This window comes from Theropithecus gelada, chromosome 14, assembly GCF_003255815.1.
Source record: "Theropithecus gelada isolate Dixy chromosome 14, Tgel_1.0, whole genome shotgun sequence".
NCBI classification, from domain to species: Eukaryota; Metazoa; Chordata; class Mammalia; order Primates; family Cercopithecidae; genus Theropithecus; species Theropithecus gelada.
Window position 1 is genome coordinate 47,243,368 of NC_037682.1, and position 72,089 is coordinate 47,315,456.

Sequence of the window (72,089 nt, forward strand, 5' to 3'; positions counted from 1 at the left end):
GGTCTTGAACTCCTAACCTCAAGTGATCTACCCGCCTCGGCCTCCCAAAATTCTGGGATTACAGACACGAGCCACCATGCCCAGTCTGCCTTTTCAAAATTATTACCACATTAGTTCACACTGAAGGTAAAAACAATAGTTATAGTTAGAATCCTTTATTAACAACACATTTTGACTTCAAGTTCAGAAAAAGCTGTTGGTTACAAGTTCTGTTGAATTTTCTGTCAAATTTAAGAAGTCTATAGGATGATACGAAACCATCCCTGGTAATATATTTGCAGTTTGGTCTTCAAAAGCTGTAAAAAGTGACAAAAAAAAAAAATACTGAGTTAAAACCTTTAAAAATATTTATTAGGAATTGTTTTTAAATGCCACTTATTTGAGACAGCAGAAACCAAAGCATTTTCCTTAGAATTCTCACTTAGCTTATATTTCACAAAAGTGCTTCAGATTTCTACCACCTGTATGGGGTGTAAAGACAGAGGAAGCCCAACAAAACCAAAGGCCCAATGGCATCTATTCCCAGGGCTAAGGTATAACCCCAGGCTAACCCACCGGCCCTGTGCTGAGTAGCTGGACATGCCTGTGAGTGCTCAGAGTCGCACACATGAATGAGAGGGTCAGGCACCAAGGTGCTTTTATTCATTCATTTCTCAAACTCAACTCCTTTCAAATCCTGACTCTATTTAACAGGCCAAAGGATGCTACTCATATTTATTTCATATTTATTTGGTGTCAAATTATTATTATCTTTTAAATCCTTACATCTATACCTCGAAAGTAAACTGTAATATCCAACACAATATTGTCAGACAGAGCTGCTGTATGGCTATTCAGGTTCATTACTGCCTGGCTAATACTTAATATGCTTCATCCTTTACAGCTGGAGGAAGGATGTTCATTGTATTTAACCAGCCATACAGCATTTAGAGGTAAACAGCTTTTATGGACTATTTGCCCAGAAACTTTAAGTAAACTACCAAGTTGAGGCCCTGATTTTATTTTGGTCAGCATGTGTACATATTCACATGCAATTATCCGAAAGAAGAAAAACTGGTTAACAAGAAACCTACCATCATGTCATGCTGGAAATCAATCTTTAACTACATAATATTTACAGAAAGGGTTTTAAGATTCATAATCCACTTTTTCCGTTTGTCTCTTATATTTCATTAGTCAATTGGAAGTGGCATATGAATCATTTTGCTTTATCTGGAAAAAATATTTTCACATGTTCCAATTCCTTTGACAAAGAAGTTTTCATCTGCTGAGGGATGAGAATGCTATTTGACTGTTACCTACTTTTAGAATTCAAACTAACCCTTCAAATGTCTTTATTTAGATCATATGCTCTCAAATTATCTTATTGTTTTACTGACCCAATGGTAAAACTGAGTTCCCAAAATGTCAAAATTCTAATAGAGTCTCTATTTCCAAGAGTAAAATAAAAGACAGCCAACACTGTGGGGTGAAAACTATCCTCAGCCCTTTTCCCCACTCTGTAATATTCGGAAAACAGGGGTGGGGGGACGTGGGATTGCATTGATAGACTTCTAAAGCAAAATGTTATGAAAGTGCTTATTTTTTAAAATGAGAGTTTTAAGAGAACAGGATGCTTGAATATGACCAACTCGTACTCAAGGGGAAAAATAACCACAGTCCTTTGCTGAGATGGCACCAATAATTCAAAGAAACCAAGCTAAACAGCATTGTATCTGTACACAATTAATAGGAAAACTTGATGGAACACCTATAACAAAATTTAAGTCCCTTTGTCTTTTGACAATGAAATAAGTGAAGTTAAATTAAGGATGTTTTGGAAGGGTTGAAGGTCACAGTCAGAATCAAACAGAAAACTTTCAAACCTACAGAGCAAAATGAGAACTTTTGTAGCTCCTTGATCTACCATATTTAAATAGAAATAGTATAATGACTATCCAATAGGTGCTTAGTTTCAAAACTAATACAAGCAATTTATCATGAAAAGCCTATACCTAATAAGCTGTTTTTCTTCTCTGTTCCGCCCCTTTGTCATATGCTTGAGCTTAACGAAGACTATCCTCTGCAGCTGCCCCTGAGGGCAGAGAAGTAAGCAATAGAGTAACAAAGGAAGCCTGAGGAGTCCCTGGCCCCTGGGAACCTTCTCTCTGGCCGATCACAGCCATTTATGTTTCAATGCAGAAGATTTCAAGACTGGTTTGAGAAAAAGAATCCTATTTTGGGGATTAGGTTCCCTGTCAAAGGCCATCAGATGGACAGCTATTTACCAGGTAATTAGCCTAAATATCTTAGTTAGTGATAAAAAACAAAAAACAAAAAAACCAAAAACCAAAAAACCCTTATATTTTCCTATGAGAACCTTTTATTTTATTTTGTTGAAGTTTGAGGAAAACAGCTTTGCCCATAACTCACTGTGGCCTGGAGTTATGACACCAACTTGTATTTGGCCAATTAAGAAAGAGGCCAAACTGCATTCTTCTTAGAAGGTCTATTCAGTTGATAAGTGGCACTTAACTGATGGTTTTTTTCATATAACCGTTGCATTGATTATGCCCCAAGAGATAAGGGACAGATGGTAATTTAGATGAGTTAGACTGAAATTCCCCACCAATCTGAGACTGTATGTGAGTTTTTACAACATTAATTGGAAAAAGCAAGAATCCCAACATGGCACCCAAAAGACCTCCACCAATAAAATCATTAACCAAATGAGCATTGTGAGTCGTTGCGGTAGGCAGATGCTACTTAATGGGACCTTGAAGGCAGGAAAAAAAAAAAAAAAAAAGACATTGCTGAGTCCATTCCGGAAAAGAATGGGCACCAACCCTCCATAATACTCTCCAATTCCATGACATTTCAGTGCCTTGAAAGCCTGATACGTGTTGGTAAATTTATCATGATGCTTGTGGTCTTGAAGCAATGTCTGAAGTGAAAATTGCTTCTGTTGTCCCTGCAAGCACTGCTGTCACGCCACGGATTGCAAACTCTGGAGCACTGACATGCTTGTGGAGAAGGCAGAATAAATCCTCATACAGACCAAACGTAAGTGCAAGTGTAGTTGTCTGCTGCATCAATCGGGGAAAGATTCCACGATACAAGTTTCGAAATGCATCCCTTCTCAACTGAAGTGTTGCATCTCGGGTTTTGATGCCATACAGCTGTTGTCGAAAGATGACCTTCTGAATGGGAAATGTGATGGCGACGTTGTTGAAGGTTGCACAGCAGCCACACAAGTAATGCTTCATTTCACCAAATTTATAATATGAGGTGACATATCTTGTTTTGAAGATGTTAGTACTGGTGGTCTCTTTCCATGAGCTTCTGAATCCATCATGTTGCTTAAGATCTTTCTTTTTCATGAGGGACTCTTTTCTTTCTTTTCCCTCCCTCCCTCCCTCCCTCCCTCCTTCCCTCCTTCCCTCCCTCCCTCCTTCCTTCCTTCCTTCCTTCCTTCCTTCCTTCCTTCCTTCCTTCCTTCCTTCCTTCCTTCCTTCCTTCCTTCCTGTAACACCATCCGAACCTGGAGTTTAGCAGGATGATAGCTTTCTGATAATATTCCCAATTTATTCCATTGTTATTGTTCTGTTAGGTTTCTCTCTTCTGGAGTCAATTTTGATAACTGCATTTCCGTTCTCCAGGCGCCCATTTTCCTAACCTGTGAAAAGCGGGGACTGGGGTGGACAAGGTCAGTAAGTCCTCTTCCGTCTTTGACACTCCACAGTCAGGGGTCCCGAAGTGAGGAGAAATCCCAGTCTCCCCGGAGGCAGGGGCCCTTGCGCGGTGCCAGCCCCGCTCTCTCCAGGGCTCAGGCAGAGCCCGGCTCCTACCCGCCCCTGCGGTTCCTGCGCACCAGGGAGGTGCCTCCACAGCCCCGGGCGCGACCGAATGAAGGCATAGCCTCCTTCGCAGGAAAGGTCGCCCAGCAGCCGGACAAACACCCACCTCAGGAGAAAAAGGTGGGAGCAGAAGAGACTCAGAACTGATTCCGCGCGCGCCGTCTGGGCGGGGCCCGCAGCGGCCAGGCTAGGGCAGCAGCAGGCTAGAGCAGAGGACTGGGGTGAGCCTCCAGGGAGGCCCGCTGCCCGGACGGACGGGCCCTTCGGCGCGTTTCTCCTCCCTCCAACCACATGCGAGGGGAGGTGGGTGCTTCCCCACGCCCGCCTCGCACTCACCCATCCTAGTTAGGGATTTCTAGAAGGACAGAACTAATAAGATAGATGTATATATACAAGGGGAGTTTATTAAGATTATTGACTCACACTATCACAAAGTGAGGTCCCACAATAGGCCCATCGCAAGATGAGGGGTAAAGAAGCCAGTCTGAGTCCCAAAACGTCAAAAGTAGGGAAGCCAACAGTGCAACTTTCAGTCTGTGGTGGAAGGTCCAAGAGTCTCAAAGCTGAAGAACATGGAGTCTGATGTTCGAGGGCAGGAAGCATCCAGCATGGGAGAAAGATGTAAGCCAGAAGACTAAGTCAGTCTAGTCCTCCGTGTTCCTCTGCCTGCTTTTATTCTGGCCATGCTGGCAGCTGATTAGGTGGTGCCCACCCATATTGAGGGTGGGTGTGCTTACCCCAGTCCACTGACTCAAATGTTAATCTCCTTTGCAACACCCTCACAGACACACCCAGAATCAATACTTTGCATCCTTCAATCCAATCAAGTTGACACTCAGTGTTAACCATCACGCAGTCCTTATGGCCTTGACTGCCTTTCATATTTACTTAAAGAAACAGAGCAGTGTAGGTGGCGACATTTGCAGGAACTCAAGTTCCAACCACTGGGCCTGTGATTCCCCTCTGGCTGGTCCTGGTTTAAAAGCTCACTCTGCGGGCAGGCATCATCTGAGTTTGGTCTGGTTTTCCTTTCTCCTCTAACAGGACTATACTGAATTCAGTGGCTCATAATTGCTGTGTTCTCCCTCCCCCAGCACCCAGAGATGCTCTCCAGACCATGCAGCTGCTGCTGGGGTGTCGGGGAGAGGGGGTGTCAGCAATTCAAGACTGTTTTTTCTACCTCTTCAGAGCCTTTCAGCAATACCAGGTTAATACCAGGCACTATGAGGGCTCACCTGATTTACGGTTCTTAAGAAGGTTTTTTTTGTGTGTGTGTGTGTGTGTGTGTGTAGATAGTTGTTAAATTGGTGTCCTTGTGGGGGGATGATGGGTGGAGCTTTCTATTCTGCCATTTTGCCCTGCCTCCCCTTTTTCATTTTTTGAAATAATTTTAGGAGAATTGGTTTTAGTTCTTCTTTGTACGTTTGGTAGAATTCCTCGGTGAAACCATTCAGCCTTGGGCTTTTCTTTGTTGAGAGACTTTTTATCACTCATTTAATCTTGTTACTCATTATTGGCCTGTTCAGGTTTTTTGTTTCTTCCTGATTCAACCTTGGTAGGTTGTATGTGTTTAGGAAATTATCCATTTGCTCCAGGCTTTCCAGTTTTTCAGTGTGCAGTTGTTCATAATAGTCCGATGATCTTTTTTATTTAGATGTTGTCAGTTGTAATATCTCCTTTTCATTTCTGATTTTGTTTATCTGGGTCCTCTCTCGTTGTTTGGTTGATATAACTAGTAGTTTGTTGATTTTATCTTCTTTTTTTTTTTTCTTTTTGAGATAAAGTTTTATTTCTGTCACCCAGGCTGGGGTCAGTGGTGTGATCTTGGCTCACTACAACGTCCACCTCCTGGGCTCAAGAGATCCTCCCACCTCAGCCTCCGAAGTAGCTGGGACTACAGGCATGCACCACAGTGCCCAGCTAACTTGTGTATTTTTTGCAGGACAGGGTTTCACTATGTTGCCCAGGCTGGTCTTGAACTCCTGAGGTTGTGATCCACCCACATCAGCCTCCCAAAGTGCTGAGATTACGGTGTGAACCACCTTGCCTGGCCTGAGTTTATCTTTCCAAAAAATCACTTTTTGTTTCATTGATCCTTTGCATACATTTTTTGTTTCTGTTTTGTTTACTTCTGCTCTTATCTTTCTTTTTTCTTTCTACTAATTTTAGGCTTTGTTTGTTCTCACTTTTTTAGTTACTTGAGGTGTATCATTAGAGTGTTTGTTTGAAATCTCTCAATTTTTTTTGATGTAGATGTTTATTGCTTTGAACTTTCCTCTTAGCATTACTTTCCCTATATCCCATAGGTTTTGGTATGTTGTGTCTTTATTTTCATTTGTTTCAAGATTATTAAAAATTTCCTTCTTAATTACTTCATTGACTCAAAGGTTGTTGAGGATCATGTTGTTAATTTCCATGTTTGTCTAATTTTCAAATAACAAGAATTATTGATTTCTAGTTTTATTCCATTGTTATCTGAGAAGATCTTGATATAATTTAGACTTAAAAAAAAAATTTGTTGAGGCTTGTTTTGTGGCCTGCCATATGGTCTATCCCAGGGAATGTTCCATGTACTGATGAGAAGAATGTATATTCTGTAGCTGTCATATGAAATGTCCTATACATTTCTATTAGGTACATTTGGTCTAAAGTGCAGTTTAAATCCACTGTTTCTTAATTTATTTTCCATCTAGATGATCTGTCTAATATTGAGAGTGGGGTGTTGAACTTTTCTTGTATTGTAGTCTATCTTTCCCATTGGAGGTAATAATATTTGCTTTATATATCCATATACTCCAGTGTTGGGTGCATGCATGCATATTTAGAATTATTTTATTTTCTTGCTGAGTTGATCCTTTTATCCTTATGTAATGACCTTCTTTGTCTCATTTTACTGTTTTTGACTTAAAGTCTGTTTTATCTAATAGTACAGCTATTGCTGCTTGCTTTGGTTTCCATTTATGTGGAATATTTTTTCCCACCCCTTTATTTTCAGTCTGTGTCTTTACAGGTAAAGTGAGTTCCTTGTAGGTGGCATATGGTTTGGTCATTTTTTTTTTTTTTTGGAGACAGAGTCTCACTCTGTTCCCCAGGCTGGAGTGCAGTGGTGCGATCTCGGCTCACTGCAAGTTCCGCTTCCCGGGTTCACGCCATTCTCCTGCCTCAGCCTCCTGAGTAACTGGGACTACAGGCGCCTACCACCACGCCCGGCTAATTTTTTGTATTTTAAGTAGAGACAGGGTTTCACTGTGTTAGCCAGGATGGTCTCGATCTCCTGACCTCGTGATCCGCCCATCTCGGCCTCCCAAAGTGCTGGGATTACAGGCATGAGCCACCACGCCCAGTCGGTTTGGTCATTAAAAAAAATCCATTTAGCCAGTCTATATCTTCTAAGTGGAAAATTTAATGTTTACATTCAGGGTTATTATTGACGTGAGGACTTATTCCTGTCATTTTGTTAATTGTTTTCTGGTTGTTTTGTACATCATTTGTTCCTTTCTCTCTTATTGTTCATTACTGTGGTTTGGTGTTTTTCTGTAGTAGTACTGTTTGATCCATTCTCTTCCTCATTTGTATGTTTCCTTCACCAGTAAGTTTTTTTTTTTTTTTTAATACTTAAAGTTCTAGGGTACACGTGCACAATGTGCAGGTTTGTTACATATGTATACATGTGCCATGTTGGTGTGCTGCACCCATTAACTCATCATTTACATTAGGTATGTCTCCTGATGCTATCCCTCCCCCCTCCTCCCGCCCCACGACAGGCCCCAGTGTATGATGTTCTCCTTCCTGTGTCCAAGTGATCTCATTGTTCAATTCCCACCTATGAGTGAGAACATGCAGTGTTTGGTTTTTTGTTCTTGCGATAGTTTGCTGAGAATGATGGTTTCCAACTTCTTCCATGTCCCTAAAAAGGACACGAAGTCATCCTTTTTTATGGCTGCATAGTATTCCATGGTGTATATGTGCCACATTTTCTTAATCCAGTCTGTCACTGATGGACATTTGGGTTGGTTCCAAGTCTCTGCTATTGTGAATAGTGCTGCAATAAACATACATGTGCATGTGTCTTTATAGCAGCATGATTTGTAATCCTTTGGGTATATATCCAGTAATGGGATGGCTGGGTCATATGGTATTTCGAGTTCTAGATCCTTGAAGAATCACCACACTTTCTTCCACAATGGTTGAACTAGTTTACAATCCCACCAACAGTGTAAAAGTGTTCCTGTTTCTCCACACCCTCTCTAGCAGCTGTTGTTTCCTGACTTTTTAATGATCACCATTCTAACTGGTGTGAGATGGTATCTCATTGTGGTTTTGATTTGCATTTCTCTGATGACCAGTGATGATGAGCATGTTTTCATGTGTCTGTTGGCTGCATAAATGTCTTCTTTTAAGAAGTGTCTGTTCATATCCTTTGCCCACTTTTTGATGGGGTTGTTTGTTTTTTTCTTGTAAATTTGTTTAAGTTCTTTGTAGATTCTGGATATTAGCCCTTTGTCAGATAGATAGATTGCAAAAATTTTCTCCCATTCTGTAGGTTGCCTGTTCACTCTGATGGTAGTTTCTTTTGCTGTGTGGAAGCTCTTTAGTTTAGTTAGATCCCATTTGTCAATTTTGGCTTTTGTTGCCATTGCTTTTGGTGTTTTAGACATGAAGTCCTTGCCCATGCTTATGTCCTGAATGTTATTGCATAGGTTTTCTTCTAGGGTTTTTATGGTTTTGGGTCTAACATTTAAGTTTTTAATCCATCTTGAATTAATTTTTGTATAAGGTGTAAGGAAAGGATCCAGTTTCAGCTTTCTACTTATGGCTAGCCAGTTTTCCCAGCACCATTTATTAAATAGGGAATCCTTTCCCCATTTCTTGTTTTTGTCAGGTTTGTCAAAGATCAGATGGTTGTAGATGTGTTGTGTTATTTCTGAGGGCTCTGTTCTGTTCCATTGGTCTATATCTCTGTTTTGGTACCAGTACCATGCTGTTTTGGTTATTGTAGCCTTGTAGTATAGTTTGAAGTCAGGTAGGGTGATGCCTCCAGCTTTGTTCTGTTGGCTTAGGGTTATCTTGGCAATGCAGGCTCTTTTTTGGCTCCATGTGAACTTTAAAGTAGTTTTTTCCAATTCTGTGAAGAAAGTCATTGGTAGCTTGATGGGGATGGCATTGAATCTATAAATTACCTTGGGCAGTATGGCCATTTTCACGATATTGGTTCTTCCTATCCACGAGCATGGAATGTTCTTCCATTTGTTTGTGTCTTCTTTTATTTCATTGAGCAGTGGTTTGTAGTTCTCCTGAAGAAGTCCTTCACATCCCTTGTGAGTTGGATTCCTAGGTATTTTATTCTCTTTGAAGCAATTGTGAATGGAAGTTCACTCATGATTTGGCTCTCTGTTTGTCTGTTATTGGTGTATAGGAATGCTTGTGATTTTTGCACATTTATTTTGTATCCTGAGACTTTGCTGAAGTTGCTTATCAGCTTAAGGAGATTTTGGGCTGAGATGATGGGATTTTCTAAATATACAACCATGCCGTCTGCGAACAGGGACGATTTGACTTCCTCTTTTCCTAATTGAATATCCTTTATTTCTTTCTCCTGCCTCATTGCCCTGGCCAGAACTTCTAACACTATGTTGAATGGGAGTGGTGAGAGAGGGCATCCCTGTCTTGTGCCAGTTTTCAAAGGGAAGGCTTCCAGTTTTTGCCCATTTGGTATGATATTGGCTGTGGGTTTGTCACAAATAGCTCTTATTATTTTGAGATACATACCATCAATACCGAATTTATTGAGAGTTTTTAGTACGAAGGGCTGTTGAATTTTGTTAAAGGCCTTTTCTGCATCTGTTGAGATAATCATGTAGTTTTTGTCTTTGGTTCTGTTTAGATGCTTTACCAGTAAGTTTTGTACTTTTGTGTGTTTTCATTATGTCAGGCCATCATGAAATCTGGTCTTCATCTAATTAAGAATGAAATCATAAAATTTCTTGAAACAAACAAAAAAATCAAGACACAGCATACCAAAACCTATGGGATAAAGCAATGCTAAGAGGGAAATTTATTGCAATAAATTCTATGCTTTGCTTGCTAATATTGGACTCCCTCAAACATTTCCTGCAGAGTTGGACTAGTTGTGAATTCCCTCAACTTTTGCTTGTTTGGAAAAGACTTTTTTTCTCTTTCATTTATGAAGGATGGCTTTTCTGGGAATAGTATTCTTGGCTGACAGACTTTTGTTTTGTGTTTCATTTCAGCACTTTGAATATATCAACTCATTCTCTCCTGGCTTGTAGGGTTTCGGTTGAGAATTCCATTGTTAGCCTTATGGGTGTCCTTATATGTGACTACACATTTTTCTTTTGTGGTTTTTAGAGTTATCTCCTTGTCTTTGACTTTTGATAGTTGATTATAATGTACCCAGGAAACTTTTTTGGGTTGTATCTATTTGGTGATCTCCTAGCTTCCTGTATCTGGATATCTAAATCTCTTGCTAGACTTGGAAATTTTTCAGCAATTATTTTGCTAAATAGGTATTATATGTCTTTGACTTTCTCTTCACTTTTTGGGTCACACTAAATTCAAATGTTTGGTTGCTTATGGTGTCCAAAAAGCCTATGTTACATAGGCTTTCTCTCTCTCTCTTTCTTCCTTCTCTTCCCTTCTCTTCCCTTCCCTTCCCTTCCCTTTCCTTTCTTTTCCTTTTTTTTTTTTTCACTTTGTTCTTTTCAAAAAAGTCTGACTGGGTTATTTTGAAACACTTGTCTTCACGTTCTAAAATTCTTTCTTCTGCTTGATATAGTCTATTGTTGAAGCTCTTGATTATTTTAAAATTTCATTCATTGAATTAATCATTTTCAGGATTTCTGTTTGTTTCCTTTTTAATGATATCTATCTCTTTTGTAAATTTCTCATTCATATCCTGAATTATTTTTCTAATTCCTTTGTATTATTTATCTGGGTTCTTGTGTATCTCACTGAGCTCCTTTTAAACAATTGTTTTGAATTATTTTCCAGGCATTTCATAAGTTTCTTTTTCATTGGAATCTACTGCTGGATAATTATTGTATTCCTTTGGAGGTGTCATATATCCTTGCTTGTTCATGTTTCTTTTGTCGTTTCATTAATATCTGTGCATCTGGTGTAAGAGTAGTTTTTAAAATTTTTTAGATTGGCATTTGTAGGGCAAGACTTTTTCCTGTAGATTTATCTATTGTATTGGTTGAGTAAAGTACTTTAGGTTTGATTATGGGTACATGCAGTAGTGTAGTCCCCATATGATTTCTTTGCCTATAAATACTGTCAATATTGTCTGTGGTTCCTTCAGTGACTTAGGCTGCATTTGTTAATAGAGGATGTGATGAGGCTTTTCTGGGATAGGATGCCAGGTGGGCCAGTCTACAGGCCCCAGTGGTGGCAGCAGGCCGAGCATGCCTGTTCTTGGGCCCCTGGGTGGCATCTATACAGACACTAGTATTAGAGGGTCTTGGCAGGCTGATTCTTGGGCTTCCAGTCAGCTTTCCTGGGTGCCAGTGATGACAGCACTTGCTTAGGTAGGCCCAAGCAGGGGGCTTGCGCCTTGGGTCGCAGTGCCAGGCTGAGCAGGTCTGTCCATAGGCCCTCCAGTAGCACACACAGGTGCAGGCCGCAGTGGGAGAGGTAAAGCTATCCTCAGGCTCTAGGTGGTGTGCTTGGTTGGCAGTGGTGGCAGCGGGTGGGAAGAGCCTGTCTTCTCAGGGCATGGGCAAGTGCATGGCGGCCCTGCTGCTCGGGAGAGGTAGAGTTGTTGACAGTGGCAGTCACCCCAGACAGGTGGCTCTCAGGATATGGGGAGTGCACACTTCATCCTCCTCGTGTCAGTGGCTGGCAGGGGGAGCTTATTCTCAGAGTGCATGCAAGTGCATGGTAGTCCAGCTGCTGGTGGGAGCAGAGATGCTGTCAGTGGCAGTGGCATGAGGCAGGTGGGATTCAGGCTCTAGGGAAAATGTGATTTGACTCCCTTTATCCTGGGGGCAGTTTCCTTTGAGTGCTGCACTACCCTTTCCCCAGGGTGCAGAAGGGCATGTGGACTAGAGTGCTGGAAACCCTGCAAGTCTGTTGCGTTCAATTGTGGCACTCCAGGTGAACATGGGGTGATGTCGGTGGGGCTCTTTGGAATGTGGTGATGCAGGAGCTGTTGGACCCCAGCGCAGGATGCAGTCTTATGGGGTCTGGGCTCTCAGAATGGTGTCATGCTGCAGCTGTCCGGGTCTCCAGGAAATGTGTGTGACATCGCATGAGCTCCCTTTCTGGAGCAATGTTGTAGTACAGACTCCAGGGGGCTCTCTATACCAGTTTCAGGGCCCACGGCAGTTGACGGGCTCTCCAGTGGCTAAGATTGCAGGAGTTCATGACGGGAATGTGAAACTGCTAGAGATCTCTTTCTTACCCTTTCCCCACACTGGGGAGCTGCTCGGAGCTTCCAGCTGATCCCAATTGGGCTTTCCTACTCGTCTACCCATCTTTTCATGCCTCAAGTGTTTTCTGTCACTTTTTTGCTGTATTCCAGCATTCTCTGTTTGGAGTGTGATAATCCTGTAGCTATTTTGATTCTTCTTTGTGGAGTAGGCTACTGTCCAGTGCCTCTAGTCAGCCATCTCAAAGCACCTCCTCTATAGGTTCATTTTTAATTTATCAATATTAACAAGTAGATCAATTGACTTCCCTTCTAAAAGGTGAAGAGTTCATCACATGTAAGGATCCTTCTTCTTCCTCTTTCTACTTCATGAAAATTGTTATTTATTTATTTTCATTTGGTATAGACTCACAATGGTATCTCTTATGAGTTAACTTCTTGGGCCACATGCGACACTTAAATCAACCTACTTGTCATTTAAAAAAATGCCATTTGAATTAAAAATTATTTAAAATATTTAGAAAAGTTTTTTAATAGGTTCATTCAGAAAATATTTATTAAGGATCATGTAAAGGGCTGAATCGTGTCTCTGCAATATTCATGTATTGAAGTTCTCATCCCAGTATATCAGAAGACGACCATATTTAGAGAAAAGGTCTTTACAGAGCGAATGAAGTTAAAATGAGCCTGTTAGGGTGAGCCTTGGTTGAATATGACTAATGTCCTTATAAGAAGAGGAGGTTAGGACAAAGACACATAGAGAGAAGATCATGTGAAGAGGGGAGAAGAAGGTCCCATAAATAAGCCAAGGAAAGAGTCCTCAGAAGAAGCCACTATGAGATATCACTATACACCTCTTACAATGGCTAAAAAAAGTTCATAGTTTCGAATGTTGGTAGAGGTTTGGAGAAACTCGATTTTTCATACGTTGCCAGTAAGAAAGTAAAATAGTATAACTACTTTGGAAATTCTTTCATATTTACCTAAAAAGGTAACTATATACACCATACTACCTAGCAATCCATACTGGGTGTTTATCCTAGAGAATAAAATTATGTTCACTGAAAAAATTTGCACACAAATGTTTATAGCAAGGATATGGTTTGGCTGTGCCCTCACCCAAACCTCATCCTGAATTGTAACTCCCATAATTCCCGCATACCATGGGAGGAACCTAGTGGAAGGTGATTAAATTATGGGGGTGGGTCTTTCCCATGCTGTTCTTGTGATAGTGAATAAACCTCATGAGATCTGATGGTTTTAAAAAATGGGAGTTTGCCTGCTGCCATCCATGTAAGATGTGACTTGCTCCTCCTTGCCTTCTGTCATGATCATGAGGCCTCCCCAGCCATGGGGAACTGCCAGTCCAATTACACCTCTTCCTTTTGTAAATTGCCCAGCTTTGGGCATGTCTTTATCAGCAGCATGAAAATGGACTAATACAGTAAATTGGTACCAGTAAAGTGAGGCGTTGCTGAAAAGATACCTGAAAATGTGGAAGTGACTTTGGAACTGGGTTACAGGCAGAGGTTGGAACGGTTTGGAGGGCTTAGAAGAAGACTGGAAAATGTGGGGAAGTTTGGAATTTCCTACAGACTTATTGAATGGCTTTGACCAAAAGCCTGGTAGCAATATGGACAATAAGATCCAGGCTGAGGTGGTCACAGACCGAGATGAGGAACTTGTTGGGAACTGGAGCAAAGGTGACTGTTGTTATGTTTTAGCAAAGAGACTGGTGGCATTGTGCCCCTGCGCTAGAGATGTCTAGAACTTAGAACTTGACAGAGATGATTTACGGGTATCTGGCAGAACAAATTTCTAAGCAGCAAAGCATTCAAGAGGTGACTTGGGTACTGTTAAAAGCATTCAGTTTTATAAGGGAAGCATAGCATAAAAATTTGTAAAATTTGCAGCCTGACAATGTGATGGAAAAGAAAAACCCATTTTCTGAGGAGAAATTCAAGCTAGCTGCTGAAATTTGCATAAGTAACCAGGAGCCGAATGTTAATCCCCAAGACAATGGAGAAAGTGTCTCAAGGGCATGTCAGAGGTCTCCACAGCAGCCCTTCCCATCACAGGCCCAGAGACCTAGGGGAAAATAGTTTCATGGGCTGGGCCCAGGGTCCATGTGCTGTGTGCAGCTTAGGGACATGGTGCCTTGTGTACCAGCTACTCCAGCTGTGGCTGAAAGGGGCCAATGTAGAGCTTGAGCCATGGCTTCAGAGGGTGCAAGCCTCAAGCCTTGGCAGCTTCCACATGGTGTTGAACCTGCTAGTGCACAGAAATCAAGAATTGGGGTTTTGGAACCTCTGCCTAGATTTCAGGGGATGTATGGTAACGCCTGGATGTCCAGACAGAATTTTGCTGTAGAGGCGGGGCTCTCATGGAGAACCTCTGCTGGAGCAGTGTGGAAGGGATACGTAGGTTCAGAGCCTCAACACAGAGTCCCTATTGGGACACTGCCTAGTGGAGCTGTGAGAAGAGGGACACCGTCCTCCAGGCCCCAGAATAGTAGATTCACTGACAGTTTGCACCATGTGTCTGGAAAAGCTGCAGACACTCAACACCAGCCCATGAAAGCAGCTTGGAGGGAGACTGTACCCTGCAAGGCCACAGGAGCAGAGCTGCCCAAGACCACATGGGAACCCACCTCTTACATCAGCATGACCCAGATATGAGACATGGAGTCAAAGGAGATCATTTTGGAGCTTTAAGATTTGACTACTCTGCTGGATTTCAGACTTGCATGGGGCCTGTAGCCCCTTTGTTTTGGCCAAGTCCTCCCATTTGAAATGGCTGTATTTATCCAGTGCCTGTACCCCCATTGTGTCTAGTAAGTAACTAACTTGCTTTTGATTTTATACGCTCATAGGTGAAAGGGACTTACCTTGTCTCAGATGAGACGTTGGACTGTGGACTTCTGAATTAATGCTGAAATGAGTTAAGTCTTTGGGGGCACTATTGGGAAGGCATGATTGGTTTTGAAATGTGAGGACATGAGATTCGGGAGGGGCCAGGGGTGGAATGATACGGGTTGGCTGTGTCCCCACTCAAATCTTATCTTGAACTGTAACTCCTACAATTCCTGCATATCATGGGAGGAAACTGGTGGGAGGTGATTGAATTATGGGGGCAGGCCTTTCCCATGCTGTTCTTGTGATAGTGAATAAGTCTTATGAGATCTGATGGCTTTTGAAAAATGGGAGTTTGCCTGCACAAGTTCTCTGTTTGCCTGCGGCCATTCACATAAGATGTGACTTGCTCCTCCTTGCCTTCCGCCATGATCATGAGGCCTCCCCAGCCATGTGGAACTGTGAGTCCAATTACATCTCTTCCTTTTGTAAATTGCCCAGTCTCAGGTATGTCTTTATCAGCAGTGTGAAAACAGACTAATATAAACAGCTTTATTTATAATAGCCAAACTGGAAACAATTCAAATGCCTTTCCAATTGTGAATAGTGAAAGAAACTATAATACATGTAGAGAATAGAATTTTACGTAACAATTTAAGAAAATCAACAACAAATTACTTACTGTAACAACTTGGATGGATCTTGAGGACATTATACTGAGTGAAGAGAGTCAAACTCAAAAAGGTTATATACTATCTGATTCCGTTTAATAACATATTTGAAATGACAAAATTATAGAGATGAAGAGCAAGTAAGTGGTTGCCAGGGATTTGGGAAGGGGGATGGGTGTGGGTGTGACTATAATGTGTAACCTCAGAGAGTTCTTCTGTGGTGAAGTAACAGTCCCATATCTTGAATGTGGTGGTAGTTATGTCAATCTATACATGTGATAAAATGAAAATGTCATAGAATGGTTCGCAAAGTGAAATCCGCAACCAAAAAAAAATTGAGTATATAAAAAACTAGTGATATCTGAATGGTTAGCTATGGTATAGATAATTTTATTGCACCAATGTCAATTGCCTGATAATATACTATATTTATGCAATCTATTATCATTGGTGTAGGCTGGGTGTAGGGTACACAGGAACTCTCTGTACTAGTTTTGAAACTTCTGGTTAATGTGTAATTAATTTAGAATGAAAAGTTAAAAAACAATGGAAAGATCAGTTGGTTGGGTTGACTACCTATGTGAATAACTAAAGTCATCAAGAAGGAGGATATGGGGTATGTTAATGAGAAGTTAGTAAACCGAGACATACAGGCCATAAGATCATAGAATAAGCATCATACACACATCTCTAAAATGAAGCATATATTAAAATTTTGTCACATTTTCTTACAATTGGTCTTTAAAATACATAAATACAATTTTACAGATATACCTAGAGGCTCAAACCTGCATCTCTCCTCTCACTGATCTCTTCAGAGCTTCTGAAATTGATATGCATTATTCTCTCATATGTGTAACAGGATGTTGAAACAGGAGTTTTAAATGAAATACCAAGACACTAGGCTGGGCGGGGTGACTCACACCTGTAATCCTAGCACTTTGGGAGGCTGAGGCGGGCAGATCACTTGAGGTCAGGAGTTCAAGACCAGCAGCCTGGCCAACATGGTAAAACCACATCTCTACTTAAGAAAGAAAGAAAGAAAGAAAGAAAGAAAGAAAGAAAGAAAGAAAGAAAGAAAGAAAGAAAGAAAGAGAAAGAAAGAAGACACTATAGATACCACATTTCAAAACAGGTGCAAGGTGAAATGCAGAATTTAAATGTGAAGTTTTTGGATAACCAATTACCAACTCTCAATCCATCATCCATATCAAGCCTATTAAAAAGTTTAGAGTTGGATTTTTATGTGAGGAACAAAATGTTGAAGTTAATTTAAAGATGAGCTATCTTCCCTAATTCCAATTTGGGTCTTTTGCAGGTAAAAATGCTGCACCAGAGAAGGGGGTGCTTTCCACTGCTTCTCTCTTTCCTCCCACTCCCACACTTCTCTTTGTTCTATCTCCCTGTTGTTTTTACCAATGTTTTCTGACCCTGAAGGATTTGACATATTCTGGGGAGGAATGTTGGGAGGTTAAGACATTTCCTTTTTGGCATCTCCTGCTGGGCTGACCTGGCTGGCCTGCACAAGACTTGGCCATGTTGAACAGTTCATTCCAACTAATTTCACAAAAGGATTGTCAACCCCTGTCACTTCAAGGCCACTACAGACACTAGTCATTGTTTAAAGCACTCCAGCCTTATGAGCCTTCTTTTTTAAAAGTTAAATTAAAGTTTTTTAGAGACAAGGTCTTGCTCTGTTGCCTAGGCTGGAGTGTAGTTATGCAATCCTGGCTCACTGCAGCCTTGACCTTCTGCATTGAAGCCATCCTCCTACCCCAGCCTCCCAAGTAGCTGTGACTACAGGCATGTGCCACCGTGCCTGACTAATTTTTAATTTTTTGTGGAGATGTGGTCTTGCTATGTTGCCCAACTAGTCTTGAACTCCCAGCCTCAAACTCCTGGACTCAAGAGATCCTCTTGCCTCGGTCTCCCAAAGTGCTGAGACTACAGGCATGAGTCACTGTGCGGCCTTTAGAGCCCTCTTAAGAGGGATTTTGCAACTATGACCAGTCCATTTTCATGCTGCTCATAAAGACATACCTAAGATGGGGCAATTTACAAAAGAAAGAGGCTTAATTGGACTTACAGTTCCACGTGACTGGAGAAGCCTCACAATCTTGGCAGAAGGCAGGGAGGAGCAAGTCACGTCTTACACGGATGGCAGCAGGCAAAGAGAGAGAACTTGTACGGGGGAACTCCTCTTTTTAAAGTTGTCAGATCTCGTGAGACTTACTATCATAAGAACAGCATGGGAAAAACTTGCCCCCATGATTCAGTTACCTCCCATTGGGTTCCTCCCATAACACATGAGAATTCAAGATGAGATTTGGGTGGGAACATAGCCAAACCATATCAATAACAAAATACTTGGGGTGGCACAAGGAAAGAAGCTCATTTACATACTGATATCCACTCCCTAAATTATTTCTATGCTGTTATTTATTAACAATGCTACTATGAATTCCCTCCTTTCCCATTTCCAGAAAAAAAAAGAATTTATTGGTACAGTTGAGAAAGATGGAGATGTTCTTAGTTTAGACTGCTTTTTCTAAGAATAAAACAGGAAAAACAAGGCTGAAATTAATCTACCCAAAGTCATTGAGGAATCACTAAGACACTTCCGAGGCATGAGGCTGAGAGAAGAGCAGGTAACTGTCAATGTTGGCAGAGCAGTGTTGCTTTCAAAGTCCCATCTGACTGACAGGGCAGAGGTTCTTCCTCACTGCTCCAATCTGCTTCCCGACAGCTCCAGGGTTTCCTGAGGAAGCCACCCTCCACCTTCATCCACCTCAGGCATGTCCTGCAGAGCCCTCTGGAGAACCAGCTTCAGGTTCTGCCAATTTTGACGCAGCCTAAAGGAGCCCATGAAGAAGTAAATGATGGGGTTGGCACTGTTGTTAAGAGAGGACAGGACATCTGAAACTAGATGAAAATGACAAAGGAAGACATCAAAATCCATGAGGATCCAGAATAATAGAAACCACTTAATGCCAAAGGGCAGCCTGCAGAGAAGGAAGATCAGCACTGTGAGCAGGATGGTCACACAGCCTGGTCAGCAGGATGCACAGGGAGTCACAGGCTGGACTCACAGAGAACCAAAAAAAAAAAAAAAAAAAAAAAAAAAATCAGCCATGCTGCAGTGATGAAATCAAATGTCCAACACCAACCATAGTCACCATCACAAACTAAGAAACCACAGAACTTCCCTTTCAGGGTGCTCAGCAACAGAGACAAGGCCCAGAGCAGGGCACACATGACTGTTAACAGGTTTCTTGGGCAGTGGCAGCAGTACCAGAAAGGCCACAGGACGGACAGGCAGCACACTGTGTTCTCCACAAATATTTATTCAGTGAATGAATGCATGAATGAGGAGCCTTATGGTAGCAGCAGATTTGCAGGTTAAATGGAAAATAAAAATGAAAGCACAATTAAAAGCATTAGAACACACATGTATAATGAGAGGAAGAAAATTTCATTTATTCAGAATTCTTTTTCTGGACAGTTGTGTGTGTTAACAGTAATTACTGATGTGTGTCCAAATAACTGAAGTTGATCACTAATGTGCCTTTGATATGAGAGCTCAATGTGGCTTTGCTGAACACCTGGAAGCATTTTGGTACACAATGTTGGGGTAGGGAGTGGATTGGAGCTGAATTGCTCAGCAATATAGTGGATGAAGAAGTAAGTGAGTGTGAGGGCTGAGTGCCACTGAAGGAGGAAATGGAAGTATGCAAATAGAGATGGAGGACTACTAAGTGGGGTGCTGGGTGCGCACAACATAAATCTACTTCACTCTCTCCCAGGAGAACTTTAAAAGAGTTTCTTTTGCTGGCTAAATCTTCTGTGTGAGAAGAGTCTATGTTGGAATGTAGAAAAAGTGCTGGGCTTGGAATGTAGAGAGATGCTCATGCAGATTTCAACTGGAGAAAGAGGACTAGCTCTCATCTGGGTAAACAACAGCAGCTGACTGAGAGTTTAACAGCTACTATCTCCTTTAACCCTTAGGAGGGAAGAATTATTAATATTTACAGAGGATGGCATGGGGCAGAAAATGGATGCATAATTATTCCTTGGTCTCACACAATGTGGATTTGAACCCAACAGAGCTGCCTCGGGATTCAACCTTTTGTCCAACCCTTTGTCCCCAACACCACCAAGCGTTCAATACACATGTCTGAGGGGGAAAGCAGGGGAGTAACTCCCAAGTTACATCCAAGTTAATTGTTAAGATTGGGGGTTGAAAAAAAAAGCTAACCATAACAAACTTCAGTTAGAGAGAGAATGAGAAGCAAATCAAATAGGAAACAAAAGAGAGATGAGTGAAAGCCAATTAGGAACAGATAGAAGAATCCAGGATCCCTTTTCTACCTTACAAATGTAGCCATCACTAGGTTATCCAGAGGACTCAATGAATCAGGAGGCCTCTAAGTGGAAAGAGGATGCATCTTCTTCCAAGGGTGGAGAGAAGCATCAGGCATGAATGCATCCACTATGAGCTCTCTTAGAGAGACAAACTCCCACAGCCTTGGTTGGCCAGGAAAATAAAAGGAAGGAAAACCAAGACTTCTGTTGCTCCCACTCAAGGTACTGAACAGTTTGTAAATGTATTATTAGGGTGTGATACATTTGTCTTCCTTATCAAAGCTGAACCTTCATAACTAAGTCGTACGTGTATTTGTTCACTATTGTGTCCTCAACATTTAGCATGTACTCCTTAAGGACCACTTTTTGTAATACTCTCAGTTGATACAGGAAGAGGCTTAAAGAGTACATTGGATTTTCCTGTTTACATCATGAAGAGCATGGCCAATACCAGCCTCTGTCTCCTGGAGCCCTATCTGAGGCTTTTCCACTGTTTTCTGCCCTATCAATCATTATTTTTTGGGGAACACCCAAAAAATTGTCAAGTGAACACAGAATCTGAGAGATTATTAGGGTCTGTAGAGACTGCTAGTGTCCCCTGCTAACCATTCCTCTCCTCTGCCACATAGTATTTCGTTTTTTGTTTTTTTTTTTGAGACGGAGTCTCACTCGGCCGCCCAGGCTGGGGCGCAGTGGTGTGATGTCGGGTCACTGCAACTTCCGCCTCCCGGGTTCAAGTGACTCTCCTGCCTCAGCCTCCCTAGTAGCTAGGATTACAGGCGCCTGCCACCATGTCCGGCTAATTTTTGTGTTTTTAGTAGAGACGGGGGTTTCACCACGTTGGCCAGGCCAGTTTGGAACTCCTGACCTCAGGTGATCCACCCACCTTCACTTCCCAAAGTGCTGGGATTACAGGTGTGAGCCACTGCAACTGCCCTGTCACATAGTATTTCTGAGAGTTATAAATCACGTAAAGGATCCTATTTACCCCAACCCCTGCCTTGATGCTCATGACATCTTGTAATTAGACACTAGACAATGGTAGGTGAGCAGATATGATGTAACTGACTCTTGGATTGATGAAATAAGTGTGGTCTCCCTCTGTCCTCCTCTTCTTCACCTCAGGCTGGAATGTTGATGTCACTGGAAGCCTGCAGAATCACGAGGATGAGGGCACCTCTCTAGGGATTAGGGAGCAGCAACATGGAAGGGGTCCTGGTGTCTGATGCCTGGAACCTCCAGCCCAGGTCTAGTAAACTTTGTCACAGAAGTCATTGCTACTATGGGACATTTTTAGAGCAGCCAAACTTACACTCTGACTAATAAGGAAAAAGTTTTTTCTTTTTCAATTACATTCCATTTTCAGGAAATTTTTAATGAATGTGGAAGATTATTCATAAAGTAACACTAGAGAAAGAAAGTGAAAACAGGAAAAAAAGTAACCGATGGAGATGTGATGAAAAAAATGGTTTAATAGCATTTAGATAGAGAAAACCCCAGGAATAAAGGGAGATTTGAGGGAGAGTCTCATTGGCCCTGGAGACTTTTTTCCCACCCTTTTCCATTCTGTTTGACATCCCAAGAGGGATGTTTACCTCATTACTGGGATTCTTTTCCTTCTGGTTTCTGGTTGAATTGAGCCAGTTGGGGATCCCAGCAGGAGGAAAGTGATTTCGGATTTTCACTTCCTGGCTCTCTGCCTATGTGGCTGTGTGTTGGTGATGCAGGGCTCCTCCACCTGCCTGGTCATCCTCTCCCGCCCCTACAGCTAGCTACAGGTAAAGTTATGATTTCAGTGATAATTCCTCCTTCCCTGTCCCTTTAAACCTAGGAGAGGAAGCAGTGCTCCACTATTGCTGCTCAGGGTGCTGCCCCAGGCATTATCTCTTTCCCTTAACTCTGACCATCTTAGTAAATAGTTTCCTCATGAAACACTCCGCAATTATTTCAATTAGGACTATTTGTTTCTTCCTGGACCTTTCCAAATATACAAAGGAGAATAACTTTGGAAAGCAAGTAATGCAATAAAACCTGGGTGTACAGCAGTTCAGCTCTGGGAAGCAATGCATGTATATTATCCTACTCCTTAAATGAATGTAAGAGGCAGCTTCTTTCCATGAAAGCAGATTTGAATGGTTGGAATAAAGGGAGTGATACAAGGAGATGGATTTGAAGAGAGAAAGGTCCTCTTGACTCTGTTTGGAAGTGCCACAATTTGGGCTGCCAGTACTCAGTCTCCAGAATGAGACCTCATGTCTCCTTCCTTTTCCTGAGGGAGGCACCATTACCCACTGCATGTGGCACTCCAAGGTATAAGCACAGGGATATAAAACTAGAACAAAAGTTATAACTGGAAACCAGACAGTTTTTGGTATATATCCTTACCTTTCCTCCATTCTTTTGTCCAGAGGTGGAGAGTTGTCTGGTGCTGAATGGGGACAGCCTTTCTTGGATTGGGTGATGGCTGAGGACTTTTCTTATTTTTCCTTTTTCTTTAATGAAATTATTATTATTTGAATAGTTTTGGGGGAACAGGTGGTATTTGGTTACATGAATAAGTTCTTTGGTGGTGATTTCTGAGATTCTGGTGCACCCATCACCCAAGCAGTGTACACTGTATCCAACGTGTAGTTTTTTATCCCTCACTTCCCTCCCACCATTCCCCCGAGTCCCCAAAGTCCATTATATCATTCTCATGCCTTTGTGCCCTCATAGCTTAGCTCCCACTTATAAGTGAGAACATACAATGTTTGGTTTTTCATTCCTGAGTTACTTCACTTAGGATAATGGTCTCCAACTCCAACCAGGTTGCTGTGAATGCCGTTATGTTGTTTCTTTTTCTTTATCCACTCATTGGTTGATGAGCATTTAGGCTGGTTCCATATTTTTGCAATTGCAAATTGTGCTGCTATAAACGTGTTTACAGCTGCGCATGGTGGCTCATGCCTATAATCCCAGCACTTTGGGAACCCGAGGCAGGTGGATCACCTGAGGTCAGGAGTTCAAGACCAGCCTGACCAATATGGTGAAACCTTGTCTCTACTAAGAATACAAAAATTAGCCGGTAATGGTGGTGTGCGCCTATAGTTCCAGTTACTCAAGAGGCTTGAGACAGGAGAATTGCTGGAACCTGGGAGGCGGAGGTTGCAGTGAGCCGAGATCACGCTCCTGCACTCCAGCCGGGGCGATAGAGCGAGACTCCATCACAAAACAAAACAAAACACTATGTGTTTACAAGTGTCTTTTTAATATGACTTCTTTTCTACCTGAGGATTTTTCTATGTTCTCTAATTGGGGAGATGTGTACAGGAGCAGAAGTGAAAGTTGATGACTAAGCCAGGTTTATCAAGTTGCTGGACATCTTGTGATTTCCTGCACAAGAACTACAGAAATATTAGAGACCAGAGGCATTTGAGGCAGAATTTCTCACTGAGATGTTTCTTAGCCTGTACCCCATTTCCACTAACACATTAGCCTCTCTCATCCCATCCTTTCTGGTTCACCTCCCTGTAAGTAATTGCTGTTCTGGACCCTTAATTGCCATTTGCAAGCCTAGGTAGTACCATCAAGCAATGAGAGCTTGCATTGTGGAGCTTTATAACTAAAGAATAAAGTGGATCATGGGGTCATTCCATACTTACAATGGCCTGATTCTACTTTTTTGGGTATGTTTTCATGATCACAGTGATAATGCATCTATGTGTGTGTTTTAATTCCAAATGACAGTGTAGTATATACGAAGTGAAAGACTCCCTAAATCTATTCTCCAGAGGTTTCCCCTTGCTACGCTTTTTATTCTTACTTTTTAAACTTATGAGTTCTGAATAGTAAACGTATTTCTATTTTTAATTTATCAGTGTTAAGGAGTGGCTCAATGGACATCCCTTATAAAATGTAAAGAGTTCAGCACATACAACATATCCTTATTCTTCCTCCCTCTACTTCATGAAATTTGTTATTTATTTTCATTTGGTATGAATATTAAAAAATTAAAGCATTATCTTCTATCATTGCCCTTCTTGTGCCTCATGCTGTAACCAAATTAAGCTACTTGGCATTAAAAAAATAATGTCATTTGAATTAGAACCTATTTAAAATATCCAGAAATAGTCTTCAATGCTGAGCAAATATTTTAAAAAGAGCTTGTTATGGGCTGAATTGTGTTCCTCTAATATTCATATGTTGAAATACTTAGCCCCAGTAACTCAAAATACGAGTATATTGGGGAAGGAGGTCTTCAGAGAGCTAGTTAAGTTAAAATGAGTTCATTAGAGTGAGCCTTAATCCAACATGACTGATGTCCCTATGAGAAGAAGAGATTAGGACACAGACATACAGAGGTAAGACCCCGTGAAGACACAGGGAGAAAAAGACCCCATCTACAAGACAAGGAGAGAGGTCTCAGAAGAAACCATGATGATACAGCAATATACGGCTCTTAGAAGGCTAAAGTAAAAAAATACTCATTTCAAATACTGGCAAGGATTTGGAGAAAGTGGATCTTCTATACATTGCCAGTGGAGAAGTAAAATGGTACAGTACTCTAGAAAACTGTTTTAATTTTCTTAAAAAGTTAAATATGCACTTACCATATCACCCAGAAATTTATCTTCGGAATGTATCCAAGAGAGTGGATAAGGATGTTCACTTAAAATTTTGTACACTAATGTTAATAGCAGCTTTATTTAATAGCTAAAATGGAAACAAAGCAAATGTATTTTCACCATGAATAATGACAGAAAGCTTACTGTATCCATACAAGGAAATACTCCCCAGCAATTAAATTTAAAAAGTTTTTGGACAGTTCAAATTGTATGGATCTATCCTGTACAATATGATGCTGAAGTACCTAGACGTTGTGGTATAAATTTAGCTAAATAACAAATATATTAACTCTTATAGTATTTTTGTGGTGAGAACACTTACCCACTCTTTGCATTTTTCAGAACACAATATATTATCATCAGCTACAGTCACCATGCTGTATAATAGATCTCTTAAAATTGTTCCTCCAGGCCGGGCGTGGTGGCTCATGCTTGTAATTCTAGAACTTTGGGAGGCCGAGGCAGGTGGATCATCTGAGGTCAGAAGTTTGAGACTAGCCTAGCCAACGTGATGAAATCCCATCTCTACTAAAAATACAAAAATTAGCTGGTTGTGGTGGTGGGTGCCTGTAATCCCAGCTACTTGGGAGGCTGAAGCAGAAGAAGTACTTGAACCCAGGAGGCAGAGTTTGCAATGAGCCGAGATCGCACCACTGCACTCCAGCCTGAGTAACAGAACAAGACTCCATCTCAAAAAAAAAAAAAGAAAAATTGTTCCTTCTATCTAGATGTAATTACATATCCTTTGACCAATGTCTACTCATCTCCCCTTTCACCTAACCAACCAAACCTATGGCAACCACCATTTTATTCTCGACTTCTGTGAGATCACCTCGTTTAGATTCTACATATGAGTGAGATCATGTACTATTTTTCTTCCTGTGCCTTGCATATTTCACTTAACAGAATGTCCTCTGGCTTATCCAAGTTGCTGGAAATGACAGAATTTCATTCTTTTTAAAGGCTAAATAGTATTCCATTGTGCATATGTACCACATTTTCTTCATCAGTTTATCTATTGATGGACACTTAGGTTAATTCTGTATCTTGGCCATTGTGAATAGTGCTGCAAGAAACATGGGGATACAGATATCTTTTCAATATGCTGGTTTCATTTCCCTTGGACATCAACCCAGGAGTGAGATTTCTGGATATAGATAGTTCTATTTTTAATATTTTTAGGAACTTCCATACTGTTTTCCCTAATAGCTATACTAAAATACATTCCCACCAACAGTGTATGAGGGTTCTCTTTTCTCCACATCCTCTATGATACTTGTAATCTTTTGTATTTTTGATAGTAGCCATTCTAACTGGATAAATGATATGTAATTGTGGTTGTGATTTGCATTTTCCTGATGATTAGTTAACATTGCACATTTTTTCTTACATCTATTGGTCATTTTTATGTCTTCTTTTCAGAAATATGTATTCAGTTCTTTTGCCCATATTTTCACTGGTTCATTTGTTTTATTGCTATTGAGTTGTTAGAGTCTCTTAAATATTTTGGATGCTAATCCTTTATCAGATGTGTATTTTGCAAAATTAGTAGAAGGAAGGAAGGAAATAATAAAGATCAGAGCAGAAATAAGTGAAAAGAAGACTAGAAAAACAAAAGAAAAGATCAATGAAATGAAGAGTTGTTTTTAAAAGGTAGGCAAATTTTCTTCATTGAGTAATTCCAGAAATAAATAATTCATATGCTTTAAATTATGTGCCATTTTGAATAGTGTGATGAAATCTCTTGTGGTCCTGCTCTCTCCTTACTGGGACGTGATTCACCCCTTTGCCTAGCATATCCATGCCGTGTACCCTACCCACCCATTTGTTGCTTAGTAGCCCTCTCAGTTATTAGATCAGTTGTTGTGGTATCACAGTGCTTGTGTTCAAGTAAACCTTATTTTACTTATTAATGGCTCCAAAGCATTACGAGTAGGGATGCTGGCAATTCAGATATGCCAAAGAGAAGTGGTAGAGTGCTCCCTCTAGGTAAAGGTGAAGTTTGCAACTTAGTAAGGAAGGAAAAAAATATAGAATGTGGAGGCTGCTAAGGTCTGGAGTAAAAACTAATCATAAAAGAGGCAAAAGAAATTCATGCTAGTTTTGCTGTTGCACCTTAAACTGCAAAAGCTGTGGCCACAATACATGACAATTGCTTAATTAAGATAGAAAAAGCATTAAATTTGTGGGTTGAAGACATGAACAGAAATGTGTTTTGGTTGCTGTCAATTGAAACACATTTCATGCAACCAGTGGGGGGTCTTGGAATTTATCCCTTAAAGATAAGACAGAACTACTGTAAAAGGAAGGAAATAATAAAGGTTGGGAAAAAACTAAATAAAAAGCAAAGGTACAATAGAAACATAACAATAAAGATGAAATTTATATTTTTGAAAAGATAATAAAATTGATAAATTCCTATCAATACCAATGAAGAAAAATATAAATAGAGAAAACATGAAACTCGAACTGGGAATCAAAGAGAGACTATCATAATATTAAAAATACAGAAATAAAAAGCTCTTTTGAATGATGTTTTGTCAAAATTTGACAATTTAGAAGAAATAGAAGTACTCTTTTAAAAACACACCTTCCCAAAATTGATCAAGAAGATACAGTAATTGCAAATAATCCTGTACCTACTAAGGAAATTGAATTTATAATTAAAAACTCTTCTACAAAGAAAGCTCCAGGCACACATGGCGAATTCTATCAAACTGGTGAATTCTATCAAACATTTAAGAATTAAAAAAATCAAGATCTAACCTTCAAGCTTCAGAACTATAAAAAACATGAACAAATTAAGCCCAAAATAAATAGAAACAATAAAAAGCAGAAATCAGTGCAACAGAAAACAAACAATAGAGAAAATATCAAAGTTATGATAGTACCATGAAAAGATTAACGATACTCACAAATTTTTAGCAATACTGAACAATAAACAGAGAGAGAATAACATCATTATCAAGAATGAGAGTGGGAATATTGCTATAGTCTCTAAAGATGTTAAAGGGATAATAAAGAACTATCATGAACAAATTTATGTCAATAAATTCAAAACTTAGATGAAAGGGACACTTCCCTTGAAAGACATAATTCACCAAAACTGACATGAGAAGAAATAGAAAATGTGAATAGCTGTATGTCTGTGAAAGACATTTTATATATCTTTCTATATCTGTGTATCTATATAAATTTGTTGTTGCTGTTGTTGTTGTTTTTTAATGAAATCTCACTCTGTCGCCCAGGCTGGAGTGCTGCAACCTCCGCCTCCCAGGTTCAAGTGATTATCTTGCCTCAGCCTCCTGAGCAGCAGGGATTACAGGCGCACACCTCCAAACCTGGCTAATTTTTGTATTTTTAGTGGAGACGGGATTTCATCATGTTGGCCAGGCTGGTCTTGAACTCCTGACCTCAGGTGATCCACCCTCCTTGGCCTCCCAAAGTTCTGGGATTACAGGCATGAGCTGCTGCACCTAGTCAAGATATTACATTTTTAATTAAAACTTTCCACACATACACATGCAAAAATTTAGATCCAGAAGGCTTGGATAAATTCTATTGATATTTAAAGGGAAAAATCATATCAAATTTATACAAATATTTTATCATAAATTTCAGGAGGAAAGAATATTCTCCAACTTATTTTATGAGACTATGTATGTCTTTGTTAGCGAAATCTGGAAAAGATATTACAAAAGAAAACTACAGACCAAAATTTCTTATGAATCAGATGCAAAAATTCTTAACACAGTAGTAGCAGGTAGAATCCTGAAATATATCAAAAGGATAATACAGAATGGCTAGTGGGGTTTATCTCAGTAGTGCAATGTTTGTTTAACACTTGTAAATCAATCAGTGAAATTTACCACATTAACAGAATAAAGAGGAAAAATTATGTGAATATCTCAATAAACACAGCAAAAGGATTTGACAAATTTCAACACCCATGGAGAAGTGATTGACGGTCAAAGAGTGTAAAGCCTTAATTAAATGGGATGAATAATTTTTTCTTTGAGATATATTACATAGTGTGGTAAATACAGTAAATAATAATGTAGTATACATTTGAAAATAGCTGAGATTATACATTTTATTTTTTTACTTCAATAACTTTTTGGAGAGCAGGTGGTGTTTGGTTACATGGATAAGTAGTTTAGTGGTGATTTCTGAGATTTTGATGTACCCATCACCAGAACAGTGTACATTGTACCCAGTGTGTAGTCTTTTATCCCTCACCCACCTCCCACTCTTTTTCCTTGAGTCCCCAAAGTCCATTGTATCATTCTTATGCCTTTGTATCCTGATAGCTTAGCTCCTGCTTGTAAGTAAGAACATTCAAGATTTGGTTTTCCATTCCTGAGTTACTTCACTTTGAGTAATGGTCTCCAACTCCATCCAGATTGCTGTGAATGCCATTATTTTGTTCCTTTTTATGGCTGAGTAGTATTCCATGGTACGTATGTGTGTATACATATATATATGACATTTTCTTTATCCACCCATTGATTCATGGGCATTTGGGCTAATTCCACATTTTTACAATCGCAAATTGTGCTGCTATAAACGTGCATGTGTGAGTGTCTTTTTCATAAATGATTTCCTTTCTTCTAGGTAGATATCCGGTAGTGGAATTGCTGGAACAAAAGGTAGATCTACTTTTAGTTCTTTAAGGAATCTCCACACTGTTTTCCATAGTGGTTTTACTCATTTACATCCCCACCAGCAGTGTAAAAGTGTTCCCTTTTCACCACATCCATGCCAACATCTATTATTTTTTGATTTTTTAATTATGGCCATTCTTGCAGGAGTAAGGTGGTATTGTTTTGTGGTTTTGATTTGCGTTTCCCTGATAATTAGTAATGTTGAGCATTTTTTCATATGTTTGTTGGCTATTGGTATATCTTCTTTTAAGAATTGTCTATTCATGTCCTTAGCCTGCTTTTCAATGGGATAATTTGTTTCGTGCTTGATGATTTGTTAGACTTCCTTGTAAATTCTGGATGTTAATCCTTTGTCAGATGCACAGTTTGTGAAGACTTTCTTCCACTCCATGAGTTATCTGTTTACTCTGCTGATTATTATTTTTTTTTCCTGTGCAGAAATTTTTAGTTTAATTAAGTCCCATTGATTTATCTTTGTTTTCTTTTTACACTTACTTTTGGGTTCTTGGTCATGAAGTCTTTGCCTAAGCCAATGTCTAGAAGGGTTTCTCCTATGTTATCTTCTAGAATTTTTATGGTTTCAGGTCTTAGATTTAAGTCTTTGATCCATCTTGAGTTGTTTTTGTATGAGGTGAGAAATGAGGATCCAGTTTCAGTCTGCTACATGTGGCTTGCTAATTATTCCAGCACCATTTGTTGAAAAGGATGTCCTTTCCCCACTTTATGTTTTTGTTTGCTTTGTTGAAGATCAGTTGGCTGTAAGTATTTAGGTTTATTTCTGGGTTCTCTATTCTGTTCCATTGGTCTATATGCCTATTTTTATACCAGTACCATGGGTTTTGGTGACTATAGCCTTATAGTTTGAAGTTGGGTAATGTGACGCCTCTAGATTTGTTCTTTTTGCTGAGTCTTGCTTTGGTTATGCAGGTTCTTTTTCGGTTCCATATGAATTTCAGGATCATTTTTTCTAGTTCTGTGAAGAATGATGATGGTATCTTGATGGGCATTACGTTGAATTTGTAGATTGCTCTTGGAAGTGTGGTCATTTTCACAATATTGATTCTACCCATCCATGAGCATGGGATGTGTTTCCATTTGTTTGTGTCATCTATAATTTTTTTCAGCAGTGTTTTGTAGTTCTCTTTGCAGAGGTTTTTCACCTCCTTGGTTAGATATGTTCCTAAGTATTTTATTATTTTTTGCAGCTATTGTAAAAGGGGTTGAGTTCTTGATTTGATTCTTAGCTTGGTCACTTTTGGTGTATAGCAGTGCTACTGATTTGTGTACATTGACTTTGTATCCTGAAACTTTACTGAATTCATTTATCAGCTCTAGAAGCTTTTTGGTTGAGTCTTCAGGGTTTTCTAGGTATACAATCATGTCATTGGTGAACCATGGCAGTTTGTCTTCCTCTTTACTGATTTAAATGCCCTTTATTTCTTTCTCTGTCTAATTGCTCTTGCTAAGACTTCAAGTACTATGTTGAATAGAAGTAGTGTAAATGGGCATCCTTATCTTGTTTCAGTTCTCAGGTGGAATGCTTTCAACTTTTCCCCATTGAGTATGATGTTGGCTGTGTGGTTTGTCATAGATAGTTTTTATGCCGAGTTTGCTGAGGTTTTTTCACATAAAGGGATGCTAGATTTTGTCAAATACTTTTCTGTGTCTATTGAGATGATCATGTGATTTTTGTTTTTAATTCTGTTTATATGGTTTATCACATTTATTTACTTGTGTATGTTAACCTATTTCTGTATCCCTGGTATGAACCCATTTGATCATGCTGGATTATCTTTTCGATATGCTGTTGGATTTGGTTAGCTAGTATTTTGTTGAGGATTTTTGCATCTGTATTCATCAAGAATACTGGTCTTTAGTTTTCTTTTTTTGTTATATTCTTTCCTGGTTTTGGTATTTGGGTGATACTGGCTTCATAGAATAATTTAGGGAGGATTCCCTCTTTCTTTATCTTTTGGAATAGTGTCAAAAGGATTGGCAGCGGCCGGGCGCGGTGGCTCAAGCCTGTAATCCCAGCACTTTGGGAGGCCGAGGCGGGTGGATCACGAGGTCAGGAGATCGAGACCATCCTGGCTAACATGGTGAAACCCCGTCTCTACTAAAAAAAAAAAAATACAAAAAACTAGCCGGGCGTGGTGGCGGGCGCCTGTAGTCCCAGCTACTCGGAGGCTGAGGCAGGAGAATGGCGTGAACCTGGGAGGCGGAGCTTGCAGTGAGCCGAGATCGCGCCACTGCACTCCAGCCTGGGTGACACAGCGCGAGACTCCGTCTCAAAAAAAAAAAAAAAAAAAAAAAAAAAAAAAAAAGGATTGGCAGCAATTCTTTGAATGTCTGATAGAATTCAGCTGTAAATCTCTCTGGTCCTAGACTTTTTTTGTTGGTAATTTTCAAATTACCATTTCAATCTTGCTGCCTGTTACTAGTCTGTTCAGAGATTCTATTTCTTCCTATTTTAATCTCCAGGAATTTGTCCATCTCCTCTCGGTTTTCTAATTTGTGTGTGTAAAGGTGTTCATAGTAGCCTTGAATGATCTTTTGAATTTCTGTGGTATCAGTTGTAATATCTCTTGTTTCCTTTCTAATTGAGCTTATTTGGATCTTCTCTCTTCTTTTCTTGGTTAATCTCACTAGTGGTCTATCAATTTTGTTTATGTTTTCAAAGAACCAGCTTTTTGTTACATTTATCTTTTTGTTTGTTTGTTTGTTTCAATTTCATTTAGTTCTGCTCCAATGTTTCTTTTTTGTTCTTCTGCAGGGTTTGGCTTTGGTTTGTTCTTGTTTCTCTAGTTCCTTGAGGTGTGACCTTAGGTTGTCTATTTGTGCTCTTTCAGACTTTTTGATGTAGGCATTTAATGCTATGGACTTTGCTCTTAGCACCACTTGGCTTTATCCCAGAGATTTTGATAGGTTATGTCACCATTATCACTCAGTTCAAAGAATTTTTAAATTTCTTTCTTGATTTCATTGTTGACCCAAATATCATTCAGGAGTAGATTATTTAATTTCCATATATTTTAATGGTTTTGAGGATTCCTTTTGGAGTTAATTTCCAGTTTTATTCCACTGTGGTCTGAAAGGATACTTGATATAATTTCCATTTTCTTAAATTTATTGAGACTTGTTTCATGGCCTATAATATGGTCTATCTTGGAGAAAGTTCTATGTGCTGTTGAATAGAATGTATAATCTGTGGTTGTTGGATGGAATGTTCTATAAATATCTGTTAAGTCCATTTGTTGTAGGGTATAGTTTAAATCCATAGTGTCTTTGTTGACTTTCTGTCTTGATGACTTTTCTAGTGCTGACAGTGGAGTATTGAAGTCCACTATTATTATTATGTTGCCGTCTATCTCATTTCTTAGGTCTATTAGTAATTGTTTTATAAATTTAGGGGTGACAGTGTTAGGTATATACATATTTAGGATTGTGATATTTTCCTGTTGGACTCATCCTTCTATCATTATATGATTTTCCCCTTTGTCTTTTTTAGTTGCTGTTGCTTTAAAGTAGTTTTTTTTTGTCTGATACAAGAATAGGTACCTCTACTCGCTTTTGGTATATATTTGCATGGTATATCTTTTACCAACACTTTACCTTAAGTTTATGTGAGTCCTTATGTGTTAGGTGAATCTCTTGAAGACAGCAGATACTTTGTTGGTGAATTCTTATCCATTCTGACATTCTGTATCTTTTATGTGGAACATTTAGACTATTTGCATTCAATATTAATATTGAGATGTGTGATGCTATTCTATTCATCATGCTAGTTATTGTGTTAATAGATGGATTTTTTTTTTCATTGAGTTATTGTTTTATAGGCCCTGGAAGACTTAGGCTTTAAGAAGGTTGTATTTTGAGGTTTTATTTCCTGATTTAGAGCTCCTTTTAGCAGTTATTGTAGTGCTGGCTTGGTAGTGGCAAATTCTCTCAGTATTTGTTTGTCTGAAAAAGACTGTATCTTTCCTTCTATTTAAGAGGGATCTTGCCACCATGACCAAACACATGGGATGACACAAGGAATAAAACTCATGAATGAATTATTCACCATTCCCTTAAAAACTCTATGCTTTTATTAACAGTGCCACTGTAAATTATCTCTTCTCCCATTTCTATCTGTCCAGATCCTATTTATTTCTCCTTCCCCAGTACAAAGATTGAGGTGATTGGCAAAATTTACAGAGGGTATAATTATAATGATAATGCTGGGTAAATTGTAGTCATCAGTTAAAATTCTACCTATTACACAAAGCCTTCCATGATCCACTCACTTCTACATACACACTTAGAAATGAGATCTGCTCTGTCTCTGCTGTCCTTCCTTGTGTTTTCATCCTGCAAGGTTTCAGAACAATTGGACAAATATGATGGGCATGAGCATTGAGACTTCTTCTTCTATACTCTGCTGTTGTTAGGTAACAGCAAGCAAGTGCCATCTATATCTATAGTCAGCATTGGTACATTGACAATAATCGTGCCCAATGGATACCACACCATCGTACAGAATAAACATCACAGCAGTCTCTTCAGATTCTAGGTCGCTGCCACATAGGTGAGAAGAACATACGATTACTGTGATTATAGTCACTGTATAGAGACATGAATTTCTCAGGCTGCCAGGATCACAACAGCAGTTATCTTCAGTCCAGAGTTATGGTAAAGCCACAATTTACCCACATATTCTGAAAAGAGATACCTGAGCACAAATGCACAAATGGCACAGTTTCAGACTGGGGCAATCCCATAACCTCACTATCTGCTTGGTTTGCCTGGAATGAGCATGTGACCCATGTTGGCCATGCAGTCAGCTTGAGAATCCCAAATCCCTGAAACCAGGTCAGGTGTTCTTCCCTTTCTAGCACTTGCACATTCTCCTTCTTTACGTATCCTGGGATTTCTAGATGCTGATTTGGTTTGCCTGGAGGTAAGGGCTTCTACTGCTGGAACACACAGTAATGGTGGTAGATAGTTCCGCAATGCCTGTGACCTAAGCACCTGCAGGGTCTCTTAAAAATCTTTTTAGGAATTGTGCATTGGTGTGGTGTTGGACTATAGATTGAGGGTTGTTGTAAGATTCAGCCTATTAATCTTTGGTGTCATCACTTATAAAACCATTGCTGAGATTGTTGTCTTGCATGAGTAGTCACCCGGTGAACATTCTCTAATTTATTGGAATCGTATTGTCCTGCTTCAGCTGGGTGCTTGGTTGTGGCGTTCCTCTTCAAGATGGCAGCAAGATAATTGGGAATTTTTAGATACCCTCTCCTCTGAGAACACTTGAGCCACAAAAACAACTCTTGGATAGTATGTGTCACTTTGGGAGGCAGTCTTTTCTGCACTAGTGTCCTTCCTTCACAGGCTGTGCGCTCTATGAATGTAGGTGTGTTTACTTTGACTCCTAAGTGTCTGGCATGCAAACTAGAGAATAGAAGATGCTCAGTATGTATTTATACATTAAACAGTGGAATAAGTGAGAGATACTGTTATGAAAAGCCCACTTAATGATATATTCAGGAATGCAAGTGGATAGGTTAATTGAAAATGTCTGTTAATCAGTATTCATAAAAAAGGAAACGTTTGTAACATGAATATTTCATTTTTACCTAGAATTCATTCACTATAATAGAACCAGACTACAGAACATTCCTTTGTGTAGGGTTTGCAAATAGAATTCTACTCTATCTTGCTGAAAGCACATATATCAATCATTGTCTATGATTTGCAGTGTGGATTAGTTTAAGTGTAGATCCTAGTGTCAGATGCATAGCATTCTCACTGAGGATATTGTTCCATATTGTTAGTTTTTGTTTAATCTGATAGAATTGGCAGACTCACACCTATTAAACTAACAATAATTTTGGAACCTGCTTTTATTGTCCCTTTAAGCATTCACATTAGTTTGTATGGAAACCACAATTCTTCTTTCATACTCGTATTTCATTGATTTGTGATGTATTTTGATAAATTAGGTAATTATATTGACAAGCCTAATTGTCAAAAGCAGGACAGGAAACAGATCCAATTGGTTCTTGTGAGGCTGATGACTCAGTGCCCTTGAGCCCAGGTGTACTAGAGCATCAGTGAATGACCACAAAGGCTCAGCATTTGCTCAGCATCAATCCATATATTTTCTTCAGGAAGTGGAAAGGATTGGATATAGAGATGGAATGTATTAGTGAGAGACTTATTTGAAAGGTGTTTGCTTTTATGCAGAATTAGCACAGTGCTTGATGAATTAGGTTCGAATGTTTGTTGAATTCATGCCTAAAAAATAGTCATGAATGGCAGCTCCCAAAAAGTGCCATTAGAGACTTTTATATCATTTCTCCCTTTCTGGGGAACATGCCTGGATGTCCTGCACGCTCTTCCTCGACATGGAACTGAGAGGAAATGATATCATTGGCCTGGGAAAGAAAGCATTTCACTAGCAGACTCCCACATCCTCTCCATTCTTCTTCCCAGAGGCAGTGAGCAGACCTGCAATGAAAGGGAACAGCTGTTCTCAGAAAAACCAACTGCAGAGGACACTCTGTTGTGTGGGAGGTACCTGTAGGAGTTCCAGTGAGACCTGGTGACTGAGCTAGCCTTTGCAAGATGCTGGACAAACCTGTGATTTTCAGGTGGGAGCTGCTTGAGAAAAATAGTTACCAAGACTCTTCTAAATTCCACACCTAGTCTGTTGCACCAGAAATTCAAAGACATGTTCTCTGCTCTTAAAGACCTCAGAGTGCGGTTGAAGAGAAAGATGTGAGGACAACCAACTGAAATATACTGTCTTAAGTGCTGTAGTGGAGTGTGAGGCCCAGTGAGTTCAGAATGGGCTTCAGGGACAGAATCTAAGTTTTCATAAAGTTGAAATTTTCTTCCATCAAAAGAAAAAGAGTCACTAACGTCAAAATAAGCAGTGGCCCAGGTGAGAACCAATATTATTTGAGTCAATTGCCAGGTGAAAATTCTCTACAGAATTCCTCATGATAAACATCTTTATCCAGAACTGTACAATTGATATCACAGACTCCCAGAATGGGCTCTCTCAATAACCCTCAGCCTGAACTAAAGACATCACATTAAAGCTCCTTGCCTGGAGCATTGGCTGCAAACACTGCCTTCCCACTTCCTCCGACACATAAGAAAGGCTCACCTACAGCTATGTCCTACTATGGCATTTGGAAATTAAGGGTGGACAGATAGGATTCAGCATCAGCAGAGTGCTGGTCCTGGAATAGCAATGGATCTGGACTCAGGGGACCTGAGTTCGACATTGTGAACAATGTGATACGAGTTACCAGTAAATTTGGTTGGACAAATGGAGAACTATAGACCTCTTTATTGCTTTCATAACTGCTTTGTACTGTCTCCTGCATACTCAAAATGCATGTGTCAGCTCCCCTCAGTGAGGGTCAATCTGAGGGGCAGCCTCACTGTCTGTGAGCAGCACATAGCCCACAGTGATGTCACATCTTCTCTTGGTGGTCTCTTCTGTCTGCTTGAGTTATCTGTTGAAGGGATAACCACTAGTGGAGCATAGTCCTGAATTTTGTACTGATCCTGTGTTTATAATTACATGTTTTTAATTGTGGTAAAATATTCATAACATACATTTTACAACTTTAACCATTTTAATTGTACAATTCAATATCATTAAGTACATTCACAATAAGTAGTAACCGTTACCACTGTCCCTTTTAAGAACTTCATCATTCTGCACAGAAAGTCTGTGCTCATTAAATAATGGCTACACAGTCTCTCCGTCATCCAGCACCAGGATCCTCCTAATTTATTTTCTGTGTTCACGAATTTCCTAGTTTGGATACCTTGTAGAATTTGATCTTACAATATTATTCTTTGGTATCTGGCATATTTTCCTTAGCACAATGTTTCCGTGTTCATCTAAGTCACAACTTAGAATTTTGTACCATGTATCAGAATTTTGTACCAACTGTAAGTTATTATCCAGATACTATAATTGACATTAGCATGGAAGAGTCAGATGTTTTCAGTTTTGCTTCTTATGTTAACAGCCATAAAACTAACTGAAAGTTACACCCAGAACAATTTGTACAAAACCTGGAAGAATGAAGAATTCTACACTTAAAGACTCTGTAAATGAATAATAAATGGTTTTCAAGATAATTCCAGTTTGAAACCAATATTGAGGTTTCCAATGGCCAAAGTGGAACTAGTGGGGTATATTTATAGGCTCCTCACTGGTCCTTTAGTCCAGGAAGAGCTAAAGAAGCACTTCCCAGTTCTCAAGGGGAAAGGGCCATGGTTGTGTTTACTAGAAACCAAAGCCAAGGTGTGACCATGTGTGGACAAATGACGGGAGAGAGCTATTCATAAAACCAATTTCTAAGACTGTTTTTATGAAGGGAGAATCTCTCTCTAAGGACATTATTTTGCTTTACATCTGAGATTTCAATGGAATTTACAAGTAGCAGAACTCACTTATTCAGAATCGAGTTTCTAACTGCAGTAATGCCTCCAGTCATAGAAAGGAACATGATTTTCAGGGAAACATAATCTGAGAGATTAATAAGGAATCTTCCTTTTTGGTACTATCAGGTAGAAAACAAGTATAAACAGTGTTTTAGGGTTTTGAACAGGAACTCCTTTTATTACAATGAAAAGTGCAGAAAAAGTGTTCAGTAGGAAGGATTCAGTGTAAGATAACAGGGAAAATGTGTTGGTAATATCAAGGAGAATCTAAACATTCTACTGTCAGACTAATGCTTTCTGTGGGTGAACACTGGAACTGTCAGGTTAGATAAACATCTATTTGAAGACCTTGAGTTACCACTGAGACATTTCTGAGGCACAACGCTAAGAAAAACGCATGTAATTGTCAAGGTTGGCAGGGCAGTGTTGCTCTCAAAGTCCCGTCTGACAGACAGGGCAGGAGCTCTTTCACTGCCTGCATTGGCTTCCCGACAGCTCCAAGGTTTCCTCAGGAAGCCGCCCTCCACCTTCATCCACCTCAGGCGTGTCCTGCAGAGCCCTCTGGAGAACCAGCTTCAGGTTCTGCCTATTTTGACGCTGCCTAAAGGAGCCCACGAAGAAGTAAATGATGGGGTTGGCACTGCTGTTTAGAGAGGACAGGAACATGCAAACCCGATAAACGTGACAATATAAGACTTCCAGATCCCTGTGGATCATGTAATTTAGGGACCCCAGAATGCCGAAGGGCAGGCCGCAAAGGAGGAAGACCAGCACTGTGAGCAGGATGGTCACGTACAGCCTGGTCAGCGGCATCTTCTGGGATCCACAGAGGATCCTGACCAGCAGGACCAGGCTGGAAACACAGAGAACCACAAACAAAAAAGTCAGCCACGTGATTATGATGAAATTTGATGTTTCACACCAACAAGAATCAGCACCACTAAACGGGAAGTCACAGAACCTCCACTCCAGGATGCTCCGCAGCAGGGACAGGGCCCAGAGCAGGAGGCACATGACCGCTGACAGGTGTGTGGGGCGGCGGCAGCGGTACCAGATGGGCCACAAGACGGACAGGCAGCGCTCCGTGCTGATGGCGCTCAGAAAGCTCAGGCCTGTAAGGTAGGGGACGGTCATCACACAAATGAGGATTCTGCGGGTGGTATGGGGGATATTGATGAGGCTTAACAGAAAACGTAAAACGTGGCCGCAGAGGAAGAGGAAGTCGGCCGCAGCCAGGTTGAGGATGTAGGTGGAGACAGCGTTCCTGCGCATGCGGAAGCCCAGGAGCCAGAGCACAACCGCGTTTCCTGTCAGCCCCACGAGGGAAATGATGCACGTCAGCACCGTGAGGCTCAGGATCAGCTTGTAGCAAGGAGTCTCCTCACGTCCATTGATTGGTGTCTGTGATGTACCCAGGGCTGGGATGGTTGGATCCATGCTCAGAAACCCCAGTCTGGTGCCCCTGGGAACACAAAGCAGATGTGATCACCAGCTGTGTGATCTCTGATTCTCCCCACCACCCTGCCATGTGGGATTTACTGTTCTCATTTTAAAGAGGAGAGAAACAGAGGCTCACAGAGAATAAGTCACCTATCAAAAGGTGGGGGTCCTCAAATCCAGTTTGAAATCCAGTTCTTCTTGACTCTGAAGCCTGACCTCTCTCTACTGCCACACAAGTTCTGTGCTGACATGGGAATAACATTAGGATCAAAACACCCCCAACTCATCCAGCCGGGGATGTGGACCTGATCATTACTGTATCATGGGCCTGATATTTTATCTCAGATGGAGAAAGTCAGATACACAAAGAGGTGGCTGTGACACACTCGTGACTAGGACTGGTCATCCATGGACAGGAAAGAAGACCATGCTTTATGAATGAGAGGAAAATGTGACCTTCACTAGGATAAGTGTGAAAATGGCTGGGCCTGGTGGGTGAGAAATAACTCAGTGTATTAGTCATTGCAGACAGGACCACATTTTACATTTTATACTCACAGTGCCTATTTCCATGACCAGCACACTGTGCTCTTCATAAACATTCTTTCAATGAAGGAATGCATGCATGAGGAGCCTAATGGTACTGGTAGATTTGGATGAAATGGAAAATAAAGATGAAAGCACAATGTAAGGTATTAGAATACAAATGTATAACTGGATGAAGAAAATTTCATTAATCAGAATTCTATTTGTGGACAGCTCTATCTGTGTTGAGAAGAATTATTGATGAATGCCCAAAACCTGAAATTGACAACTGATGTGCCTTTGAAATGAAGACTCAGTGTGGCTTTGCTGAACACCTAGAAGCATTTTTGTACACAGTGTTTGGGTAGGGTGTGGGTCTCATCTGAATTACTCAGCAATAGAACAGAGGAAAGAGTAAGTGCAGATGAGGTCTGAGTATAACTGACGGAGGTAATTGAAGTGTGGAAATATCTATGGGGGACTACTGAATGTTCTGCTGAGTGTACACAATGTAAACCTATTTCATTCTCTCTTTCAGGAGATCTCTGGTAGCATTTCTTTGTTGATGCAAACATTTGTATGAGAGGCGTCCATGAGGGGAAATAGGCGATGTGTAGGGCTTGGAGTGTAAAGAGAGATATTCATGCAGATTTCAACTGGAGAACGAGGATTAGGTCTAATCTGGGAGAATAACAGTAGCTGATTGAGAGTTTATAAGGTATTGCCTCTTTTAATCACCTGAAGAGCCTAGGAGGTAAGAATTGGTATTATTCCCATATGGCAGATAATGCAATTGGAGCATAAAGAAAGGGAATTATTTGTCCCAGGGGTTATATATTATATAGTATGAATTTGAGTCCAGCAGGGCTGACTCACGATCCAGTCTTGGAGCAGGCATTTATACCCAGCACCAACCTGTGTTGATTATACATGTTAAAGGGAGTAAAGCAGAGGAGTGATTCTCAAGTTAAATCCAAGTTGGCAGTCAAAATTGTGGATTGAAAAAAAAACTGACCTAAGCAAACTCCAGATAGGGAATGAGAGGCAATTCAAAGAGGGAACAAAATAAAGGTGAGTGAACGCCATTTAGGAATAAATTCAGGAGTTCCTTTTTGCCTATCAGAGGCCACGTTTGCTCCGGAATCCTAAGGATGCACAGGGGCAGGAGGCCTCCTGGTGGACAGAAGATGCACCCTTTGCTGGGATTACAGAGAAACATCAGGAGGGAATGCATCCATCATGAGTTCTCTTAGAGGGACAAGCTGGCACAGCCCTGATTGGCCGAGAAAGGAAATGGGAGGAAAAGGAAAACCTCTGTTATCCACACTCAGGGCACTAAAGAGTTTCTCCATCTGTATTTATGGTATGATATGTTTGTCCTCCTCATGAAATCCGAAGCTCCATGAGGACTAAGTCATACCTGTCATTTTCCCTGTAGTATCACCAGCATTTAGCATGTGTTCCTTAAAGACCATCTATGGTATTATCCTCATATAACATAAGATGAAGCCAAGGCCTAGAGAATTAAAGGGTTTTCCTGAGTTCACAACAGGAACAGCAGGTCCAATACCAGTCCCTGGTCCCTGGAGCCCTGCAGGAGGTTCCAATTCTGTTCTCTGCCCCATCATTCATTATTTCTGAGGAGTTCCTGAAAAATCTTGGTGTGAGCACAGAGTCAGAGACAATCAGGAGTGAAGAGACTGCTAGGTTGCCCCAACATTTATTTTCCTCTTTGGTCACATAACAATTCTGAGAGTGTAAAAGCAGCACAAGGACCCACATCCCAGTTTTCCTTGATGCTGAATCACATCGTATGGCCAGGTGCTGTTAAGTGGAAGAATCACAAAGTGATGTAAGCAATTCCTCACTCACGGGATCAATAGAAGGAGCAAAGCCTCTCCTTCCCCTCATCCTTTTTCATAAGGCTGGAATGCTGATGTAGCTGGAAGCCATGCAGGATCACAAGGATGAGGGCAACTCTCTAGGGACTGGGGAGCAGCAATTTTTGGAATTCTGATGTGTGATGCCTTGGAGCTTCCAGTTCAAATTTCAAAGACAGTCATTTCTGGGTATTCACAGGGGACTTTTTCCAGAACTTCAGCACACACCAAAATCTGCAGATGCTCAATTTCTTTATATGTGGTATTTGTATATAGCCTATGCACTTTCTCCCAGATACGTTAAATCGTTTTTAGTTATTTAGAACAATGACAAAATGCAAATGCTATGTAAATTCTTGTCATATTGTAGTTTTTCCAGAAATAACGACAAGGAAAAACAAGTTTGTACCTGTTTAGTATATACACAACTCAACCATATCCTTATTTTTGGAATAGTTTCCACCTGTGGTTTGTTGAGTCTGCAGATTCAGAACCTAGTGACCCAGAGGCACAATTATACTTTCTTGTTTAAGATATTTCTACTTCATGTCTTGTTTAGAGCAGCCAAACTTATATTCTAAACAAATAAATATGTTCTCTTTTTAAAATTACATTTTATTTTCTATGCATTTTTGAAAAATGCAAACATTTCTGCATAAAAGTGACAGCAGAGAAAGACATGCCAAATGTTAAAGTAGTCTGATGGAGCTGAAATGAGACAGGAATCAATCACCTTCAGGCAGAGAAAGCCTCAGGAAGTAGGAGGATATAAGGAGGTGAGAGGGATAGTCTCATTTGCCATGAGGATTTGCTTTCCATTCTTTATCCTGTTTGACATCCCAAGAGAGTGGTTTCTAGGTACCACATCAGTGGGATTCTTTTTATTTCTGGTTTCTGATGAAATTGAGACACTGGGACATACCGACAGGAGACTGGAAGACAGCAGGAGAGTGACTTGGGATTTCCACCTCCTGGCTCTCTGTCTGTGTATTAGTTCTTTCTTGAATTGCTAAAAAGAAATACCTGAGACTGAGAAATTTATGAAGAAAACAGGTTTAATTGGCTCATAGCTCTACAGGCTGTACAGGAAGCATAGCAGCTTCCGCTTTAGGGGAGGCTTCAGGAAGCTTCCAATCCTGGTGAAAGGCAAAGGGGGAGCAAGGCATCTCACATGGTGAGAGCAGGAGCAAAAGAGAGAGGGAGGAGGTGCCACACGCTTTTAGACAATTAGATTTCATGAGAACTCATCAGTGTCAAAACAACAATACCAAAGGGGGATGGTGTTAAAACATTCATGCAAAACCATCCCCGTGATCTAATAATCATCTCCCACCAGGCCCTCCCTCCAACATTGGGAATTATAACCAGCATGAGATTTGGGTGGGGACACAGATCCAAACCGTATCAGCCTGTGTGGTTGTGTGTTGGCCATGCAGGGCTTCTCCACCTGTCTGCTCATGTTCTTCCACCCTTATGGCTACAGCTATGGCTATGGCGACAATGGTAATTGCTCCTTCCCCGTCCCTTTCAGCCTACGGCAGGAAGTAGTGCTCCCCTATGTATTGCTGCTTAAGGTGCTGACCCATGCCTCGTCTCTTTCCCTTAACCCTGTGCATCTTTGTAAATACTGTCCTCATGAAACACTCCTTAATTATTCCAGTTTGGACTATCTATAACTCCCTTGGTCCTTTCCAGATAGGTAAAGAAGAATAAATTTAAAAAGGAAGTGAAACAATAAAATCGGCTCTACAGCAGTTCAACTCTGGGAAGAAATGTCTTCATGTCCCCTTGCTCCTTAAATGAATGTAAGAGGCAGCATTCTCTCCAGGAGAGCAGATTGAGTGTTTGGAATGAAGGAGGTGATATGGGGATAAATCAGAAGGGGGACCCCATTTGGAACTCACACAGTTTGGGCTGGCAGCACTCAGTTTCCAAAAGGAAGCTTCATGTCTCTTGTCTTTTCCTGAAACAAGCTCATGACTCCCTGATGTAGCACCAAGGTGGAAGCACAGGGACATGATCTTATAGCAAAAACCATAACTGACTATGGAAGAAGACAGTTCTTGGTACTTACCCTTATGTTCCTTCTTTGGTAGTGAAGACTCCTCTTGTGCTAAAGGTGGAGAGCCTTTCTGGGATTCAGTGGCTTCGGAGGACTTTTCTATGTTGCTTAATTCAGGAGATGCCTACAGGAACTGAAATGAAAGCTGGTTAGCAATCCAGGCTTATGAAGATGCTGGACAAACTCGTTATTTCCTTTATGAGGACTGTCGACAAATCAGAGGCCAGAGGTATTTGAGGCACAAATCCTAACTGAGATGATTCTTGGCCTCTGTCCCATATCCAATACATATCAGCCCCTCCCATCACATCCCGTCTTGTTCAACTTCCTGTAAGTAATTGCTGTCCTGATTTTGAAAATCAATTATGGGCCTAGGTATCACATTAAGCAATGTGAACTTTCATTATGAAGCTTTATAACTAAAGAAAAGTAGATCTTGGGATCGTCAAGGCTGACAATGGCCTGACACCATGTTTTGGTGTTTTCTTTATCATAGTATTGATATATTCATGTGTATACTTTCTTTCCAAATGCTAGAGAAGTGTATGCAAAGTGAATGTCTAGAATGCCATTGTCCAGAGGCTACCACTTGCTGCACATTGTATTCTAATTTCTTTTATTATTATCAACTCTGAACATTGAACAATTTGTAAGTTCTGTGAAGTTAAATCATTTATTATTATTATTTTTATTTCAATGGGTTTTTGAGGGAACAGGTGGTGTTTGCTTACATGGATAAGTTCTTTAGTGGTAATTTCTGAGATTTTGGTGCACCTATCACCTGAGCAGTGTCCACTATACCCAACGTGTAGTCTTTTATCCCTCGTCCCTCTTTCATCCTTCCCCCCAAGTCCCCATAGTGCATTATATTATTCTATGCCTTTACATGTTCACAGCTTAGCTCCTGCTTGTAAGTGAGAACATATGATGTTTTGCTTTCCATTTCTGAGTTACCTCAGTTAGAATAATGTGTCCAATTCCATCTAGTTTGCTGTGAATGCCATTATTTTATTCCTTTTTATGGTTTAGTACTATTCCATGGTATATAAATATATATATTATATCGTTTATACATTATATATATATTTATATATATTTAACGGAATTGCTGGATGAAATGGTAGATCCACTTTTACTTCTTTAAGAAATTTCCACACTGTTTTCCATAGTGCTTGTGCTATTTTACATCCCTACCAGCAGTCCAAAAGTGTTCCTTTTTCACCACATCCCCACCAACATCTATTATTTTTAGATTTTTAAATTATGGCCATTCTTGCAGGAGTAAGGTGGTATCACAATATGGTTTTTGATTTGCATTTCCCTGATCATTAATGACGTTAAGCATTTTTTCCTATGTTTGTTGGCCATTTGCATCTCTTTTTTTCAGAATTGTCTATTCGTGCTTTCAGCCCACTTTTTGATGGGACTGTTTGCTTTCTTCTTGCTGATTTGTTTGAGTTCCTTGTAGATTGTGGATATTAGTACTTTGTCAGATGCTTAGTTTGTGAAGATTTTCTCTCACTCGGTGAGTTGTCTGTTTGCTCTGCTGACAATTGCTTTTGCTGTGTTAAAGCTTTTTAGTTTAATTAAGTCCCATCTATTCAGTTTTGCTTTTGTTGCATTTACTTTTGGGTTCTTGGCCATGAAGTCTTTGCCTAAGCGAACGTCTAGAAGCATTTTTCTGATGTTATCTTCTAGAATTTTTATTGTTTTAGGTCTTAGATTTAAGTCTTTGATCCATCTGGAGTTGATTTTTGTAGAAGGTGAGAGATGAGGGTCCAGTTTCATTCTTCTACATGTGGCTTGCCAGTTATCTCAGCACCATTTGTTAAAAGGGTGTCTTTTCCCCACTTTATGTTTTTGTTAGCTTTGTCAAAAATCAGTTGGCTGTAAGTATTTGGCATTATTTCTGGATTCTTTCCTCTTTTCCATTTGTCTATGTGCCTAGTTTTATGCCAGTGCCATGCTGTTTTGGTGACTATAGCTTTGTAGTACAGTTTGAAGATGGGTAATGTGATGCCTCCAGATTTGTTCTTTTTGTTAAGTTTTGCTTTGGCTATGCGGGTTTTTTTGTTTGTTTCCACATTAATTTTAGAATTTTTTTTTCTAGTTCTGAGAAGAATGATGATGATATTTTGGTGGGAACTGCATTGAATTTTTAGATTGCTTTTGGCAGTATGGTAATTTTCACAATATTGATTCTACCCTTCCATGAGCATGGGATGTGTTTCCATTTGTTTGTGTCACCTACCATTTCAGCAGTGTTTTGTAGTTTTGCTTGTAGAGGTCTTTCACCTCCTTGGGTAGGTATATTCCTAAGTATTTTTTTTTACAGCTATTGTAAAAGTGTTTGAGTTCTTGATTTGATTCTCAGCTTGGTCACTGTTGGTGTATAGCAGTGCTACTGATTTGTGTACATTGAATTTGTATCCTGAAACTTTACTGAATTTATGTATCAATTCTAGGAGTTTTCTGGATGAGTCTTTAGGGTTTTCTAGGTATACAATCATATCATCAGTGAACAGGGACAGTTTGACTTCCTGTTTATTGATTTGGATGATCTTGATTCCTTTCTCTTGTCTGATTGCTCTGCCTAAAGCTTCCAGTACTATGCTGAATAGAAGTGGTGAAAGTGGGTATCCTTGTCTTGTTCCAGTTCTCAGGGAGAATGTTTTCAACTTTTCCCCATTCAGTATAATGTTGGCTGTGGGGTTATCATGGATGGTTTTAATTACATTAAGGTATGTCGTTTCTATGACAATTTTGCTGAAGGTTTTAATAATAAAGGGTGCTAAATTTTGTCAAATGCTTTTACAGTTTCTATTGATATGATCATGTGATTTTCGTTTTTAATTCTGTTTATGTGATGTATCACATTTATTGCCTTGTGTATGTTAACCTATCCCTGCATCCCTGGTATGTAACGCACTTGACAATGGTGGATTATCTTCTTGATATGCTGTTGGATTGGGTTAGCTAGTATTTTGTTGGGGATCTTTGCATCTATATTCATCAAGGATACTGGTCTGTAGTTCCTTTTTTTGTTACATCCTTTCCTGGTTTTGGTATTAAGGTGACACTGGCTTCATACAATGCTTTAGGTAGGATTCCCTCTTTCTCTATATTTTGGAATAGTTTCAGTAGTACCAATTCTGTGAATATCTGATAGAATTCAGCTATGAATACGTCTGCTCCTGTACTTTTTTGTTGGCAATGTCTTTTTAATTTTTATTTTAATCTCACTGCTTCTTTTGGGTCTGTTCAGAGTTTCTATTCCTCCTAGTTTAATCTAGGAGGTTTATATATTTCCAGGAATTTAGGCATATCATCTAGGTTTTCCAGTTTGCACATGTAAAGGTGACCATAGTAGCCTTGAAGGATCTTTTGTATTTCTGTGGTATTGGTTGTAACATCTCCTGTTTCACTTCTAATTGAGTTTATTTGAATCTTCCCTGTTCTTTCCTTGGTTAACCTTGCTAATGGTATATCAATTTTGTTTATGTTTTCAAAGAACCAGCTTTTTGTTTCATTTTGCTTTCCTTGTTTGTTTATTAGTTTGTTTCATTTACTTCTGCTCTGATTGTTTTTATTTCTTTTCTTCTGCTTGGCTTGGGTTTAGTTTGTTCTTGCTTCTCTAGTTCCTTGAGGTGTGACCTTAGATTGTCTATTTGTGCTGTTTCAGACATTTTGATGTATGCATTTAATGCTATGAACTTTACTCTTAGCACCACTTTTGCTGTAGCCTAGAGATTTTGATAGGTTGTGTTGCTATTATCATTTAGTTCATAGAATTTTTAAATTTCCATCTTGATTTCATTGTTGACCCAGTGATCATTCAGGAGCAGGTTATTTAATTTCCATGTTTTTGTGTGGTTTTGAAGGTTCCTTTTGGAGTTGATTTCCAATTTTATTCCACTGTGCTCTGAAAGGATACTTGATATAATTTCAGTTTTCTTAAATTTATTGAGACTTGTTTTGTGGCCTATCATATGATCTATCTTGGAGAATGTTCCATGTGCTGATGAATAGAATGTATATTCTGCAATTGTTGGGTAGAACCTTCTGTGAATATTATTAAGTCCATTAGTTCTAGGGTATAGTTTTTTATTTTATTTTATTTATTCATTATTGTTTTTTTTTTTTGAGACGGAGTCTCACTCTATTGCCGAGGCTAGAGTGCAGTGGCAAGATCTTGGCTCACTGCAACCTCCACCTACTGGGTTCAAGCAGTTCTCCTGCATGAGCCTCCCAAGTAGCTGGGACTACAAGTGCATGCTACCACGCCTGGCTAATTTTTTGTATTTTAGTAGAGACAGGGTTTCATCATGTTGCCCGGGCTGGTCGCAAACTCCTGAGCTCATGCAATCCACCCGCCCCAGCCTCCCAAAATGCTGGGATTATAGGCATGAGCCACCACGCCAGGCCTAGGGTATAGTTTAAATCCATTTTTTTTTTGGTTGACTTTCTGTCTTGATGACCTGTCTAGTGCTGTCAGTGGAGCACTATTGAGGTTCCGCACTATTATTGTGTTGCCATCTAACTCATTTCTTAAGTCTAGTGGTAACTGTTTTATAAACTTGGGAGTTCCAGTGTTAGGTGCATATATATTTTGGATTGTGATATTTTCCTGTTGGAATAGACCTTTTATCATTATGTAATATCTCTCTTTGTCTTTTCTAACTGTTGTTGCTTTAAAGTCTGTTTTGCCTGATGTAAGAATAGCTCCTCCTGCTCACTTATAGTGTCCCTTTGAGTGGACTATCTTATTCCACTGCTTTACTGTAGGTTTCTGTGAGTTTTATGTGTTAGGTAAGTTTCTTGAAGACAGCAGATAGTTGGTTGATGAATTCTTATCCATTCTGCCATTCTGTACCTTTTAAATGGAGCATTTAAGTCATTTACATTCAGTGTTAGTATTGAGATGTGAGGTGCTATTCTATTCATCATGCTAGTTGTTGCCTGCATACCTTATTTTTTTCATTATGTTATCATTTTATAGTTCCTGTGAGATTTAATCTCTAAGAAGGTTCTATTTTGGTGCACTACAATGTTTTATTTGAAGATTTAGAGCTCTTTTCAGCAGTTCTTGTAGTGCTGGTTTGGTAGTGGCACAATCTGTCAGCAGTTATTTGTCTGAAAGACTGTATCTTTTCTTCATTTATGAAGCTTAGTTTCATTGGATACAATATTCCTGCCTGGTAATTGTTTTGTTTAAGGAGGCTAAAAATAGGGCTCCAATCCTTTTTAGCTTGTAAGGTTTTTGCTGAGAAATCTGCTGTTAATTTGGTATGTTTTCATTTATTGGTTACCTGACTCTTTTACCTCAAAACTCTTACAGTTCTTTCCTTCATCTTGACTTTTGATAACCTGAAGACTATGTGCCTAGGTGATGATCTTTTTGCGATGAATTTCACGGGTGTTCTTTGAACTTCTTATATTTGGATGTCTAGATCTCTAGCCAGGCCAGGGACATTTTCCTTGATTATTCCCTCAGATAAATTTTCCAAACTTTTAGATTTCTCTTCTTTCTTGGGAACACCAATTGTTTTTAGGTTTGGTCATTTAACATAATTCCAAACTTCTTGGAGGCTTTGTTCATTTTTTAAAATTCTTTTTCTTTGTTGTTATTGGATTGGGTTAATTCAAAAGCCTTGTCTTCGAACTCTGAAGTACTTTTTTCTTATTGTTCAATTTTATTGTTAAAACTTTCCAGTGTGTTTTGCATTTCTCTAAATGTGTCCTTTATTTCCAGAAGCTTATATTGTTTTTTATTTATCATGTTTATTTCTTTGGATTTTTTTTTTTTTTTTGGTCCATACTCAATATTATTTTAGAAATTTCTTTAATTTGGTTTTCACCTTTCTTTGGTGCCTTGTTGAGTAGCTTAATAATTGACTTTCTGAATTCTGTTGCTGGTATTTCAGAGATTTTCTCTTGGTTTGGATTCACTGCTGGTGAGCTAGTGTGATCTTTTAGGAGAGCTGTATAACCTTGTTTTGTCATATTACGAGAAATGTTTTTCTGGTTCCTCCTCATTTGGAAAGATCTGGGGCTCAAGGTCTGCTCTTCAGATTCTTTTGTCCCATGGCATGCTCCCTTGATGTGGTGGTGCTCTATCCTTTCCGCTAGGGATGGGGCTTCCTGAGAGGTAGACTGCAGTGATTGTTATTGTTCTTCTGGGTTTAACTACCGGGCTCTGGGCTAGTACTGGGGAGTGTCTATAAAGAGTCCTGTGATGTGATCTGTCTTCAGGTATCTCAACCATGGATAATAGCACCTGCTCTGGTGGAGGTGGCAGGGGAGTGAAGCGAACTCTGTAGGAGTCCTTGTCATAGTTTTGTTTAGTGTGCTGGTTTTCTGGAATGCTGGTTGTGCTAGCAGTGAAGTTCTCATGTGGGCAGACTCAGAACCTCTGGTATCCAGGATGTTGCAGGTGGTGGAATTAGCTGTTGTTTTCTCCTCTCTTGGAGCAGGGTTTTTCTTTTATGAGTTGCTGTAATGGCTTCAGTTGGTTGGCTACCTGCCAGGAAGCATCACTTTTAAGAGAGCATCAGGTGTGATAGGATAGTGGGAATATGAAATTGCCCTAAGGTTGTTTGGATAAATATTCAGGTTTCTCATGTGATCAGTGGGGCCATAGAGCTCCCACGAGTTTGTGTCTTTTGTCTTTGGCTACCAGGGTAGGTAGAGAAAGACCATCAGATGGGGGCAGGGTTAGGTGCGTCTGAGCTCAGGCTCTCCTTGGATAGGGCTTGCTGCAGCCACTGTGAAGAATAGGGGGTGGTTCTCAGGCCAATGGAGTTATATTCAAAAGGGGATTATTGTTGCCTATGCTGTATCATGCAAGTTTTTTCCAGGGATGTGCAGGAAAACTGGCAGTGACAGGCCTCACCCAGTTTCTATGCAGCCATCAAGGCCAGTCTGACATTCACTGTGCCTCACCAATAGCACTGACTTTTTATCCAAGCAGCTGGTGAGCAGAGCTGAGATATTGTCCCAGGCTACAGCCTCCCCACTGAGAAAGCAGGGCTTTCAGGCTTCACCCCTCTCCACCTGCTGTGGCTTCTGTGTTCATATCTGCACTTCCCATTTGCTTCCCACCCCTGGATCCTGCACAGAAAGATTCACACTCAGTTGAATTTATTACAAAGTAACTAGAAGTTTCCTTCTCCCTGTGGTCCTTCCCCAATACCACTGGAAGTTCTCCCCAAGGACCGCTGTGAGATAAGGTCAGAAATGGCTTCCCTGGGGACTGGACGTGCCTACAAGGCTCTTTTCACCGCTTCTTCTACTTTTATATTTTGGTCTACTTTCTGAATTCTAAATCTTACCTTTCAGCTCTAGGTAAGGTTAAATCCTTCTCCCGTGATCTGGATTTTCAAATTCCCTAGTGAGGATGCGCATTCAGAGGTGGACTTTCCCCCTCTCACACAGTTTTTTGGATGTCTCACAGAGTTTGCAGTGGCAAACCACTTCTTTCAAAGGGTCTGTGAATTCTTTTTTTTTTTTTTTCTTTGGTATGTTCCTGTGGTGATTCTTGGAGCAGAGTTCGTGATGTGAGTCTCCACACACATTCTGTCTACTTGAGTGGGAGATGAGTATTAGTCCTGCCTCTTATCTGCCATTTTTCCCTTTGTCAAATAATTGCTGATTTTTAATCCAATTAATCAGAGCTGTTTCACATATAACCATCACAGAAACACATATAAATTCACATACAGACAGAAGAAGATTCAGTAGTTGTAAGAGTTTTCATTTGCCAGTTTTTAAGTTTCTTAATCAGATTACTGGCTTCAGAGTGGAGCCCTCAGAGAAGCAGGGCCAGGAAAGCTTGCAGTTTCCAGGGCCTAATAAGCAGGCACAGCTGGAAGGCCAAAACAGATCCTCCAAATTAAGGGTCACATTTTTATACTGGATCCTGGATCCTGGATCCTCCCAGAAAGAGGGAAATGTTACTGGAGAAGAGAGTGCAATGTTTGTACTACGTGTTTCATTGCAGCACAACCCAAAACCAATCAGCTCATCTTGTAATTAGCCCATCCCCCATGGGAGTCTCATCTCTTAATGGGGGTGGGGGGGATGCTTTCATACTTTCTAGGTGGTCAAAAGCATGCTTCTCTAATCCAAATGTGATGGTGGGTATGTTGTTTTTGACTCCCCTGTGTCTGGAATGCAAGCTAGAAAATAGAAGATGCTCAGTACATATTTATATAGTGAACAGAAGAATGAGTAAGAGATATTGGTATGAAAAGTCCACTTAATGATACATTGAAGACTGTAGGTGGATAGGTTAATTGAAAATGTCTGGTAATAATCAATTATAAAAAAGGATACATTTGTAAAATGAATATTTAATTTTTTTTGCTTTGGATGTATTTTCATTTAAAAAAATTTTTAAGTTATACTTTAAGTTCTGGGATACTTGTGCAGAATGTGCAGGTTTGTTACATAGGTATACACGTGCCATAGTGGTTTGCTGCACCCATCAACCCATCATCTAATGCTATCCCTCCCCTAGCCCCCCACCTGAATATTTCATTTTTATCTAGAATTCATTCACTATGAAATAACTAGTCTGAAGGACTTTCCATTGTGGAGGATTCAGCAAATAGAATTCTGCTCTGTCTGTTTTACAGAACACATAACTATCAATCACTGTCTGATTTCCAGTTTGGATTTGCTTAAGTGTAGATCTTAACGTTGGATGTATGACATTCTGTCTGAGAACATATTTCAGTGGTGGTCATCTTTGTTTAGTCTTGTTTAGTAGGGAGGCTTACACCTAATGCACTAACAGTAACTTTGGGACTTGCTTTTCTGTTCCGTTAAGCATTCACATTAGTTTTTATTGAAACCATGATTCTTCTTTTAACTTGTATTTCATTGATATGTCATATATTCATAAATTAGGTAATTATGTTGGCAAGTCTAATCGCCATATGCAGGACAGAAAACAGATCCAACTGGTTCTTGTGAATCTGATGACTCGGTGCTTTTGAGCCCAGGTGTACTAGCGCATCAGTGAATGGCCATGAAGGCTCAGCCCTTACTCAGCAGCAATCAATGTATTTTCTAGATGTACTGAATAGTATTGGCTATATAAATAGAGTCTGTTATCCAGAGATGTATTTGAAGGGTGTTTAAATGTATGTAGAACTAGCACAGTGCCTAATGAATTAGGTTTGAATGCTTGTTGAATTCATGCATAAAAATATTCATGAATGACAGCTCCCCAAAAGTGCATTAGGGACTTTCATATCATTTCTTTCTTCCTGGAGGAAACTCTTGGATGTCCTGCATGCTCTTCCTTGACATGTAATTGAGAGGAAATTATATCATTGGCCTTGGAAAGAAGGTAGCTTGTGCGCAGACTCCTGCATTCCCTTTCCCCACTTTCTTCTCCCCAGAGGCAGTAAGCGACCTGCAATGAAAGGGCAGAGCTATTCTCAGGATAACCAACTGCAGAGGATGCTCTGTTCTCTTGAGTGGGAGGTGCCTGTAGGAGCTCCAGTGAGACCTGGTGACTGAGCCAGGCTTTGCAAGATGCTGGACAACCCTGTGATTTTTAGGTGGGAGCTGCTTGAGAAAAATAGTTGCTGAGCATCTTGTAAATTCCACATCTAGTCTGTGGAACTACAAATTCAAGGAACTGTTTTCTGCTCTTAAAGACCTTACAGTGTGGTTGAAAAGCAAGACATGAAGACAAATTATTCAAGTACACTCTTCTAAGTGCTATAACAGAGCAATGTGTGGGGCCAAGTGAGTCCAGAATGGCCTTCGGGGGCTGAACATAAGCTTCAGGAGCTTAAAGTTTTCTTGCAGTAAAACAAAAACGAGTATCACCGACATCAAAATAACCAGTTGCCCAGGTGAACACCAACAGTCTTTTGTTCAATTGCCAGGTGAAATTTCTCTCTGGAGCTCCTCCCTATGGACAAAATTGTTAGCTGAAGCTGTACAATTGATGATATCAGAGACTCTCAGGGTGGACTCTCCTAATAACCTCCAGTCTGAACTGATGACATCACGTAAAAAACCCATGCCTGGAACACTGGCTGCAAGCACTGTCTTCCAGCCTCCTTACACCCTCACATACAGCCAAGTCCTAATACGCTATTTGCAAATTAAGGGAGGACATATAGAATACAGAATCAGCAAAGTGCTGGGCCTGGAAGAGCAATGGAACTGGATTGAGGAGGCATGAGTTCTATGTGCTGAACAGTGTTACAGGAGCCATCAATAAATATATATATTTTTGAAAAATGGAAAACTATAGACTTCTTATTGCTTTCACAGCTACTTTGTATTGTCTGCTGAGTACTCAAATGTCATTTGTCAGCTCTCTTCTGTGAGGGCCAATCTGAGGGGCAGTCTCGCTGCCTGTGAGCAACAGAGAGCCCACTGTGATGTTGTAGTGAATTCTCTTAATGGTTTCTTCTGTCTGCTTGAGTCATCTGTGGATGGGGTGACCACTGGGACAGAATAATCCTGAATTTTGCACTGATTCTAAGTTTTCATAATTAAATATATTAAACTGTGGTAAAATTTCCATAACATAAATTTTACTAATTTAATCATATTTAGAGTACAACTCAGTGACATTAAGTATATTGACAATGAAATAAAACTATTACTACTCTCTCTTTTGAGAACTTTTTGTTATCCCAAACAGAAATTTTGTGCTCGTTAAATAATAACTACACATTCTCCCCATCCTCTGCCATTTGGTTCCTCCTAATCTATTTTCTATGTTTACCAGTTTTCCTAGCTTGGATATCTGAAAAATTTGAACTTAACAATATTGTTCTTTTGCATCTGGCTTATTTCGCTTAGCACAATGTTCTCAAGGTTCATCTAGATTGCAGCATGTATTAGAATTCTGTAGCCATGCTAAGCTATTATCCAGATACTGTAATTGACATTATTAAGGAAAGGTCAGATGTTTTCAGTCTTGCTTCTAATGGTGACTGGCCATAAAACTAACTAAAAGTTACAGCCAGAACAATTGGTACAAAATTGGAAGTATCTAAGATTCTCCTACAACAGAAGGAATCTATAAGTGAATAATCAATGTTTTCAAGATAATTTCCACTTTGAAACCAATACTGAGGTTGCAAATGGCCAAATTAGAACTGGTGTGGCATATTTATAGACTTTACATGGATTCCTTGGTCAAGGAAGAGCTAAATAACCACTTAGTAGTTCTCGAGGGGAAGGGGCCATGGTGATCTTTACTGGAAACCAAGGGAAACAGGTCACCATGCCGTGCACAAATCACAGCACAGGACTTTTCATAAAACCAATTTCTGAGACTGTTTTTATGAACACAGAGAATCTGTTTCTAAGGATATTATTTTCCCTTATATCTGCGAATTCAATAAAATTTAGAGGCACCAGAGCTTACTTATCCAGAATTGAGCTTCCTACCTGCAGCAATGCCTCCAATTATAGAAGGGAACATAGTCTGAGAGATAAATAAGGAATCTTCCTTTTTGATACTGTCACATAGGAAACAATTAGAAAGCAGAATTTTTCAGTTTTGGACTGGAATTCTTTCCATTTTAATGAAAATTGCAAAAAAAAAAAGTTTTCAGTAGAAAAAAATTCAATGGAAGAAAATAGGAGAAATTTATTGGTAATATGAAGAGGAATCTAAACATTGTACCTTCAAACTACTGGTTTCTCTGAGTAAAACTAGAAATGTGAGATTAAAAGCTATTTGAAGATACTGGGGAATCACTGGGGCATTTCAGATGCACAAGGATGAGAAAAACGCTTATAATTGTCAAGGATGGCAGGGCAGTGTCGCTCTCAAGTCCCGTCTGACTGACAGGGCAGAGGCTCTTCCTCGTTGCCCCAATCTGCTTCCCAACAGCTCCAGGGTTTCCTCGGGAAGCTGCCCTCCAACTTCATCCACCTCAGGTGTGTCCTGCAGAGCCCTCTGGAGAACCAGCTTTAGGTTCTGCTAATTTTGACGCTGCCTAAAGGATCCCACGAAGAAGTAAATGATGGATTGGCACTGCTGTTAAGAGAGGACAGGACATCAGAAACTAGAAGAACAAGACAGGGTAAGTCATGAAAATCCTTCTGGATCCAGTATAATAGGAACCACTGAATGCTAAAGGGCAGGCCGCAGAGGAGGAAGACCAGTACTGTGAGCAGGATGGTCATGTACAGCCTGGTCAGCGGCATCTGCCGGGAGCCATAGAGGATCCTGACTAATAGGGCCAGGCTGGCCCACAGAGAACCACACATAAAAAAATCACCCCTGCAACTGCGATGAAATTTAACATGGGACAACAATGATAGTCATGAAAGCTCATCAGAAAGCTACAGAACATCCCCTTTAATATGCTCAGCATCAGGGACAGGACCCAGAACAGGGCACACATGACAGGTGTCTCGGGCGATGACATGGTACCAGATGGGCCACAGGATAGACAGGCAGCACTCAGTGCTGATTGCACTCAGCATGCTCATGCCTGTAACATAGGCAAGTGTGGGCGTAGTGTTGAGGAATATAGGGAAATAGATGAGGATGGGGTGGAAGAAGTTATTGTAGAACTCCATGATTTCTAAAATCTGGAAGAAGAGGAAGTCAGCCCTGGCCAGGTTGTGGATGTAGAGGGAGAAGGTGTTACACTGCATGTGGAAGCCCAGGAGCCAGAGCACAACTGCATTTCCTGCCAGCCCGACCGGCTCAGCAATGAAGATCAGCACTGAGAAGACCAGGACTTCCAGGCCACAACGTTGAATATGGATCTCCTCTGTCTCATGGATTGGTGCAAGTTCCGTACCCCAGGGTGAGATGGTTGGATCCATGCTCAGAAACCCTCCTCTGGTGCTCCTAGGAACACAAACCAGATGCGATCACCAGCTACATCATCTCTGATTCTCACTACCGCTCTGCTGTGTGTGAATTGCTGTCCCCATTCTATAGATGAGAGAAACAGAAGCTTGTAGAGAATAAGTCACCTATCAAAAGGTGGGTATTCCACAAATCCAGTTTCAAATCCAATTTTTGCTAACTCTGAAGCCTGGGCTCTTTCTACTGCAACACAAGTTCTCTACTGACATGAGAATAACATTATGATTGAAACACCCCCACTCAACCAGCCAGCATTGTGGACCCAAGCATTACTCTGTCCTGGACCTGAAATTCTGTCTCTGGTGCAGGAATCAGATACATGGACAAAAAGGTGGTTGTGACACCCTCATGACTAAGAGTGGTCATCCATGGATGAAAATGAAGACCATCCCTCATTGATCATAGAAAGATGTGACATCTTGCTAGGGCAAGGTCACACTTGTCCTAGGAAGACAAGGGCTAGAAATTGTCTGGGCCTGTTGGGCTAGGAATGGCTCAGTGTGTCCTTCATGGCACTTTTTAAAGTGAATAAAAGGAGCATTTTTTATATCCCCAGTGCCTAGCTCCATGTGCAACACTCTGCGTTACGCAGAAATATCCATCCAGTGAATGAATGCATGAATGAAGAGCCTCTCATGGTAGTGATAGCTTTGGATTAAATGTAAAATAAAATGAAAACACAATTAAAGGCATTTGAACACACACATATAATGAGATGAAGAAAATTTCATTCATCAGAATTTTATTTGTGGGCAGCTCTGTCTGTGTTAAAAGAAATTACTGGTGTATGCCCAAATACCTGAAGTTGACCACTGATGTACCTTTGAAATAAGGACTCAGTGTGGCTTTGCTGAGCACCTAGAAGCATTTTTGTACACAGTGTTGGAGGTGGGGGTGTGTGTGTGTGAGCTAACTTGCTCAGCAATATGAGAGAGGAGAGAGTAAGTGCGGCTGAGGTCTGAGAGCCACTGAAGGAGGTAATTGAAGTGTGGAAATATCTATGGGGAACTTCTAAGTGTTCTGCTGGGGTACACAATGCAAACCTACTCAATTCTGTCTCCCAGGAGATCTTTGGTAGAGTTTCTTGGTTGATGGAAACATTTGTTTGAGAGGAGTCCATGAAGGGAAATAAGGGGAGTCCAGGGCTTGGAGTGTAAAGAGAGATGTTCATGTAGATTTCAACTGGTGAAAGAGGACTAGCTCATATCTTGGTTAAGAGCAGGAGCTGATTGAGAGTTTATTAGGTATTCTCTCTTTTAATTCTCTCAAGAACCTAGAGGGTAGGAATTAGTATTATTCCCATATTGCACAGCATGGGAGCACGAAAATGGTGAGTATTTTTCCTGGGCATTACACAGTGGTCTACCCTTTTCACCAGCCCTTTGGACCCAGCACCACTGTGAGTCAGTTATACATGAAAGAGGAAAAAAGCAGAGGAGTCACTCTCAAATTTAATCCAAGTTGGCAGTCAAAATTGTGGGGTGAGAAAAAAACCCTAACCTAAAAAACTTCAGATAGAGAGAGAATGAGAAGCAAATCAAATGGGGAACCAAATAGAGGTGAGTGAAAGTCAATTAGAAAGAAATCAAGGAGCACTTTTCTGCATCACAAAGGCCACCTTTGCTCTGGAATCCCAAGGATGCACAGGGGCAGGAGGCCTGAGAGTGGAAAGAAGACACACCCTCCTATGGGAGCTCAGAGGAGCATCAGAAGTGAGTGCATCCATCATGAGCTCTCTTAAAGAGACAAGCTGCCACAGCCTTGGTTGTCTAGGAAATGGGAGGAAAACCAGAGCCTCTGTTATCCACACTCAGGGTACTTAAAGGTTGCCCATCTATTTTTAGGGTATGATATATTTCTCTTCCTCATGAAACCTGAAGCCCTAAGCACTAAGTCATACCTGTTCTGGTTCACTGTAGTATCGCCAGCATTTAGCATGTGTTCCTCAAAGACCATCTATTGTAATATCCTCATATAAGATAAGAAGCAGCCGAGGTTTAAAGATCAAAGGATCTTCCTGAGATCACACCATGAAGAACAGACCCAATACAAGCCCGTCGTCCCTGGAGACCTGCATGAGACTTCTCTACTGCTGTTTACCCCATCAGTTATTACTTCCGAGGAGCTCCTGAGAAATCTTGATGTGAGCACAGAATCAGAGACAATCAGGGGCTGAAGAAACTGCTAGATTTCCCCAATCTTCATTTTCCTCCTCAGTCACATAACAATTCTGAGAGTTGAAAATCAGCACAAGGACCCACATCCCAGTTTTCCTGGATGCTGGATGACATCGTATGACCAGGTTCTGGTCAATGGGAAGTGAGCAGATGTGATGTAAGCAAGTCCTAGCTCATGGGATCAATAGAAGGAGCACAGCCTCTCCTTCCCCTCTTCCTTCTCCATCAGGCTGGAATGCTGTGTCTGGGAACCATGTAGGACCACAAGGATGAGCGCACCTCTCTAGACATTGGGCAGCAGAAAGTTTTGAAGTCCCAGTGTCTGATGCCTTGGAGCTTCCAGCTCAGGTCTTAGATACAAGTCATTCCTGGGTATCCACAGAGGATTGGTCATAGAGCTCCTGCATACACTAAAATCTGCCCAAGCTTAACTTCCTCGTGTAAAATGGCATAGTATTTGCATAGAACATTCTCCTTTATACTTTAAATCATTTCTAGATTACTTATAATACCTAATGAAATGCAAATTTATGTAAGTAGATGATATACTGTATTCTTTAGGAAATAATGACAAAAGAAAAGTTTGAACCTTTTCAGTACCTACGCAACTTCTCTCTCCTTTCTTTTTTTGGAATATGTTCTGTCTGTGGTTTGTTGAATCTGGATTCAGAACCTACTGACATAGAAGGACAACTGTACTTTCTTATTTAAGATATTTCTACTTTGTGCTCTGTTAGAGTGGCTAAGTTTATATTCTAATAATAAAGAATATGTTTTCTCTTTTTAAAATTACATTGCATTTTCTAGGCATTCTTGGTGAATGCAGATCATTCTTCATAAAATTGACACTAGAGACAGACTGTCCAAACATAAAAAAAAAAACTCTGATACAGATGAGATGAGACATGATTCAGTGACATTTAAAGAGAAAAAGCCCCAGGAAGTGGGAGGATATATGAAGTTGGGAGGGATAGTCCTATTTGCCATGAGGGTTTGCTTTTCTTCTTCTCTACCCTATTTGACATTCCAAGAGGGTGGCTTCTGCATACCTCATCAGTGGGATCATTTTCCTTTCGGTTCCTGGTTCCACAGAAACAATGAGAGACACCAGGAGGAGACCAGAAGGCAGGAGGGGAGTGATTTGGAATTTTCACATCCTGGCCCTCTGCCTGTGTGGCTGTGTGTTGGTGATGCAGAGCTTCACCACCTGCCTGCTCATCCTCTCCTGCCTCTACAGCATAGCTATGGCTGTGATCCTAATGGTAACTGCTCCTTCTCTGTCCCTTTAAGCCTAGGAGAGGAAACAGTGTTCCACTATTGCTACTTAGGGTCCCGCCCCATGCATTGTCTCTTTCCCTTAACCCTGTCCATCTTTGTAAATATTCTCCTCGTGAAACACTTCTCAGTTATTTCAGGTGGACCATCTATTTCTTCCTTGGACATTTCCCGATAGGCAAGGAAGAATTACTTTGAAAGGTAAGTAAAAGAATATGCCCCCTTTTACAGAAGTTCAGCTCTGAGACGTAATGCCAGTATGTCCCCTTGCTCCTTAAATGAATGTAAGAGACAGCATTTTCTCCATGACAGCGAACTGAATGGTTGCAATAAAGGGGGTGATATGGAGAGATGGATCAGAAGGGAGGAAGGTTTGCCAGACCACATTTGAAACTCACAGAGTTTGGGCTGCCAGCACTCAGTTTACAGAACGAAGCTTCATGTCTCCTGCCTTTTCCTGAAATAAGCTCATGACCCACTGTATACAGCTTCTCAAGGTGGAAACACAGGGATGTGAACTTATAGCACAAAAGAATAACTGACTATGGAAAGAAGAGAGTTTTGGTACATACCCTTATGTTTCCTTCTTCTTCTGTCCAGAGGTGAAGAGCTGCTCCTTGCTAAAGAGGTAGAGCCTTTCTGGGATTCAGGGACTTCAGAGGACACCTCTGTGTTGTGTAATTTAGGAGATGCCTCCAGGAGCTGGAATGGGAGCTAGTGACCAATCCAGACAACTGATGATAACAGGCCACGTTGTAATTTCTTGTATGAGGACTGTGGGCAAACCAGAGGCCAGAGCTGTTTGAGCCCACTGGCCTCTGTCCCACTTTTAGTACATATCAGTCTCTCCCATCGCATCGCATCTTATTCAACTCTTTGCAAGTAATTGCTGTTCTGAACATTTAAAAACAATTATGGGTCTAGGTATCAATATAAAGCAATGTGAGCTTATTTTGTGAGGCTTTAAGAGTAAAAAATAAATTAGATCATAGGCTCATTCAAGGCCCACAATGGCCTGACCACACTTTTTTGGTGTGTTATTACAGTAGTAATACATTCATGTGTATACTTTCTTTCCAAAGGAGAGAAAAATGTTTACAAGGTGAAAATCACCTTGATTCTACTGTCCAGAGGCCACCACTTGATACTTTTCACTCTTATTTCTTTAATTATGATCATCTCTGAGTAATAAAGTTATATTTCATTTTAAGTTATCAATATGAACAAGTGAATCAGTTGATTTCCCTTAAAAAATATAGAATGTTCAACATATGTAACATATTCTTCTTTTTTCTTCCACTTCATGAAATTTCTTATTTGTTTATTTTTGTTTCAATAGATACTCAAAATTTGATATCTTAACCTATGCTTCCATTCTTATGCCTCATGCTACAGTCAAATTATGCTACTTATCTTTTTCAGAAATGTCATTTAAATTAGATTATATTCCAAAGATGGAGAGAAGTTCTTCAATGCATTCTTCCAGCAAATATTTTTTTCAGCACCCTCAGCAAGCATTTAATAAGGATCTTGCACGGGTTGAATTTTGTCTGCATGATATTCATATTTGATGTCCTAACCCCCAGTAATTCAGAACCCTACTGTACAGTATTTGGACATAAAGACTTTAAAAAGGTTTAAAAGGAAGTGTTAGCCTGGACCTTAATCCAACAGGACTGGTTATAATAGGAGGAGGTTGGGACACAGACACCCAGAAGGAAGACCACGTGAAGACACAGGAGAAAGAAGATACCATCAACCTGGTCCATGCCTGGATCTCAGACTTCTAGTCTGCAAAGTTGTGAGATAATAAAATTGTGTTGGTTAAGCCTCCTGGTCTGTGGTACTTTGTTATGGCAGACCTCATGAATTAATAGAGATATACCATGTACCTGGGTTTATTTCAGGCACTTGAGCTTTAGTGTGAATAAAACTTAGACCATGGTCTCCTGGAGCTTATCCCCAAAGGGCTGAATGAGCACTCTCAGAAAGTAAATAGAGACTGAAAAGAGAAGAGGTCTGAAGGAGACCTGGAGTTAAAGCTCTGGAGGAGAAGTTGGATCCAGCAAACCATCTAAAGAGAAACTGATCAATGGAGCAAAAGCCTAAGAGTTAGATAGGAGTTCATATGGGAATTTAGTATATGATAAAGGTTGCATGTCAAAATTGTGGGCAAAACATGAAAAGGAAAAACTGTGGGAGAAGCAGGAGAGCTAGGAGAATGCTATGCTCCAGAATCCCAAGCCACGGAGTCATTTGTTAGTAGATGGTGTCAGTAGTACTTATATGCTTTTGGTGGTAATGTAAATTAGTTCGACCACTGTGGAAAACAGTGTTGAGATTAATCAGAGAACTTAAAACAGAACTTCCATTCTACCCAGCAATGCCATTACAAAAGAAAACAAACTGCTCTATCAAAAAGATATCTGCATTTGTACATTCATTGCAGCACTATTCACAAAAGTAAAGACATGGAATCAACCTAGGTGCCCATTAACAGTGAATTGGATAATGGCAATGCATTACATATACACCATGGAATAATCACCATAAAAAAGAACAAAATCATGTTTTATGCAGCAGCATGGGTGCAACTGCAGGCCATCATCCTAAGCAAATTAACTCAAGAACAGAAAACCAAATGCTGCATGTTGTCATGTATAAGTGGAATCTAAACATTGGGTACTCAGGGACATAAAGTTGGTAACAATAGAAACTGGGGTCTACTAGATGGAACGGGGCAAAGGTTGAAAAACTAACTCTTGGGTACGATGCTCAGTACCTGGGTGATGGGATCATTCATAAACCAAATCTCAGCATCTTGCAGTACACACAGGTAATCAACCTGCACATGTACCCTTGAATCTAAAATAAAAGTTTAAAATAAGAACAACAAAAAAGGAACCTTAATGCCCTTCCTGAATCCCTGCACAAAAGGTAAGTTGAAATAGACTAAGGTAAGTTGAAATAGACTACACATCTAAATGTAAAAGCAAGAATTAAAATTCTGTTGGAAGAAAACATTGAACATCTTTTCTTTCTTGGGAGCAAGAAAGATTCCTTAGGATATATAAAGTTCTTAAACATAAAACAATTGATGTTAGATTTCATAAAATAAAAGTTTGTGCTAATCAAAAAGTACATTAAAAATGAATAGTGAAGTCCCAAATTGGGAAAAAATATTTTAAATGCACAAATATGAGAAGGATTTTTATTTAGTATATAAAGAAGTCCAACAAATCAATGTCAGGGACAACTCAATCAATACAGACAGCAGTATTGAACAGACAAGTTGAAAAAGATACATAAATGGCGAATAAGCATATGAAAAGATGTGTACTGTGTTGGGTGAAAGTTTGGCATGTTTTGAGGTATGTGTCAGATAGTTATGTTAGGGAGAGGTTTGACTCTGCTCTTGTCTTTATTTGGAATTAACTGTGGTTTAAAGAGGCGTGAATGAGCACCTAGTTGACAAGAGGTAGACTGAGATGGTTTGAAAGTGTCAACTTCAACTTGTCTAGGCTGAACTCTGTTTCCCAGATTTCCCTTTCCTTTGCGTTTCTAGATAGGATGGGCACCAGGAGATTTTGCACAAGATTTTGTGTATGGAAGCGAAGCAGCAACCTTATCGACGTTATGCCTGGAATTTTGGTGCGGGGCACTAGGATGCTCATGCGTGTCTTTCCTTCCCTGTGGGTCACTCATTGGCATGAGCCAACAGCCGGGCCTGCAGCTTCTCCACCTTCCCTTGGACACCCTCAGCTCCTCTGACTCCTGGACCAGGTGTGTGTTTAGCTCTATGATGACGGGAGCCAACTTCTCCTGCAGAATCTTCTTTATCATCAACATTGCAGGTACTGAGAGACACTGGCATGGGTTCTAGTCAGTTCTCAGCGGTTTAGCTCATGCTCCTGGGTTCAAGCTTGCCCTGCAGACTTCAGGTTCCAGCATGAGACAATCAGACAACAGCCTTACAGAGACAATTTAACCAGAACTTAGTTGTGTCAGGTCTGATCTGTCAGGATTATACACATGATTGTTTAGAGGTGCTGCTGCTCTAACTGAACGCTGATTGATATGGAATCACTACATGAAGGGCTTCCTGAAATATTCGAGAGAAAGAATCTCCTGAAGAAGTCTTCTCCCCTTTCCCCAACTCAGTTATGTCCTCTAACGCCTTCTGGAGAACCAGCTTGGAGGTCTGCTGCTACTGCCACTGCCACTGGCGCTGCCTAAAGGAGCCAGCAAAGAAGAAATTGATGTGACTTCTGGGCAGGTTAATACTGGACAGGATAATTCCAGTCCTTTTAAGATAATCTAAGATCGTGCTGTAATTCTGAACCCCGTACACCAGAAACCAGTGGTTGCAGAAGAGCAGGCCACGGAGAAGGGAGACCATTGCTGTGAGCAGGATGGTCACATACAGCCTGGTAAATGGCATCTGCTAGGTGCTACAGAGGATCTTGACTAGCAGAACCAGGCTGGACCCAGAGAGAATCACAAATAAAAATAAAATCAGCTATGCTGTAGTGATGACATCAAATATCTGACACCAGTCATGGTCGATGTCCCCAAACAGGGAGCCACAGGAATTTCAACCAAGATGCTGAGCAGCAGGGATGGGGCCCAGAGTAGGACACACATGATCACTGGCAGGTATCTTGGGTAAGAGCATGGTGCAAGATGGGACACAGAATGCACAGGCGGCTCTTGGTGCTGATGCTGCTCAGCATGTCAGGCCTGAGATGTAGGGAAAGATCCTCACAGGAGTTAAGAAGCTGGAGATGGAAGTGGAATTGGAATGGAAGGAGTTGATGCATCCCACCAGGGAACCTATAGGATGGCAACAGAGCAATATAGAGAAGGAAGAGGATGAGAGTGAGTTATGAGAGATCCAGAAAAATATTCATATGAATGATCATGGGCTATGGAGACTGCTAGTTTCCTCCAAAGTCCATACTCTTCTCCCGTCATGTAACAATTCTGAGAGTTTTAAAGCAACAAAACACCCACTTCCTAGTTTCCTTGATGCTGGATGACATCATGCAACTAGATGCTGGCCAATGAGAGGTTAGAGAAAGTGATGTACCCAATTCCCGGCCATGGATATAATAGGATAGTGGCCTCCCATTTTTCTCTTTGCCTCCCCCAGGCTGAGCACTGATGTTTCTTTGTGCTATGTAGAACCACCAGAATAAGGGCACCTCTATAGGGACTGGGGAGCAACACTTTAAGAGGAGTCCTGGTAGCTGATGCTTTGGAGCCTCCATTCTAGTCTCATAAACTATCTTGTTTATGTCTTGTTATTGTGGGTCTCAAAGTCACCACATTTATACTTAAGCAATAAGAAATGTTTTTCCTTTTAAATTACATCAATTTTCAAAGCATTTTAAATAAATGTGCAGAACTGCTTCATTAAAGCGACACAAAGAAAGTACAAACAGAAAAAACACGCTGGGGAAGATCAAATAAGACATGATCGAATGATATTTAGATAGAGAAAAATCCAGGAAGTGTCAGGATATAAGACGGTGTGATGCTCATCTCCAATTGCCATAAGGATTTTCTTCACCCTTCTCTACGCTGTTTGGCATGCCAGGAGGGTGGCTTTCATGTGCCTCATCAGTGGGATATTTTCCTTCTGGTTTCTGGTTGAATTTGGCCACTGGGAGTCATCAAGAGACTGGAAGACAGGAGGAGAGTGATTTGGGATTTCCACCTCCTGACTCTTCTGCCAGTCTGGCTGTGTGTTGGCCATGCAGGGCTTCGCTGTCTGCCTGGTCATCCTCTCCCACCCCTATAGCTGCAGCTATGACTATGTTCTCAATGGTAGCTGTTCCTTCTCTTGTCCCTTTAAGCCCAGGGGAGAAAACAGTGCTGCACTGTTGCTGCTTAAGGTGCTTCCTCACGCACTGTCCATTCCCTTAAAGTTAATCCATCTTTGTAAATAGTCCCCCCATTAAACATTCCTCAGTTATTTCAAATAGGAGTGGTTGTTTCTTTGTGGGACCTTTCCAGAAATGCAAAGGAGAATAATTTTGAAAAGCAAAAAACAGTAAAACATGATGTACAGCAGTTCAGGTCTGGGAAGAAATGCCTCCAAGTCATCCTGCTCCTTACGTGAATGCAAGAGGCAGCATTCTGTTTATGACGGCAGATTTGAATGGTTGGATAAAGGGAAAATATGGGTAAATGGATCAGTAGAAAGATCTACTTGACTCCATTTGGAACTCCCGCAGTCTGGGCTGCCAGCACCCAGTTCCCAGAAAGAAGCTTCATTTCGCTTGCCTTTCCTGTTAACCCCGTGACCCCGTGCATGTAGCACCCTCTCATGGAAAGACTGCGATGTGAACTTTGAGCAAACACCATGGCTGACTATGGAAAGAAGACAAGGTCTTGGTACATTTCCTTACTTTTCTCCTTCTGTCCAGAGGTAGAGAGCAGTCCCGTGCTAAAGGCAGGGAGCCTTTCTCTGATTGGATGATGCCAGAGGACCCTTCTATGTCCTCTAGTTGGGGAGATCCTTACAGGAGCTGGAGTGAAAGCTGGTGACCCATCCAGGCTCGTTAAGATGCTGGACATCTTAATGGGCTGTGATTTCCTGTACAGGGACTGCAAGAAAGTCTGAGACCAGAGCCATTTGAGAAACATTTTTTCAGTGAGATGTTCCTTGGCCTCTACCCCATTTCCACTCACATATCAGCCTCTCCCATCCCATCCCATGTGGCCCACATCCCTGTAAACTATTGTTGTTGTGGACCTTTTAATGCCTGCTGTGAGCCTAGGTTCAATGTTAAGCAGTGTGAGAATGTATTGTGGGACTTTATAAGTGAAGAATAAGGTATATCAGAAGGTCATCCAAGGCTCACCATGGCCTGAGAACAACTGATTTTTTTCACACATTTTTAAATCACAGTAGTTAATGTATTCATATGTCTACTTTCACCCCAATGACAGAGAAGTGCATAAAAAGTGAAAGTCCTCTGAGTCTCTTTCTCCAAAAGCCACCACTTGCTACACTTGCCATTCTTGTTTTATAATTATTATTAGCTGTGAATAGCAAACTTATGTTTATATTTTTAATTTATTAGTACTATCAAATGGATCAACTTACTTCCCTTATAAAATGTAAGTAGCACACATAGACTATCTTTCTTCCTCCACTTTATGAAATTTATTTGTTTATTTTTATTTGGTGTAAATATCAAAATTTGTGGTCTTAACTCCTGTGACTTATCTTCTTGTGCCTTATGGCGCAGCCAAATTAAACTTGTTATCATTTAAAAATGTTATTTTTATTAGAAACTATTTCAAATATTTAGAAAAGTTCTTCAATATATTTGTCATTGAGGAGAATGCATGGAATTCCAAGGACCTGGAATGGGATGTCAGTTTTCAGTATATACATGCAAATGATTTATTTTTGAAAACTGTGAGTGTATTACTATTTTCAAAATAAAATTTAAAACACAAAAATAAATTCAATTATGTAGCTAAGAGAAGGAGATAAAGATTTTAAAACATATGAGAGACAGAGACAGAGAGAGTGAATTGGTGGTGAGAAAATGAAGATAATGAACACAGAAAACTCTTCTGAAGAGATTTTCTCTGGAGGAAAAAAGAGAAACCAGGTCATGGATGGAGGGGAATGTGGACTTGGGTGGTGTTTTAAGCCAGGAGGTAGGATAGCCTGTTGGTACTGCACTGGAATGACCCAACAGAAAGAAGCAGGAGGGAGAGCTGGTCATTATACACAGTGTTTCAGTGCAGAGAGGGGAACCAGCATACAAGGGGAAAGGATGGTTATGGACAGGAGTGTGCAGAGTCCATTCCCTGACATGGAAGGGAAGGCAGAGAAATGAGCTCAGAGGCTAACTGACAGGTAGACCTGGTGTGGAAAATTGGGGTAATCTCAGTAGAACATCACCTGAAGGTGATAAAAGCGAGGAGGTGATTTTAGGAGAGAGGAGATGGTCTGAAGAGTTTCCCTTGGAGTGTGAGAGGCAATGATTGAAATGTCACAAGATTGTTCAGGAGAGAAAGTAGTTCAGGCTAAAGGTCACAAGAGTTGGATTCAACTACGACAAAAGACTTGAACAGACACTTCTCAAAGAAGATATATGGATGGCGAATAAACACACAAAAGGACATTCAACATCACTAGCCATTAGGGAAATACAAATTAAAACCACAATGAGCTACAACTACATGCCTCTTAGAATGACTGAAATAAAAAGTACTAGTAGTTTCAAGTGTTGGCAAAGACTTGGAGACATTAGATATGTCACACATTGCTGGTGGGAAAGTAAAGCTCTACAGTGACTCTGAAAACCTCTTTTGCATTTTCAAAACAGTTAAACATACACTTAACATACAACTCAGAAATCCAACCATGGAATGGATCCTAGACTATGGAAAACAATGTTCACTTAAAAATCTGCATACGTTAATTTCCTTAAATAGGTATCATGCATGATTCTGTCTGTGCTCCTAGATAAGTTCAATCCTCTATGGAATTGCACAAAGAAATATGCCCCACTACCCCAGAAATGAGTGCACTGGAATCTAGTTATCTAGGAGCTAGATTCCAATCTAGTACACTCAAAGAGGATTGGGCTGATGTAGGAGCACAGACAGAATCATGCATGTTCATACAAGGGAAGGGAAAGTACATGGGAACTGATGTCATTATGAGTGACAGTAGATATTGTAATTTGTGTAAGTTGAATAATTTTAAAAATAAAGAAAATAGAATGCAAAATGACCTCAAGCTGGATTAAAGATAGGACTATTAAAGTGCCATATGGAAATGGTTCATGATTTTAGAAAAAAGTACGTATACATGTGTTTATAGCTGCTCTATTTATGCTAGCTAACCTGGAAACAAGCAAAATGTTCTTTTACTTGTGCATAGTGAAACAAAACATAGTACATACATACAATGGAACACTCAGCAATTTAAAAAATCAACAATAAACTATACAACCATGGAGTGTATCTATACCTACAAAACTTGCATGGATTTTGAAGGCATTATGCTAAATGAAAAAACTAACTCAGAAGGTTAGATACTGTAACATTCCATTTTAAAACATCTTCAAACTGACAAAATTATAGAGGTGGAGAACAGATCTACGGTTGTCAAGGATTTAAGAAGTGGGATGGGAGTGGGTGTGACTATATATGGTAGCCCATGGAAGTTCTATGGTTGTGAAGAAACAGTTCTATATCTTCACTGTGGTGATGGTTATATGAATGTCCACATGTGAAGAATATGGCAGAATTAAACACAAATAAATACACCCCACTTCCCCAGAAATGAGTGCATGCAGAGCCGTTGAAATCCAAGTAAGGTCTGAAGTGTAGATGATTGTACTGTACCAATGTCAATTTCCTGGTTTTGATAATATACTATATTGATATAAGATGCCACTTTTGGTGTAGGTTTGGTGATGGGTACACAGGAACTGTCTGTACTATTTTTGTTAAGTTCTTACTAGTTTTTAATTATTTCAGAATGAAAAGTTAAGAAACAATGGAAAGTTGTTTGTTGTATGGACTACCTCCAGAGATATTGAAGTCACCATGAATGAGGACAGAGTTTATGTTGGAAAGAAGTTTGTAAATCATGTACACAGGATACAACATAATGTAATAAGCATTCACATATCCACCACTAAAATGAGGTATATATTAACATTTTGTCGTATTTGCTTCCAACTTCTCTTTAAAAATTGATGAACTAAATTGTACAGGTACAATAAAAAGTTCAAACCTGTATCTTTCCTCTCACTGATGTCTTCAGAACTTCTGAAGCCAATATGCATTATTCTGTCACACATGTGACAGGATGTTAAAACAGGAGTATTAATCTAAACATGAAGACACAGCCAGGTGCTGTGTCTCACTCCTGTAATCCCAGCACTTTGGGAGGCTGAAGTGGGTGGATCACTTGAGGTTAGGAGTTCAAGACCAGCCTGGCCAACATGGTGCAACCCCGTCTCCACTTAAAATTTAAAAATTAGCCGGGCATGGTGGCATGTGCCTGTAATCCTAGGTACTTGGGAGGCTGAGGCAGGAGAATCACTTGAACCCGGGAGGTGGAGGTTGCAGTGAGCAGATATTGTGCCACTGCACACCAACTTGGGCAATAGAGTGAGACTCAGTCTCAAAACAAATTAGAAATAAATAAATAAGAAGACACTATAGATACCTTATTACGAAAGAGGTGCAAAAGTGACGAACAGAATTTAAATATGGTTTCTGATCATTGGTTATCAACTCACAATCTATCATTCATACCAAGGCTATAAAAGTTCGAAGTTGAATTTTTATGTGAGCAATAAAATGCTGAATTTAATGTAAGATGAACCATCTCTCTATTGCCAGTGTTGTCCTTTTGCAGGCAAAAAGACTGCCAGAGGGAAAAAAGTGCACTCCGCAGCTTCTCTCTTCCTCCTCACCCTGTATATTTCTCCTTGTTTCGCTTCCCCATTGCTTTTGTCGGTGTTTTCTGACACTGAAGGGTTGGACATATTCTAGGGAGGAGGGTCAGGAGAGCAAGACTTTGCTTGTTGGCTTGTCCTGCTGGACTGACCTGGCTGGTTCTCTCCAGACTTGACTATATTTTAGTGTACACTCCAACTAATTTCACAAAATGAATGCCAACCTCTATCACTTCAAGGCCATGACAGGCAATGCTCATTGTTCAGAGCACTCCACTCTTGAGCCTTCTAAGAGTGTTCTCCTAACCACGTACAAATGCTTGTTGTGGCACAAGAAATGAAACTCATTTATGTTCTGATCGCCATATCCAAAACAACACTATACTTTTATTAGCAATGCCACTAGAAATTAACTTTTCTACCATTTCCATCTGTCCAGATCATATTTATCTTTTGTTGCCTAATTCAAAAATGCATGTGACTGGCTAAAGAGACAGAGGATACAAGCTGGGTGAATTGTAGAGTCATCACTTCAAATTCCAGGTGTTTCAAGAAACCTTCCTTGATCTATTCACCATCCTAGACACACTTATTAATGAGGATTTTACCCTCTGCTCCCATCTCAGTGTTTAATCCTAGTGGATTTTGAGCCATTTATGCCAATATGATAAGCATATGTAATAGGATCTTTTCTTCCACACTCTACTGTAGCTTCTGGAAAACAGGAGCTAAATTCCATCTATTTTTATAGTCACCATTGGTGCACTGACAACGTTGGTGCCCAATACATACCACACCATCGTCTGAGTTCTAGGTACCTTCCACATATGTGAGAAGAATATATGCTCAATGTCATTGTAGTCATGATGTAGATGTATGATCTTCTGCACCTGCCTGACTCTCAATGATAGTTACCTTCAAGTTAATGGTAAGGTAAGCTCCTACCAATGTTTTCTTTTACCTGGACATAAGTGGCATAAGATTCAGACTGGAGAAATCTCATAAACTCACTAGCTGCTTCAGTGGCCTGGATAGGGCATGTGACCCAAGTTGGTCATGGAGTCAACATAAGAATCCAGGTTCCCTGACTCCAGGTCCAGTGTTCTTCCCAATCTAGTATTGTCCATTCTGCATCCCTACATATCTTAGGATTTCCTGATGCTGAGTTGGGCTTGGCCAGAGGCAAGGGCTTCGTCTGCTGGAATACAGGGTGGTGGGAGTAGGTAGTTCTGTAATGCCTATGGCCTACACACCTGTAGGGACTCTCCTTGAAATTGTTTCCACAAATTGTGAAGTGGTGAGACATCAGACTGTAGACTGAGCAACATTACAAGGTTCAGCAGAATGAGTCTTGGCCTTCCATCAATTGTAAACCTTTTGCTGAAGATGTATTTCATCCTCATGTGTAACCACCTGGTGAACTCTCCCTTAATTTTTGGAACCATATTGTCATGCACACGAGGGAGGTTGGATGTGACATTCCTCTTTAGGATGGGAGTAAGACAACTGAGAGTTTTTAGACGCCCCCTCCTCTGAGCACACTAGACCCACAGATGCAGCTCTATGATAGCATGTTTCACAGTGT

General features: G+C 40.3%; 1 protein-coding gene and 2 pseudogenes across 1 annotated transcript; all 3 read right to left on the reverse strand.

Annotated features, from left to right (window-relative positions):
• Positions 1–2,510: 2,510 nt before the first annotated feature.
• On the reverse strand, positions 2,511–3,346 carry LOC112605879 (annotated as a pseudogene).
• Positions 3,347–18,467: 15,121 nt separating this feature from the next.
• On the reverse strand, positions 18,468–19,920 carry LOC112605880 (annotated as a pseudogene).
• An 18,333-nt stretch (positions 19,921–38,253) lies between these two features.
• On the reverse strand, positions 38,254–39,685 carry LOC112606751 (mas-related G-protein coupled receptor member X4-like). The gene has a single exon (XM_025357598.1). It carries the CDS (start codon positions 39,267–39,269, stop codon positions 38,301–38,303), a length of 969 nt encoding a protein of 322 aa, XP_025213383.1. The 5' UTR covers positions 39,270–39,685; the 3' UTR covers positions 38,254–38,300.
• Positions 39,686–72,089: the final 32,404 nt, after the last annotated feature.

What these genes read in the sequence shown, in the direction of transcription:
- LOC112606751 (XM_025357598.1), bottom strand. Translation starts at nt 39,269, where the DNA reads ATGGATCCAACCATCCCAGCCCTGGGTACATCACAGACACCAATCAAT.